Below are 72,089 nucleotides of genomic sequence, written 5' to 3' on the forward strand. Positions count from 1 at the left end.
AGGAACAATCACCCATGAAATACAAAGTGAAACCCAGGCTACCTAAATACGGTTCCCAATCAGAGACAACGAGAATCACCTGACTCTGATTGAGAACCGCCTCAGGCAGCCAACATATGCTACACCCCTACTCAGCCGCAATCCCAATACCTACAAAACCCCCAATACGAAACACAACATTAAACCCATGTCACACCCTGGCCTGACCAAATATATAAAGAAAACACAAAAACCTATGACCAAGGCGTGACACTAGGCTAACCAATTTGAAGAAGATAATGTTCTGATCATTGGCTGATTACTCCCAACCCATAGGAATCCCCACCCAGTTGGCTACATTAAAATGGCGGAAGCCCTCAATGAGTGCTTCCACCTATTATTTTCTCACATATGAGCTTCCTTTTTGACTTTAGACAGTCATGGAATAAAACTACCTAGCTGTATGCTACATAAACTAGAGGATAGACTTGAAAGAAAATCCATATAAATTGATGTTTTGGAACTTCATTTGAGCATAAGCAGTCGTTCGTGATAGTTCATGAACATGATCTTTTACAGTAAATGAAAAAAATGAATTACACTTTTTAAGAGCACCTCTAGTTAATTTTAATCGTTACCTCTCTATGAGCTAACATAAATTCAGCAAGTTCATATAAAATTAAATATTGACATGACATTATAATGAAGTAGAAATAAATACAGATCATTATATAAACATACACAAATGTATTTGAAAGTCTGTTGGTATCAAACAAGTTGTAAATGTATCATCATGCATAATACTGTATAACTGTGTTTTGCAATTTATTCTACAAATCAAATTATCGACAATTTCACAGTGACATGAGACTTATGTGCATGTGGAGTTGTATCAAGTAGTGTAAAAAGTTACTCACACTCTTTTTGGATTCATCATAATCAACCCAAACCTTATGGTTCCTTTTCATTACTCATATTAGAGACAGTTAGAAATGATCGTTTTCTTTAGTGAACAAGGTGTAGTGAGAAATACACTCACTGCCTGCTTGAGAGCTGTGTTAACAGACCCGTAAAATAATGTGTGATGTCTGCAATATATGCACAGACATTAATGACCAGGAGGTTACAATTAGCCTTAGAAATGACTGGGTGGGCTCCAGGCAGAGGTTGCACCTTTACCACAGATCCAAGATCAGCTTTCACTACCCCAATTTCACTCGTAGCCATTGAGGTAGAACAAAACACAGACCCCAGATCATGATGAATGTGTATGAGGATGCAGCCCTCCGGCAGAAGATAATAGGTGGGTGGGGAGTGATGTTAGAAGAGAATGAGGTAGAAACATACGACTGGCTCAGAAGATGAGCTCCAGGTACATAGAACACTATAAACTTTCCCTGTGGTCGCAGGCACTAACTCTGTGTTCACAAAGCTCGGACATGGGGCATTCTCTTTGAGCTCCAACAGACAGAGGTTTGGTGGTGAATAAATCGAACACACTTAAAAAGTTATCTTTACCTTTTTAAAAACTTCAACACATTTTCACCTAACATTACAATATTTTCGAGGGACATAATCAATAATCAACTCTTCGTAAAAAAACATGACAAAAAAAAGAATATAAACAACTTCTCAAAACACCAGTTTACATACATTTCTCTATGTCACAATAAACAGTTTATGACCTTAAGTTTGAAATAAAATATATTGTGATTCTTTGATGTTTTTATCTCATTTCTCCCTTGTTTTTCAAAAGCACCATTGTAAGTACAAGTTAATGGCTAGTTGAGTTGTGTTTGTTCCAAGTGAGGTATGGTTGAGAATAGCATATTTTCACATGTGTATTGAGCACTGGTGATCGCACCAAAATAAACTATTTACAAAAGTGAATATATAGACATATCTAACATGACATAAATACACTCATATCAAGCACATTTTGAGCAGTGGGCCTTGGACCTACTGGTTGGGCCGGGTTCTTATGTCTGTGCTAGTAAAAAGGAAGGAATCTGGGTCAAGACTTCAAGCTGTGGTAAAATGACTATTATCCAGAAGAATCACATAATTGATCAAATAATACAGTTATCACTTTATTCTACAGTCCTATTTCAGCTGGTGTTGACTTAGTCTTAACTGAGAAACACTATTGTTTCTTTTTAAGAATTTAGCATAATTGGTAACTACCTACCCGGCAATTACATTACTAAACAGTAATCATTAGGTCATTATCATGTAATTACCATTTACATTGACATTTCTGAATAAATAGCAGGTAAATAGTGGACTGTAAAATAAGGTGTAAACAGACGATGATTAGTAAATTCTCTATAAAAACTGCATGTGCCTTAAAGGGGCAATCTGAGATTTCTACATCCATTAAAAAAAAACCTTTTGTCATTCTATATAGCCATTGATTCTTGAAGAACATAATTTATATTAACTAAGGAACTTAGTTTAACTGTCTAATCCCATCAGAACCCAAAATATAACCTTTATTTACTTCTTTGTTCGTAAACAATGTAATTGTAAACAAAACACTGTATAACCTCAAAACATGGTTAAAACTAGAATTTTCATGTCATGGATGGTCAGTCCTTGCATCCATAGCTCTGTCTATGCAATTAAGAGTGGTTACATTTATCCAGCCCCACCCCTTAGATGTTTACCGAAACAGAGTTGGGGGGGTGGCGCTTTGTTATTGTTTGAACTGCATATTACACACTTTAAGACAAATGACATTTTTACAGTTATGATGGTCAATAAAGCTTTAGCATCAGAATGATGTATACATCTCTAGAGTACATAAAAACTCATTTTCTTTGCCACACGTAAAAAAAAAAGAGTATGAATAGCAACAACACTCGAGTATATGTCCATTCTTTGGGTGTTAACAAAAAAGAAGAATGCATCTTAAACTCCTGATATACAGAAACATTGATCAATATTTGCATATGAACAACGGATGACTAAGTGTGCGAATACAAAGAGCAATAACAGAAACGTTGGATGTCAATTCTATATACATAGGAAACAAAGAAGAAAATCTCTTAAGTAATAAATTATCTTTTAAATCAATATTTTACAAACTAGCTTTGATTCTGATACAAACTGATCGTGCATTTTTAACACTAAGACTGATAACAGAGAAAGCGTTCTTATGGTCACAACTGTCAATGAACCTTTTCATATGTTGTACTTTTTGGTGTGTTGTGTGTATTGTGTGTGTGTCCTGTCTCTTATGTGGAACAGAAATCAATTCCCAACTGTCTCTAAAAGGATGACAAGTCTCTGGGGCCAAGGGAAGGGTAACAGTGAAATGGAAAGTGGAGTTTCCAGCATGTAAGCGCTACAGAAACAACATGCTCTGTCAAGTTTGATTGTTTGTTTGTCAAACTCTGTGTTTAGTGAACTGAGGGGACTTTTTTTTTAAATGGCGGAAGAAAATGTGTATATTTACGAGCGTACCGAGCTCCATGGGTCTGTGCTCCAATGGGGGTTAGACGGGCACGCATGAGTATTGCACTGCTCACGGTCAGGCGGTTTTTCTAGAATCTCACAGCTCAGATCGTTAAAGCGTTCTCCGTTGGGCCTCTGACACGCCACCAGCCGTGTCTTTATTCCTCCACCACACGGCTTAGTACACTGCAGGACAGAGCAGGTGAAAGAATAGTGTGTAAACAGAGTCAGGACAGTTGATTCACTCCATTGTCACAATACAGTTATCTATGACCTCTGACCTTTAACCCCTCACCTCCAGGTACATGATGACATACAGCCTAGCAAAGCAATTTCAGAAGAATGGAATTGTAGAATAATAACCGCTATGCTAACACCAAGGTTCATAACAAAGAGATGATGCATTCAAAGTGTGACTAAACCCCCTCAGTGTATCAGTGCTGTAGGACGGCTTGGGTTCTCTCACCTCTCCCCAGTTCCCATAGACCCACTGTGGACAGGGTCCGGACTCACAGGAGCGCTGCTCGATGGGTTTGGAGCGATCTTCACAGTTGTTGGCAGCATAACCATTCTCATCTTGGCACACCACCACACGCCTCTGGAAGCCGCCCGCACACGTGCTCGAGCACTGATGTCACAGGGAGGAGAACACAGAGTGAGACAAATGGTTCACACACTCTCACAAGTACAGGTATGTATGCACTAACTCAGAGACAGGCAAGTAGACATTCAAACACTAATACACATACATTCATGAGCATGTATGGACACAATAACAAAAACATGTTCAAACACATCCATGCAAATGTATGGTGCTCATCTATGCACTCATAACTCACTGAGACAAGGGGATCCTGCAATAATACATTTACCCAGAGTCACAGTGCCACATATTGTAGGCCTTTGCACATACAGACATCAGCTACAATGAAACAAGTGCACATATAAACACTCACTCACCATTAATAAATACAAACACACCAACCTACAGTATGTGAAAAAAGGTCCCCATTGACAGACAGTATACAAAACCACACATACACATACATTCTGGCAAGGGTCCGATTGACGGCAGAGACGTGCAAAGATGTGCTTTGGGAAACTGGATGGATAATGTACTGCTATATTAAGACACATATCCTCAAGAAGAAAATAACTCTTGCTATTTCCCATGATCCATTAAATAACACCAGCTATGTGGGGACACAGATTGTTGTGCAACTATAATAACCCAGTTTTTAATAACAGCTGTACAATAGGCTATTAACCGCCAAAGCCATCAGCACAACTCATTGACCTTAGTCAGGGGTAGGCAACCAGATTCAGTCGCGGGACAATTTTTGTTGGAGCAGATGGTCAGGGGCCCGGAACATAATTATAATAATTTATACACGGCAAATTGACCACAACTCAGCCCAAAAAGGGATTATATTTGAAAATAACAATAATTTCATACCTTGATAACATTGAGACACGATCATGTCATTTTTAAACATTTCTTAGAATATTAAAACAGATTTCCTAAATTAAACACATTTTTAAGAAGATTCCTGGTGATTTTAGTCTTTTTTGACCAAACTCTGTAAAATCCATCAGGCCACCTGTTGCCGACCCCTGATATAGGTTGTATGCATTAATTCAATGTTAAGGACCCTAGGACTGCAAGATGATTGTAAATGGTTAATAAGAAATTCACCGCTCCCCAGGGTCCTGTCCTCCATTGGTGGGCCTGGGTTCGTCCTCCGCTGCGCCCATCGGCAGCTGTGGGCAGGTTGTTGCGGACGCCCCCGCTGGGCGAGGGGAAGGGTCGAGAATCACTGGAGCGGAGAGCAGGGCACTGGGACATGGCACACTCCTGCTCTGAGGCTGGACGGTCGTCAGGGTCACACTCCACCACATCCACTATCTGGTCACTGAGATTCAAACACATCACCTGGCGAGTGGTCTTCCCCTGCCCGCAGGATACAGAGCACTGTGCGCACACACACACACACACACACACACACACACACACACACACACACACACACACACACACACACACACACACACACACACACACACACACACACACACACACACACACACACACACACACACACACACACACACACACACACACACACACAGTAAGACAAACAACATACAAACACAAACAAACAATGCAGAATATTGGCAGCTTAGGTCAGTGTCTTGTCGCTTTAAGCATGGCTGACACAAACAGAAAGTGTAGTTACAGTACTTTAAGGGACCAAATTTGTCAGATCAGTGGAACTTTTAACAGGCACTGATCAGTGGAACTTTTAATATGCCTATGTACAAGCTAAAACTACAACACTGAGGCTGCTTTAAAAGTTGGGTCTCATAACGGTAGAACACAGTCATTAAACTTCATGAACTAACTGACCCATCCATCCGCCATGCCATTCTGTAGTTATCACCCCCTCCATCAGGTATAATTTCCGGTTCCATTCCATATCAGGAGTGTCTAAAGGGAACTTTCAGAGTCAGATCCGTCTCTTTCTCTGTGCTTCTGTTTGCTGTGGCCTTGGGCTGAGCTGCTTCCTGTCTGCCTGGAGGTCACTGAGTCGCTCTGGCATAAATAAGCAGTCAGGAAGACTCTCCCAGTCACAGGCTGTATATACAGCGGCAGTATTTGATACACTGCCGATTTTGCAGGTTTTCCTACTTACAGTACAAATCATGTAGAGGTCTGTAATTTTTATCATAGGTACACTTCAACTGTGAGAGACGGAATCTAAAACAAAAATCCAGAAAATCACATTGTATGATTTTTAAATAATGAATTTGCATTTTATTGCATGACATAAGTATTTGATACATCAGAAAAGCAGAACTTAATATTTGGTACAGAAACCTTTGTTTGCAATTAAAGAGATTATACATTTCCTGTAGTTCTTGACCAGGTTTGCACACACTGCAGCAGGGATTTTGGCCCAATCTTCCATACAGACCTTCTCCAGATCCTTCTGGTTTCGGGGCTGTTGCTGGGCAATACGGACTTTCAGCCCCCTCAAAGATTTTCTATTGTGTTCAGGTCTTGAGACTGGCTAGGCCACTCCAGGACCTTGAGATGCTTCTTACGGAGCCACTCCTTAGTTGCCCTGGCTGTGTGTTTCGGGTCATTCTCATGCTGGAAGACCCAGCCACGACCCATCTTCAATGCTCTTACTGAGGGAAGGAGGTTGTTGGCAAAGATCTCGCGATACAAGGCCCCATCCATCCTCCCCTCAATATGATGCAGTCGTCCTGTCTCCTTTGCAGAAAAGCATCCCCAAAGAAGGATGTTTCCACCTCAATGCTTCACGGTTGGGATGGTGTTCTTGGGGTTGTACTCATCCTTCTTCTTCCTCCAAACACGGCGAGTGGGGTTTAGACCAAAAAGCTATATTTTTGTCTCATCAGACCACATGACCTTCTCCCATTCCTCCTCTGGAACATCCAGATGGTCATTGGCAAACTTCAGACGGGCCTGGACATGCGCTGGCTTGAGCAGGGGGACCTTGCGTGCGCTGCAGAATTTTAATCCATGACGGCGTAGTGTGTTACTAAGGGTTTTCTTTGAGACTGTGGTCCCAGCTCTCTTCAGGTCATTGACCAGGTCCTGCCGTGTAGTTCTGGACTGATCCCTCACCTTCCTCATGATCATTGATGCCCCACAAGGTGAGATCTTGCATGTAGCCCCAGACCGAGGGAGATTGACCGTCATCTTGAACTTCTTCCATTTTCTAATAATTGGGCCAACAGTTGCTGCCTTCTCACCAAGCTGCTTGCCTATTGTCCTGTAGCCCATCCCAGCCTTGTGCAGGTCTACAATTTTATCCCTGATGTCCTTACACCCTCTCTGGTCTTGGCCATTGTGGAGAGTTTGGAGTCTGTTTGATTGAGTGTGTGGACAGGTGTCTTTTATACAGGTAACAAGTTCAAACAGGTGCAGTTAATACAGGTAATGAGTGGAGAACAGGGGGGCTTCTTAAAGAAAAACTAACAGGACTGTGAGAGACGGAATTCTTACTGGTTGGTAGGAGATCAAATACTTGTCATGTCATGCAAAAAAAAGTTTGAATTTCCATCTCTCACAGTTGAAGTATACCTATGATAAAAATTACAGACCTCTATATGCTTTGTATGTAGGAAAACCTGCAAAATCAGCGTATCAAATACTTGTTCTCCCCACTGTATCTATCTGTGTGTGTGTGTGTGTGTGTGTGTGTGTGTGTGTGTGTGTGTGTGTGTGTGTGTGTGTGTGTGTGTGTGTGTGTGTGTGTGTGTGTGTGTGTGTGTGTGTGTGTGTGTGTGTGTGTGTGTGTGTGTGTGTGTGTGTGTGTGCGTGCATGGTAGCCATAGCTGCAGCATGGTGGGAGTATGACTAGTGATCTCTGTCTGGTGAGAATAATCTGTAAACCACAAGGATCCTAGCCCCTCTCCACAGCCCGTCACTCAATCCTCCCTCTATCCCTCACACTTCCCTCCATCCCTCACGCCTCCCTCCAGCCCCATGCTTACCTCTATCCCTCACACCTCATTCCATCCTTCATGCCTTCCTCACGCCTCCTTCACGCCTCATTCCATCCTTCACGCCTCCCTCTCGCCTCATTCCATCCTTCATGCCTCCCTCACGCCTCCCTCCATCCCTAAAGCCTCCTTCCATCCCTAACACCTCCCTTCATCCCTCACACCTCCATCCCTAACGCCTCCCTCCACACCTCACACCTCCATCCCATACGCCTCCCTCTATCCCTAACACCTCCTTCCATCCCTCACGCTCCTTCCATCCCTCACGCCTCCTTCCATGCCTCACGCCTCCTTCCATGCCTCACGCCTACCTCCAGCCCCATGCCTACCTACCTCCATCCCTCACACCTCATTCCATCTTTCATGCCTCCCTCACGCCTCATTTCATCCTTCATGCCTCCTTCACGCCTCCCTCTCGCCTCCCTCCATCCCTCACACCTCCCTCCACCCCTCCCTCCACCCCTCACGCCTCCCACCCACCCCTTACGCCTCCCTCCACCCCTCACGCCTCCCTCCATCCCTCACACCTCCCATCCACCCCTCACGCCTCCCTCCACCCCTCACACCTCCCTCCACCCCTCATGCCTCCCTCCATCCCTCACGCCTCCCTCATCCCTCACGCCTCCCTCCATCCCTCACGCCTCCCATCCACCCCTCACGCCTCCCTCCACCCCTCACACCTCCCTCCATCCCTCACGCCTCCCAACCACCCCTCACGCCTCCTTCCACCCCTCCCTCCAGCCCTCATGCCTCCCTCCACCCCTCACGCCTCCCTCCACCCCTCACGCCTCCCTCCACCCCTCACGCCTCCCATCCACTCCTCACGCCTCCCTCCACCCCTCACGCCTTCTTCCATCCCCCTGCCAACCAAACACCCCTGAGCCTGTTTTATCACCTCCTCCCCTTGGACCAGAGAAACACCCAATCACACTAAGTCATTACGAATTGTGGTCTGAAAAGCACAAAACACAGCTAAATAAACTTCATATATTATAGGCCACTGAGCTGGCTAGAAATACAAGTTAATGAACAGTGCAGAGAGAGCGTATAATGGTAGACAGATTTCCCAGATCTCGCTCTAGAAGAACTGTTCACAAAGGTTAAAGACTATAGCAATGGAGGAAAACACCGTAGCCACAAGACCCTCTAGGATTGTCAAATATTAAGTGGATATTGTATTATATATATATATATATGTATATATTCAATATATTTTAAGTGTACGCAGTATATGCATTTAACATGGTGGTTGATTGAAAGACAGTAGTTACTTACTGATGTCCATTCTAGGACCTTCCACTGTCCGCAGTGCACTACAATGCACCCGTCGCTGGCCGGGGGCTTGACCAGGTGGGAGCAGGCTGAATCCTCTGCAACCCCACCCTGGATGTCACGGCAACTAACGTAGCGCATCCGGGTCCCTTTGCCGCAGGTGGCGCTACACTGTGGTGAAGAAGGAAGAAATCAGTACAGTACAGTACAACACACACACACAGTATTTAATTGCTACATCGAGTGGTAGTGCAACCAATAAAACCAACCTGTGTCCAAGAGCCGAACCTCCACTGGGTTTTGTGTGAAAGGTGTGAGGGGACTTTGGTCCCAGGGGGAACTGGGTGGCTGACAGGACACTGGGCCAGCTCACAATCCTGCAGGGACAAACAGACACATCCATCAAACCAATCACACTGACAGAAACACACCACACAGTACTACACTTTCATGTACTTACTGGACACAACCTAGACAGCTCTGACAGAAGGGTACTCACCAGACTAAAAGTAACAGTGTTACTCTGACAGATCCCAGAAACACACAACGTTAAGCCTCTCCACATGAGGCCAACCTTCTGAATAACCTGACGCCTGTCATAACGTGTCACAGTGGAGTGGTATCCCAGTCTCCAATGCCAACACTGGGCTCCTTTCTCACCTTCCGCCCTGCTCTATTCCCCAGTGACCTCTCATGACCTTTGAGCCCAGAATTCTGGGGTGAGCAGAGAGGGGCCTAACTCAGGTTTAGCAGGGCCATAGAGGGCTCCACATTCCACACTCTGAGTCCTCAGAGTGGAAACAAACAGGACCCTGGCAGCCAGCCAGTCAGGCAGGCAGGCAGGCAGAAAGTCAGGGGGAACACAACCTCCACAGCCTCACACTGTAAAATATACCATAAAACATGCAGTAAATGGTTGTGAAGGTGGTGGGAGAAGAAGAAGAGAAAGAAAGAAGGAGATGAATTATGAGAAGTTATTCTGGTTCTAAAGGCAGCCAAGGCTTGTCTATGACACTGTGGGTGTGTGTTGATGTACGTTGTGTACACGTCTGTGGGTAGGTGTGTAGGAAGCAAGTGTTAAGTCGTCTTTGTGGATTTTTTGGTCTCCATCTCGTTGGTCAACTCAGGTAAAGATAAGCTCCATTCTTTTCTCTGTCCCCCTTTTCCAGCCATGCAGTAGTTTAGGGTGGGCGGTCTTGGAGCCGACTTCACGGATGACTGACTGGAATCACAGGGAGGTGAAGTGACTGATTCAGGGTCACTGGGCCTGACGGCTGAGTCGGGAATTAAGGCCGGGGCCTCCCTGGGACCGGAGTCTCAGTCTGCGTTTATGGCCCGGCCCAGCCCACCACTCCACACCCCACCCTGACCTGCCCACCCCATGCCCCAGGAAAACAGACCATTCTGCCTTCCAACTATTAGCGTGGAGAGAGAAAGAAACAAGCCCTAATAAACTAAACTGATGCATGGGGAGAGGTCCATAAAAGTAGAGGTTCATGAAATGTGTGACTAGTCATGATTAGTCAGCAATTGTATGAATGTGAGTTTGTGTTCACTGTTTATGTGTTGGTTATTTTCGACACAGCAGGAATTGTTTTACTGAAGAGGATTTTCAGATAGGTTCACATAAGGAGGAGAGAACCAGCCTACACACATTCCATGTTGTTCATTATTTTCCACAGAACGCAGAGAGCCACGAGTTGAGTATCCCTTTTATGAGTTCAACATCCACTGAAGTAGCTAGCAAGTTTACTAGATAGAGACAGTAGTTGCCTTGGTAACCAAACAAACAGACTTGCTAGTTCAGCTAACCAAACTATTCATCCAAGCTTGTTATTATGAACATCGAATTGAACAATACTAAAAAAAAAATCTATTTGACTTTTACTTTTAAAAGCAGCTCAAACACAGTAAGAATTAACTATAGTCATTGAATTCTACCGTGCAAATATACCGTGTGTTATATGGAAATAATGCACGCTCTAGAATGCCCTTCAAGTCAATCGGAAATGAGTATTCAACAATGCCATGGTATAAACTAGAGTACAAGACCGTTAACATATCGACATTAAGGTGGGAAACTACACTATTACACTACAGTACAAGACTCTTGACAGACAAACGATACCCCTGGCAGACTGTAGGTGTGACTTACATAATAACCAAGGTGAGGACAGTTTCTAAGAATAATCCAGGAATGTGTTGCGCCATCACCAGCCCTGCCCCATGGCTGGGTTTCTGGGGTTAGAGCCAGTTCCCCCTCCCCCCTCCATCACCCACCCCCAGAACCCCCCTGCTCCCTGACAGGAGCTTTCGTGCGCCCCCTGCCGTGGAAAGGTCCCTTTCTCCTGGTCCTTCATGCTTGGTAAGGAGGCGGACGGCTGGAGGGAGACAATCCCAGCTCGGTGTCTCCGTCTGGGGGTAAAAGCAGCCTGGCACAGCCCCCCACGTACCCCCTTTAGACAACAAGGCTTTATTGAGTCCAGGTGATAATGGACTGGGTCACAGTGTGTCGCAGCCTGCACAGGAAAACCCCCCTTTCCTCACTATAAAATGTAACACCATTCTACAAATGCAGGGGAAGGGGAAAGTCACATGGTCAGCTCACAACTAAGCATTTAAGTACTGTGTCAGGAATGGATAAGGGTGTTTGTGTGTTCTACTGAGTCTGACAAATCAAGCCCTGGGTGGTCTAATACTGAGAAAATTGCACTACCAGTTATATTCTCAAAAATGTCACTTGAAAACTGAGAAGTATACAAGGGCTATATCCAAAGCATCCACAAAACTGCTTTCACTTATCCCATGTTAATTATCCAGATCTGTGCAGAGGAGATTGGGAACGTATAGAGATGTTGAGATGGATCTTAGTGGACTGTGTCCTTACCTGAGTGTCAGTAGGCCGTGTGGCCGCGTTACATTCAGTGTCGTCCATGAGAGACCCATATGACCCCACAACGCACTTCACTGCTCGCATCTGGTAGCCTGGTCCACACGAGGTAGTGCACTGTGTTCACCAAAGAGAGAACAAGAGAAAGGAGCCATATAAAGGAAGAGAGAGAAACATTTTTTTTAACGGGACAGAGAAAAAGTCAGAGAGGGACAAAAAAAAGCCAACATAGCAAATCTTCCCAAAAATGACTAACTGAAGGGGGAAAAGTGCACTCCCTTTGAGCCTGGTCAGACTAGTGTCAGCAGATAACAGCCTTCATGACCATAATGCATGAGTAATTCATCTACTTTCCATTTCTTTTTCCCACTGTATCCGAGTCAGTGGGTAGACACACCACACTCTTTTCTACCTCACTGACTCCAATGAAACCAGGTCAAACTTGTGTGGCAGCAACTTTAAACAATCTTTATTAAGTGCTGTAATTTTATTGTGAGGAACTGAAGTTTTATACCATTTTTTTCTGTTTTGGCCAATTCCATGGTATAGGAACACCTAATCTCCATCACACATTTAGGCTTACAGGCAGTTTGCACACACAAGCTGATTTATAAGAGCATATTTTAGATTTGCAAAATGTTGGAATACCTTTCTAGACTAGAGCTTGCTACAAAGCAGCTGTTTTTCATCCCCTGAGATCTACACTGATTATGCTTTAGCAAGCATAACAATTGTGTGCAGCTTTTGTGTGCTTATTTTGGTATGTGAATGGGGGATAGACTAAATGAGTGGATTTAGATTATTTTTCTTCTGTCAATGCTCTACACCTGGAGAAAGAATATTATAGCATATATTATTATCTACATAACTAAAACTCTGAAGCAAAATGGGCTTATTATGATAGATGCAGTAGTATAAATAGCTGTTCCATTTGGTCATATTCTAATATTTTAAACAGTTGGACACATTTGGAATTACACAATAAGTTCACAAGACATGCCACCAGAGATCTCTTCACAATCCCCAAGTCCAGAACAGACTATGGGAGGCGCACAGTGCTACATAGAGCCATGACTATATGGAACTCCATTCCACATCAAGTAACTGATGCAAGCAGTAAAATGACCTTTTAAAAACAGATAAAAATACACCTTATGGAACAGCAGGACTGTGAAGAGACACACACACACACACGAGCACACGCACTCTACACACACGTACATTGTAATATTGTTGTATGGGGGTATTATACCATTTGTATTGTAGATATGTAATGGTGCAAAAATGTTAAATGATGTACTGTTTTATATTTTGTTGTATGTGTGATGTAAGTGCCTTAATGTTTTGGACCCCAGGAAGTGTAGCTGCTGCCATGGGGGAACCATAATAAACACAAATACATAATCATTAGCTGTTGCAAGACACAACACTACAGTGTTTGAGGAACAGAGGGTAAGCCACAGATGTTGCCTGAAACACAGTGTGTCCCACCTGTCAAACATCATAATATTACCTGGCACAAAGCTATGTCACCACTCTCATACACATGTCACTGTACGGTTTGTCAACCGGTGTGCCTCACCTGGCCCCAAGGTCCAACCTGCCACGAGGCACAGTCCTGCTGCTGACATGTCTGGACCGACTCAGGCTTGGACGCAGAGTCACAGAAGCGGTCGTCCCGTCGGTCCTCCGCAAACTGGCACCATGTCTGCCGGTGCTTGTACCCTTTCCCACACGTCACTGGGCACTGCAACAACAGTCAACAGGCACAATGAGAAACGTGGGCACACATAGCATAAATCCTCTGGAAGGTACGCTCAGAAGATGAGGACAACAGTGTGTGTGCAGTTAACAGTAGCTTTGACATGTACAGTAGGTTAGCTATGTGTGTACAGTATGTGTTTGTTTGGGATATTTAAGCAATAAGGCCCAAGGTGTGTAGTATATGGCCAATATACCACGGCTAAAGGCTGTTATTAAGTACGATGCAACGCTGAGTGCCTGGGTACAGCCTTTAGCTGTGGTATATTGGCCTTATACTGCAAGAGGTACCTTACTGCTATTATAAACTGGTTACCAATGTAATTAGAACAGTAAACAAGTCATTTTACGTCATACCCATGGTATATTGTCTGATATACTGTACCACAGCTTTCAGCCAATCAGCATCCAGGACTCAAACTACCCGGTTTATTATATAAAACATTTGCGGAATGTGACACATAGCCTTTTGAGCTGCTTGGACAGAATGTGAAAACTAGGCTTTATTGCAATAAAACTAGTTATTGCACCACATACTGCACTGTACATGACAAGATAAAACAAGGACACTAACTATCAACATTTGGATTTGATATTTGACCCACTTCACAGGAGCTCTGTAATTTTTACATCTTTAACAACAAACTAGATGTAGCATAAAAAGACCATCTGGGTTCTAAATTTCTAAATTCCTCAATTAATTTTAAATGATAATCAACATTTCCAAAGCGTGGTCCAAACATTCTCCATGGAACTGACCTCAGACCAGTCTCCGGTCTTCCACACGGGACACAGGAACTCATTGCAGTTCTGGGCGGTGGTCAGCTTGTCTCTCTGGCTGCACTTACTCTCATCACTTTCTGCCTCAGAGGACTTCCCACACACGGCTGCACGACGCCGGGACCCTCCGCCACAGCTTTTGGAGCACTGAAACACACGCACACGTATTAAACCTTTGTCCTTCTGTTTTGCCTTCTCTTTTTCTTAGCCCACCCAAAAACAGGTGGTCTCACCTCTGACCAAGAGGAGTACTCCCAACCGGCCGGGTTACAGTCTCCATGGCAACTCTCCTTGTCCTCAGGTTTACGTTGACTGTTGCAGTAACGCTCGTCCACCTTCTGGGCCTTTCCATCGGTACGGCTGAGTTTGGCGCAGTAGATCTCCAGTGTACGATATCCCACTCCACATGGGACTGTACACTCACTCTTCCGCGCTACATGCCACCTGTACAGACAGGAAAGGTAAGAGGTGAGACGCTGACAGGAAACATACAGATCGCATATATAAAGACTGATAGTGATGAAGAATATGTGATATGGACAGAAGGAGAGTGGTTTAGGCAGTACCTGATTTCACAGTCTGCGTTGCAGGGTTCTGTCACCATGGCTGGTCTGGCAGCCCCATGGCACCTCTGGTCTGAGACCACCACACGGTCCGACTCTCTACTACACAGGATCTTCCTCTTACGCTCTCCTGATGGGGTGTGAGAGAAGGTTTAGTTCCTTGGTCATGGTCCTGTTGCTTTTGGTTTCTCCCTGGGATTGAATCGATTGGCTAGAAAGTCCATGCACGCTTGGATTCTTTGGAGTCTAAATCAGACACGTCAAAAGGCAAGAATGAAAACCAGCAGGAGTGTGTTCCTCGAAGAGACAGGTGTGACGTCCATGGTTTAAATCATTGTAAAATTGTTCTTATTTCAAAAGGCATTCCAAGAAACCTTGCTCTTAAAGCTGGATCCTCCACCTATACCTTCTGTTATCAATTTTTATAACCAAACATTAAGAGCAGTAAATCAGTAAAACTGCCAATAAATCTACATGGATAAATAGAAATGTGTTAGTGAAGAAAGACACTACATCTTCAGCCCTTATTCTCTTTAGCTATTTGTGACTTTGCCACTGAAGAGCGCCTGTGACGTCGACCTTTTACTCCATTGCATATTTACATGTAAAATTATTGTCATTTTTAGCACTGGCAACTCCTAGCCAATTCACTAGGAGTGAATTGGGGGGGGGGGGGGGGTAAAGGGTAAAGAGCCCCGACACTTGCTCTTTACCCTTACAAAAAAAAGTTATACAGAAATCCTGCCGGAATTTGACCCTTTGTGAAGTAATTGTGCAGGTGTCCTACAGGAATCATGTAGTACATTCCTGCAGGTATCCTGCAGGATCAATACCTGCCAGATTTTGATATTCCTGCAGGATAAGGCAGGAGATTCTGCCTTATTCTTCTGAAGGAGGAGATGAAATGTATGTGGAAGTGGTGCAGATGTATTTAGCCAGCTAGTTTTCCATTCCAAAAATATGTTTTTAACTATCCTTTACAATTTACAACAAGAAGATGAACAGTTATGTGACATTGGTCACCATAGCAACAGTTGACAGTTGGAAGTTGAGGAAATGGCTGCCAGGCAGTTTAGCTGCTAATATTAAAACAAATGTTGACAGGTAAGGGGTCAGAGAAACATACTAAAACTACAACAAATGTTTATATGAACATGTTAGGGGGTGGCGTAGTTAGTTTTTAATGTGTTGTGTTTGTATAACATTTTGTATAAATAAGTTAGCTAGCTTAGCTAACATGTTCTCTACCACTGGCTGCTAGCTAGCTAGCTTTGACAAACATACATTTGAAACTTTTGTTTCCATGGAAAGTGACAAATGAGGTTTGATATCCCTCTTGCTATGTCTCTTTAGTACTGTTGTCACAAGATAGGCTATAACTTTTAAGTGTTTTGAAAAGGATGGTGATAGATTAGATTTTTGAATGACTAAGCTACTGGCTCCTTGGCAAGCATTTGAAGACGGTAACTAAGTCACATGACCTGTCATAAATAAGGACGTGATTGCATTTAAATAGTAAAGAGGGGTTTAAAACATTTTATCTATGAAATATCACATTATTTTCACTGAAATAATAAGGTCACAATTGAATAAACAAACAGTTTGATTTAAATAGAAATTAATAATTTTAACATCACTTTCTCTCTGTTTTACTTGTAGCTTGCTTGGATAGTTTCCCCACCTCCACCATGTGAGTTCTCTTCTTTTCCCTTACAGCTTAGACTACAGGGAGCACAGAAAACACACACACTATAATTATTTGCCCTGTATATCTAACAGTTCAGCAGAAGGCCACCACACCACAGAGTTGGTCACAGTGCATGAGAAAACAATACATGTACTAATTAATATTTTTCTGATTCTTTGTCTCATTTGCAACTCCATTAGTTCCAGTTGTCTACTAGTTAAATTCTCTGAAGGATGAGAAAGGGATCCAGCAGGTTGTCCTACAGGAAAATGGATATATATCCTGCAGGATTCCTGCATAATTTTTTGTACAGGATTCCTGTAGGACGTTTTTGGAAGGGAGAGTTAAAACACATTGCTTGTGGTACGGTTTTGAAAACATAAGGAACGTATAATTCATATCAGCAAGAAATAATAATACAAAAAAAGGTTAAACTACTACACACGTTTATCAAATCAAATCAAAATCAAATCTGTTTATAAGCTTAGTGTTCCCACAAGGCCATATTTCCATGTTACATCGCTTGTTTACAGAAAACAGACGGAAGACAGAGGCGACTACCTGTGATAATTAGATTAGTTAACGTCTATGACTGGGCAAGTCTGCGCTCAACTCTGTGGAGGAGTTAAGGTACTTGGCTATTTTAGCGACAAACTGTAAATGTTTGCTAATGGTTGTTAGTGTTGCTAACATTTTCAAGCAAATTTCTATCGCTAGAGATGTCACACCATTGTTATAGAAAAGCTAATAGGGTTGCAAAGGGAGGGTATATTACTGAAACTTTATAAGTTTACCAGTAAAGTACTAGAATTTTGGTATCCTTCAAGGATTTTATGTAATCGATCACAATACATCCAGTGGCCCTTTTGGGTACTTCACATTATCAGAAGTGTCTGTAAAAATCTCTGGCCCTCTGTGTGGCCTTATCACATTTAAAAAAAACTATATATATATTTCACAATTATTTAACCCGGTAGGCCAGTTGAGAAAAAGTTCTCATTTACAACTGCGACCTGGACAAGATAAAGCAAAGCAGTGCGACTAAAACAACAACACAGAGTTACACATTGGATTAACAAACGTGCAGTCAATAACACAATAGAAAAATCTGTAAACAGTGTGTGCAAATGAAGTAAGGAGGTAATGCAATAGGCCAATAGTGGCGAATTAATTACAATTTAGCAATTTACACTGGAGTGATATACGTGTAGATGAGGATGTGCAAGTAGAAATACTGGTGTGCAAAAGAGCAGAAAAGCAAAAACAAATATGGGGATGAGGTAGGTAGTTGGTTGGATGGGCTATTTACAGATGGGCTGTGTACAGCTGCAGTGATCGGTAAGCTGCTCTGACAGCTGATATAAGTCTCCAACTTCAGTGATTTTTACAATTCATTCCAGTCATTGGCAGCAGAGAACTGGAAGGAAAGGCGGCCAAAGGAGTAATTGGCTTTGGGGATGACCAGTGAAATATACCTGCTGGAGCGTGTGCTACAGGTGGGTGTTGCTATGGTGACCAGCGATCTGAGATAAGGCGGAGCTATACCTAGCAAAGACTTATAGATGACCTGGAGCCAGTGGGTTTGGCAACGAATATGTAGCAAGGACCAGCCAACAAAAGCATACAGGTCGCAGTGGTGGGTAGTATATGGGGCTTTGGTGACAAAACGGATGGCACTGTGATAGACTGCATCCAATTGCATGCCCAATATTTCAGTTTTTGATTTATTAAAAAAGTTTGAAATATCCAATAAATGTCGTTCTACTTCATGATTGTGTCCCACTTGTTGTTGATTCTTCACAAAAACATACAGTTTTATGTCTTTATGTTTGAAGCCTGAAATGTGGCAAAAGGTCACAAAGTTCAAGGGGGCCGAATACTTTCGCAAGGCACTGTATATATATAAATATAATATATATTTTTAAGTTATACAAGCATAAATTACCAAAGATTCTTACTGAAGATTCCGGTAACCTTGGTAAATAACCGCTAGCTTTGCAACCGTACATGCGAGTAGAAATGTTTAACATTGTTTATTAATTAAGAAGTTAAGCTCCATTTGTATCCCTGAGCTGTACTCACCACTGCAGGTTGCTTACTGATTTGGAGAGAGTGCGTCGGCCGCTCACATGTGCCAAGTAATTACAATGGAAGACTCTCAACAGCATTTCCTTGATTCCTCTGGGACCTCTGAACTCCTCATCCAATGTGTTTTTTCAGGAGGCAGCGGGGAGAGAGCACCCGAGGAATCAAGGAAACACAATTATGATTCTCCAAATCTTTTATGTCAAGGGGTATTTTCCTAATAATAGCTTATCTACAGTATATTAGTTTAATGTTAATGTAATTGTTACGACTTCTGCCGAAGTCGATGCCTCTCCTTGTTCGGGCGGTGCTTGGTGGTCGACGTCACCGGTCTTCTAGCCATCATTGATCCATTTTTCATTTTCCATTGGTTTTGTCTTGTCTTCCTACACATCTGGTTCCAATCCCATTCATTACCTGTTATGTATTTAACCCTCTGTTTCCCCTCATGTCTTTGTCAGAGATGGTTTGTTATTATTTTCATGTTGTTTGTATTGGTGCGTGTCGGGTCCTCGTACCCACTTTGTTTTGTGTATTTTTTCATGGTTTTGGAGTTATGTTTTTTACGTCATTAAACCACTCCATTTTACCAAGATAAATACTCCTGCGCCTGACTTCCTTGCCACCTATACACACGCAGATGACAGTAATAAAGTATTTGTCCTGAAATGTTTAAATATATCATGGATTGGTTATTGATAAGACAACTATTGAGAAGTATTGATTGTAAAGGGAATTATTAGGCTAATAATAATTGATGAAATACCTGTTTAGGTGCATTTTGTATTACCTCAGTGTTACGGGTTGGGCTTCGTGTATCCATTTTCAGAGGAGCATAGGCTGGAGTGACATGTTATCCAATGCTCTAGTCTAGGCCTACTAAACTCAGCTGTGTGCAATCATTGATGCTTTGTCAAAGTTATAGGAGCTCTGCCTAGTTTAAAGGTGCTCTGTCTTAGAAGCTAATTGAAGCTTCAGTATATTGGTCATTTAGTTTATCTGTATAAGTCAGAGTCCGTCAACATCTTGTCATAGATCCAGCTCACCTTCTGCACCTGTTAATAAATACCACAATTTTGCACCTGAATTCCATCTGCCTCCTGATGCTTCACACACCCTGACAAGACTGTAGGGTCCACTATTATACACAATTTAAAAAGAAATGTCTACTTTTCAACTTTTTATAAAACCCTTGGTTGCAGGAGCTTTTTTCATGTTGGCGACTATAGACAAGAGGAATTCATGGTGGTCAGATACAACAACTCCTCTCTCCCCCGACCTTACACCTCCCCCCACACCTCATTTTCCACACTCCTCTACTATCTTTACCCCCCTAACCCCTACACCCCCTCTTCTCCGTTCTCTTCACATCCCTCCCCCAGCCCTCACCTTGGCAGGGCCTGCTGCACTCCTGCCAGGGCCCGTAGGCGTCCCAGATGAACTGCTGGGGTTTATCCTCGATGGGGATGTTATAGGAGTACCTGACGTCTGGGTTGAACAAGTTACCTACAGAAAGCACCTGCGGAGTGAGAGGGGGGCGGAGGAACAGAACAATATGTACAGTTCCACTGTTCCATTTGCATCATAACCATTTTACTGTGTCACCTTCTCAACAGTCAGGTAAGGAATTGTTACCTGGACAATGATCTCCTCTTCGATGCGGTCAGTGCAATTGATTCTCTCAATGATGTGGTCAGATCCGCTGTACTCGATGATGGTGTTGCCCAGTTTGATTTCCCTTTTAAACATGCTAACCACAAACTCTCCATTGAGCAGATACTCCCCTCTGATGTTTGAAACAGCTGCACATAAAGAGAGAATAGGTGACACTGACATGAATAAAAAGGATGGAATAGGAGTCTGAAAGTACAGTATGGGACAGGGTGAGAAACCACAAGTGTCTTTGATGAGCTCAGCTACTGTAAAGTCATTTTTCCTTTTGTTGAGGAAATCAAAAAGAGTGTTTACATGGACATACTACAGAGTCGGCTGAGTGTTTACATGGACATACTGTAGAGTTGGATACTCTGCATGGACATACTGTAGAGTTGAATACTCTGCATTGACATACTATAAAGTTGGCTGAGTGTTTACATGGAGATACTGTAGAGTTGGCTGAGTGTTTACATGCACATACTGTAGAGTTGGCTAAGTGGACATACTGTAGAGTTATACTCTGCATGGACATACTGTAGAGTTATACTCTGCATGGACATACTATAAAGTTAGCTGAGTGTTTACATGGAGATACTGTAGAGTTGGCTGAGTGTTTACATGCACATACTGTAGAGTTGGCTAAGTGGACATACTGTAGAGTTATACTCTGCATGGACATACTGTAGAGTTGTACTCTGCATGGACATACTATAAAGTTAGCTGAGTGTTTACATGGACATACTGTAGAGTTGGCTAAGCGTTTACACTGACATACTGTAGAGTTGGCTAAGCATTTACACTGACATACTGTAGAGTTGGCTAAGCGTTTACACTGACATACTGTAGAGTTGGCTAAGCGTTTACATGGACATACTGTAGAGTTAGCTAAGTGTTTATATGGACATACTGTAGATTTGGCTGAGTGTTTAGATGGACATACTGTAGAGTTGGCTGAGTGTTTACATGCACATACTGTAGAGCTGGCTAAGTGGACATACTGTAGAGTCATACTCTGCATGGACATACTATAAAGTTAGCTGAGTATTTACATGGACATACTGTAGAGTTAGCTAAGTGTTTATATGGACATACTGTAGAGTTGGCTGAGTGTTTAGATGGACATACTGTAGAGTTGGCTGAGTGTTTACATGGACATACTGTAGAGTTGGCTGAGTGTTTACATGGACATACTGTAGAGTTGGCTAAGTGTTTACATGGACATACTGTAGAGTTGGCTGAGTATGTACATGGACATACTGTAGAGTTGGCTGAGTGTTTACATGGACATACTGTAGAGTTGGCTGAGTGTTTACATGGACATAATGTAGAGTTGGCTGAGTATTTACATGGACATACTGTAGAGTTGGCTGAGTGTTTACATGGACATACATAATGTAGAGTTGGCTACACTGAGAGTCGGTCAACTGTAAACAAACTCACTTAACTCAGTGATAAAAAAAGAGCAGCAAAAGTGCTGATGTTTTCATTTACAGCAAGGCCTGCAACAGAGAACAGATAAACCTAATTGGGGTAAAATAATCCTGCATTCCTCCTGGAGGAATCTCATTCCTCCTGTTCTGTTCATCAGTTTGTCTGCTGCACACATTCACACTAATGCGATTATGGAGCTAATTTCCTGAGTTACTTTCCTCGCCATTTCACACATCACAGTTATGTGGCCGCAGAGAACGGCCCACTTCCCGCAAGCCCTCTTACCCCCTGTTCCCCCTCAGGCCCCAGCTCAACCGCAGAGACAGTCACACACAGGCACACAAACACACACAAAGAAACACAAGCATAGTGACCTTTACAAGCAGCACAGAGAGAAGGCCCCAGAGACAGTAACGCACACACACACACACACACACACACACACACACACACACACACACACACACACACACACACACACACACACACACACACACACACACACACACACACACACACACACACACACACACACACACACACACACACGCACACACACACGCACACAAAGAAACACAGGCATAGTGACCTTTACGAGCAGCACAGAGAGAATGAAATGGCCCACAGAGGGCTATATGAGTTCTGGATCATTAACGCGTTAGCACGTATGCCCTAAACTCTCACACATGCCAGGTTCAATGGGCCCTCCAAAGCTCTCAGCTGAAGACAAGCAGAACACTACTGTACAGTAGCACCACCAATCATAAATCGAATCAAATAAAATCAATTTTACTTGTCACATGCGCTAATTAAAACCTTACCATGAAATGCTTAGTTACAAGCCTTAAACAACAATGCATAATTAAGAAATATTAACTAAATAAACTGAAGTATAAAGGAACTAACACAATAAAATAACAACCATATACAGGGGTTACCGGTACCGAGTCAATGTGAGGGGGTACAGGTTAGTCGTGGTAATTCAGGTAATATGTACATGTAGGTAAGGGTAAAGTGACAATGCATAGATAATACATAGTGAGTAGCAGCAGTGTAAAAAAAACAGGAGGTCAATGCAAATAGTCCGGGCAGCCATTTGATTAACTGTTTAGCAGTCCTATGGCTTGGGGGTAGAAGCAGTTAAGGAGTCTCTTGGATCTAGACTTGGTGCTCCGGTACAGCTTGCCGTGTCGTAGCAGAGAAAACAGCCTATGACTAGGGTGGCAGGACTATTTGACCATTTTTGGCCTTCCTCTGACACCGCCTGGTATAGAGGTCCTGGATCGCAGGAAGTTTGTCCCCATTAATGTACTGGTCCATATGCACTACCCTCTATAGCGCCTTGAGGAAGGAGGCCAAGCAGTTGCCATACCAGGCGGTGATGCAACTGGTCAGGATGCTCTCGATTGTGCAGCTTTAGAACCTTTAAAGGATCTGAGGACCCATACCAAATCTTTTCAGTCTGCTGAGGGGGAATAGGCATTGTCGTGCATGCTTCAATACTCTCTTGGTGTGTTTGAACCATGATAGTTTGTTGGTGATGTGGACACCAAGAATCTTGAAGCTCTCAACCTGCTCCACTACAGCCCCATCGATGTAAATGGAGAGTGCTCAGCCCTCCTTTTCCTGTAGTCCACAATCATCTAATTTATCTTTCTCACGTTGAGGGAGAGGTTGTTGTCCTGGCACCACACTGCCAGGTCTCTGACCTTCTCCTCCCTATAGGCTGTCTCATCATTGTTGGTGATCAGGCCTACCACCGTTGTGTCGTCTGCAAACTTACATTTACATTACATTTAAGTCATTTAGCAGACGCTCTTATCCAGAGCGACTTACACTTAATGGTAGTGTTGGAGTAGTGCTTGGCTACGCAGTTGTGGGTGAACAGGAAGTAAAGGAGGGGACTGAGCCTCTGAGCAGCCCACGTGTTGAGGATCAGCATCTTGCCGATGCATGGAAAACCCGGCCAACTGTATATTATCCATGTCGTCGTTCAGCCACGACTCATTGAAACATAAGATATTAACGTTTAACAAAAAAAAAATGTACCCCCTTTTTTTACCCCAATTTCGTGGTATCCAATTGTTTTTTAGTAGCTACTATCTTGTCTCATCTCTACTATGGCACTATGGTGTTGAACGCTGAGCTGTAGTCAATGAACAGCATTCTGATGTAGGCGTCATCTGTGGATCTGTTCGGGCGGTAAGTGAATTGGAGTGGGTCAAGGGTTTCTTGGATGATGGTGTTGATGTGAGCCATGCCCAGTCTTTCAAAGCACTTCATGGCTACGGACGTGAGTGCTACAGGTCAGTAGTCATTTAGGCAGGTTACCTTGGTGTTCTTGGGCACAGGGACTATAGTGGTCTGCTTGAAACATGTAGGTATTATAGACTCAGCCAGGAACAGGTTGAAAATGTCAGTGAAGACACTTGCCAGTTGATCAGTGAATGCTCTGCGTACATATATCCTGGTAATCCGTCTGGCCTTGCGGCCTTGTGAATGTTGACCTGTTTAAAGTTATTACGCACATGGGCTACAGAGAGCGTGATCACACAGTCGTCCGCAAAAACTAGTCCTCTCATGCATGCTTCAGTGTTGCTTGTCTCGAAGCGTGCATAGAAGTAATTTAGCTCGTCTGGTAGGCTCATGTCACTGGGCAACTCGCGGCTGGGCTTCCCTTTGTAGTCCGTAATAGTTCACAAGCCCTGCCGGTGTAGTAGGATTCAAGCTTAGTCCTGTATTGATTACAGGGATTACTTATAAGTGTCCGAGTTAGAGTCCCGCTCCTTGAAAGCGGCAGCTCTACCCTTTAGCTCAGTGCGGATGTTGCCTGTAATCCATGGCTTCTGGTTGGGGTATGTACGTATGGTGGGGACGAAGTCATTGATACACATATTGATGAAGCTGGTGACTCATGTGGTATACTCTTCAATGCCATCGGATGAATCCCAGAACATATTCCTGTCTGTGCTAGGAAAGCTGTCCTCTAGATTAGCATCTGTATCATCTGACCACTTCCGTATTGAGCGAGTCACTGGTAATTCCTGCATTAGTTTTTGCTTGAACGCGTCTCTGTGTGAGCAGTAAAGATAGTGTAGATTTTTTTTCTTTGGATGCACATGATACATGCTGGTAGAACTTAGGTAAATGTCGCCCGCCGCTAGGAGCGCCGCCTATGGATGAGCATTTTCTTATTTTCTAATGGCCTTATACAACTCGTTGAGTGTGGTCTTAGTGCCACAGGAGTCTCTGGTGGCGCAGCTGACGCTGCAGTACAGCGCCCTTAACCACTGCACCAGTGGCCTGATATTACAGTTTTTAATGTCCCATTGGTATGATAGCCTCGAACGGACCTCATCCAGTTTATGCTCCAATGATTGCACGCCAATATAATGGAGGGTCGAGGCGGGTTACACACTCGCTGGCAAATTCTCACCAGGCACCTGGATCCTTCCCATCTGACTCATTAAAGAAAAAATCTTTGTCCAGTTCGAGGTGAGTAATCTCTGTTCTGATAACCAGAATCTCTATTTGATCATAAGTGGCAGTGGCAGAAACGTTATGTACAAAATAAGTTACAAACAACGTGAAAAAACATACAAAATAGCACAATTGTTTAGGATCCTGTAAAATGGCAGCCATCCCTTCTGGTGCCATTGAATCATCTCATATTTGCTCAAGAAGAGAATACTAAACCTTTTGACACCTCTGAAAGGTAGACATGTTTAAATTCAACAGCCAACAAGACCCTAAAAAAGTGTCTTGATAGTGAGTCTGAGTCTTACCGAGGTAGTTATCGTCTTCTGGTTTCCCTGAGTAGCTGTGTTGACGAACATCAATATTTGTAGCACCACTGGGTATTCTCACCACTTCATTGTATCCTGCAGCACAACAAGCAGAAGACAACTCAACGTCTCTGAGTGGACATGACTAAGTTAGTGGGTGAGAATATAAACTGGGTGGTTCGAGCCCTGGATGCTGATTGGCTGACAGCCATGGTATATCAGATCGTATACCACGGGTATGACAAAACATTTATTTTTACTGCTCCAACTACGTTGGTAACCAGTTTATAATAGCAATAAGGCACGTCAGGGGTTTGTGATATATGACCAATATACCACGGCCAAGGGCTGTATCCAAGTGATAAACCTGGATTAGCTAACACAGCGTGCCATTGAAACACGGGAGTGATGGTTGCTGATAATGGGACTCTGTACGCCTCTTTAGATATTCCATTAACAATCAGCCGTTTCCAGCTATAATAGTCATTTACAACATTAACAATGTCTACAATGTATTTCTGATCAATTGTATGTTATTTTAATGGACAATGTGCTTTTCTTTCAAAAACAAGGACATTTCTAAGTGACCCCAAACTTTTGAACAGTAGTGTATAATGGGCTAATGAAAAGCTTTCAGTGACCCGTTTCAGCCATTGTGATGATACATAGTTTGAATACCACGCCTGGCCCTAGGCTCACCGTAGCGCACCATGTTGAAGGTGCCTGCCACGGTCTTACACGAGGAGTTGTCACCACCACACACACCACACTTATCTCTCCTCGCCTTGGAATTCAACACATGGTCACATCCCGCTTGCTGCACAGGTATGAGAAGGAGAATGGAGAGGTGGTTAATGAGGAAAAGGAAGTGGAGGAGGAAGTGGAGGAGGAAGAAAAGGAGAAGGCAGATGATGAGAGGGAGGGAAAGGGGGGTATCGGACAGGATAGGATAAATATCCAACTTGTGCTACAACATAAAACTCATCACTCTCACTTTAATTTGCTTGGCAGATTCTCATTGATAAACATTGATGCAGCTAGGATTTTAGTATTTGTGAGATAATGTAACTAGAGTAGTGGCATTCTTATGAAATCCTGTACTGTACTCTGCAACACTCTGCTAGCCGCCAGGGATAAAAACCATATGACCTAAGAAAATAGTTGCCTAATACACAGAACCTAACCCGGTTAAGTGTGTTAAGTCCGTATCAGTGTAACACATCTGAAAGGAATTCCCTATCGTAAACAGCACCAAAGTGAAACTCTATTATGATATAGTTGGGTTTAGTTCAAGTTCCCTCTAATAGCGACCTCTGTGATCAATATTCTTCACATTTGAAAATAATGTCATTATCTTATTACTGTTATGAATGGTATATTAGGTTAGCTGTCAGACTGAAGCTGTTAAAGGCTGTGTGTCAGTCTCACCCTGCACAGGCCCTGTACACAGATGTCGTTGGTGTCGGGGCCACATGGCGTGCCATCGATGACCCGATCCCTGAGCTGATAGTAGGCGGTGCTGCCAGCCACCCTGCAAAACAGCTTACAGCGATCCTTCATCTGAACTACAGAACAGGAGAGGAAAGGGGAATGGTGAAAACAGTCCACTGACCACATTAAAGGGGCTAATGAATTCAACCATATGGATGCTCTAACAAGTTTACTTAGCGTCCTCAAGCTGGATCACATTGATTCACTGAGCACTCAGAGTGCTTTGAGCACATCTACAGGAAGCCTGAGTTTACTTACAGCACATTTCTAAAGGTCTAAACAGTCCAGTAAATATAGAGATTTTTCTCTGTGTTAGAAAGATTTAAAAACCAGAAGGTGTCAGGAGAGAGAAGATGTTCTTACTTCCGCTGTACTTGGGTACCCAGCGCACATTAGGAGGTAGACCGTTGATGTTGAAGTGCCGGCCGTCGAAGGCTGCACACTGCTCCTCTCTGAAGTCTCTCTTCTGCTTGGAGCAGGGCTCTGAGTTACATGAGCGGAACTTCATCCTGCGCCCCACACAGTACTTCCCCCCGTTCTTGGGCCTGGATGAAGGTGGTAAATAAATACATAGTCAAATCTTGTACTTTAGGATTGATAAGGAAATAATTAATTTAAGGAGCCTTGATGGTATGGTACATTGACCACGGCAGCCCCAAGGGAGACACAGTCCAGTAGATGTGCATGACTACAAAGGCTGTGCTTACATGGGTTGGTTGCACTCGCGGTCGGCGATTTTGATGCCCCCGCCACACGTCCGCGAGCAGGAGCCAAACGGAGACCAGCCTCCCCACGCCCCCTGCACTGGCGTGGGATCGTGCTCTTTGGTAATGCACTGGCCATGTTTACAGTGCTGTGGAGAGAGAGAGAAAGAGAGAGAGAGAGAGAGAGAGAGAGAGAGAGAGAGAGAGAGAGAGAGAGAGAGAGAGCAAATTACCGTACAACAGACCATGTATTCACCCTGCACACCCTAATTGACAACCAAACAAACCAAAACAAAGGCAAAGTCTTCTCATGCTTTGTTGATTTCAAAAAAGCCTTCGACTCAATCTGGCATGAGGGTCTGCTATACAAACTGATGGAAAGTGGTGTTGGGGGTAAAACATACGACATTATAAAATCCATGTACACAAACAACAAGTGTGCGGTTAAAATTGGCAAAAAACACACACATTTCTTCACACAGGGTCGTGGGGTTAGACAGGGATGCAGCTTAAGACATTGGCGGGGCACTAGAAAAGTATGCAGCACCCGGCCTCCCCTGCTAGAATAGTCAAATGTCTGCTGTTTGCTGATGATCTGGTGCTTCTGTTATAGCACCTAGATGCACAGATTCTGTCAGACCTGGGCCCTGACAGTAAATCTCAGTAAGACCAAAATAATGGTGTTCCAAAAAGGTCCAGTCACCAGGACCACAAATACAAATTCCATCTAGACACTGTTGCCCTAGAGCACACAAAAACTATACATACCTTGGCCTAAATATCAGCGCCACAGGTAACTTCCACAAAGCTGTGAACGATCTGAGAGACAAGGCAAGAAGGGCATTCTATGCCATCAAAAGAAACATATATTTCAACATACCAATTAGGATTTGGCTAAAAATACTTGAATCAGTCATAGAGCCCATTGCCCTTTATGGTTGTGAGGTCTGGGGTCCGCTCACCAACCAAGACTTCACAAAATGGGACAAACATCAAATTGAGACTCTGCACGCAGAATTCTGCAAAAATATCCTCAGTGTACAACGTAAAACACCAAATAATGCATGCAGAGCAGAATTAGGCCGATACCCACTAATTATCAAAATCCAGAAAAGAGCCGTTAAATTCTACAACCACCTAAAAGGAAGCGATTCACAAACCTTCCATAACAAAGCCATCACCTATAGAGAGATGAACCTAGAGAAGAGTCCCCTAAGCAAGCTGGTCCTGGGGCTCTGTTCACAAACACAAACACACCCTATAGAGCCCCAGGACAACAGCACAATTAGACCCAACCAAATCATGAGAAAACAAAAAGATAATTACTTAACACATTGGAAAGAATTAACAAAAAAACAGAACAAACTAGAATGCTATTTGGCCCTACACAGAGAGTACACAGCGGCAGAATACCTGACCACTGTGACTGACCCAAAATTAAGGAAAGTTTTGACTATGTACAGACTCAGTGAGCATAGCCTTGCTATTGGGAAAGGCCGCCGTAGGCAGACATGGCTCTCAAGAGAAGACAGGCTATGTGCTCACTGCCCACAAAATGAGGTGGAAACTGAGCTGCACTTCCTAACCTCCTGCCCAATGTATGACCATATTAGAGAGACATATTTCCCCAGATTACACAGATCCACAAAGAATTCGAAAACAAATCCAATTTTGAAAAACTCCCATATCTTTTGGGTGAAATTCCACAGTGTGCCATCACAGCAGCAAGATTTGTGACCTGTTGCCACGAGAAAAGGGCAACCAGTGAAGAACAAACACCATTGTAAATACAACCCATATTTATGCTTATTCATTTTATCTTGTGTCCTTTAACTATTTGTACATTGTATATATATATATAATATGACATTTGTAATGTCTTTACTGTTTTTAAACTTCTGTATGTGTAATGTTTACTGTTAATTTTTGTTGTTTTTCACTTTATACATTCACTTTGTATGTTGTCTACCTCACTTGCTTTGGCAATGTTAACACATGTTTCCCATGCCAATAAAGCCCTTGAATTGAATTGAAAATTGAATTGAGAGAGAGAGAGAGAGAGAGAGAGAGAGAGAGAGAGAGAGAGATGGTCCTTCTGTAGCTCAGTTGGTAGAGCATGGCGCTTGTAACGCCAGGGTAGTGGGTTCAATTCCCGGGACCACCCATACGTAGAATGTATGCACACATGACTGTAAGTCGCTTTGGATAAAAGCGTCTGCTAAATGGCATATATTATTATTATTATTATAGAGAGAGAGAGAGAGAGAGAGAGAGAGAGAGAGAGAGAGAGAGAGAGAGAGAGAGAGAGAGAGAGAGAGAGAGAGAGAGAGAGAGAGAAGAGGGGAGAAGAAGAGCATGAGATAATGAAACCTTAGCCCGCACACTGGCAACACATCTATCTGAAAGTACTTCACAACCTCCTTTGATGTTAATCTGGGAAAAATGACAAAACGAATGGAAAAAGACGGAACCCAGAAAGACATCCATTACAAATGTGTCTGTCTGAGGGTAAGTGAACTCAAAGGGGAAGATATGTTTCAGGTTATAGCGGAGGATCCATTTTCGTTGGCAACAACAACTGCATTGTAAAAGGCGGCAGCCTCAGTGTTGAAGGGTTGAGAAGGTTGGTTGGTTTGTGTGCAGGAATACAATGTGTAAACAGAGCAGGCACTGAACATGTGTGCTGTGGGACCTCGGCTCTTTTATGTCAGACAGACAGCCAGGAAGTGAAGAGTTTGGTAGAGGGCCTAATTAGAAGCAACACTAAACCAGTAATGCATAGGGAAATCTCCCCAAGCCTCTATTCACAGCTCTACCATAAGACTATTACTGCCTCATAATAATACCAGCTCTGGAGAAAACAAATCCATCCTAACCCAAGTTCCAAATATGTTTGAACAAATGAGGGATTTGGAGCAACTACCACGTGCACCCCAGTCATGGTCAATTATGAGTTTATATCCAGTTGTCATTGGTAGATTGATTTTGTGGCAGGCTTCTCTGAACTTGTTGTTTTATTTTGAAATTTGTGCTTTTGATTAAATAATAACAGATTTTAGAGTCATGAATCATTCAAATAGCAGCAGAAACAAAACAAGTTAAAATCAAAGTTTCCTTTGTGGTTATTTATGGGGTGTTTTTGACAGTTCATAACTTTGAACATTTCCAGTATGCCCCAGCATAGTGATTAAGCTGGCTTGGGGTGTATGTGAGTGTGTTTGTATGTTCATGCACAGGCAAATTAAACTATTTGATTATCTCTCTCTCTCTCTCTCTCTCTCTCTCTCTCTCTCTCTCTCTCTCTCTCTCTCTCTCTCTCTCTGTGTACACACTACATAAGTATCTGGTGCTAGTCTCTCATATTTTCCCACTTTTAATTTGATCTTTCTCTTTATCTCACCCTCTCCAATTATCACAATCTGTCCAGTTTCTTCCTTCTCCCTGTCAGATCCCTATATACTGTGGTAGATCTCTCTGCTACTTACCTTTCCTGGAGAGCACTCTGTTCCATCGGCCCAGGGCATGTGTTGGGTCCTGCAGCCCCTCTGGGCCCCCTCTGGGCTGGTGCACCACAGCCTGCGGCACTGGACCTGGAGAACACACACTGTTACCATTCCCCTGCCTCAGCCCCATCCACAAACACAGACACCGTGCTGTATACTCTTGTATCTCTTCCAAGGTGTGTTACCTTTAAACAAAACCTGAAACTAATCCCTGAGAAACATCAAGCCAAGTGGCTTGCAGGGCTTCACAGGAGGTGTAGCATGTAAACAAAATATTTAACATGCAGAAGGCCTAGCTGAGAGCCAACTGGGACAGCAATTGGATATTACATAACAGATTAAGGTGACTCTAGTATAGAATGTCTGGAGCCATAGACTACAGTAATGTAGGACTAGACAGTGAACTGAGTGTCTGGGTACTTTCTCGTCTTTGACAGACCAACGTACGAAACATGACATTTTAATTACGCATGGTGCATTCTCTTACCATATATGGGCACACCTGTGTCCCCGGCCCAAATATCAATTCACATTGTTTATTGACATTGTATATCCGTCCAGGCAGCTGCTGTGACAGACTGTATGGCCTAGAAATGGGCTCATCAAGTAAGCACTCTCCATACCCTGTGCTATTAAGAAATAAAAATAAAATGACTTAAACAAAAAACAAAAAAAACAAAGACACAAGCAGACAGAAAACACACTCAGTACAGGTGGACAGGCAGTATTCTATACAATAACAGAACCACTACTGTAATGTATGGACAGTACTACAAGGCTATTGCTATGAAAACAATACCTGGCGCTCTCTACAAACAAACAAATGATTTACAAATTCCAAACATACACTCACAACACAGAAGTAATATTGTTTCCCTTTAACCCAGAAATGTCCAGATACCAGTTCTGATTGAATAGTTGGTCATTTAACCCTTACTGCGATAAGAGCCTGGTGCTACTAACGCTATCGATAATAACACTTCTCCATAATGACATGAATGTCTATACTAGAAAACAATGGCCTTTACATACTCAAGGAACTCTGTGATGTATTTCCTGCTACACTTGGACCACATCCAGGGGTTAGTGTAGTGGTTGAGTGTGGGCGCCATCACATGCTGCTGTATTTTAACCCCCTCCTCTTTGCACTTGTTGCTGTCATCATGGGGCATGTTGAATCTGTCAGGGGGCCAAACCACAATTGAGAAAATGTATTCACCACAACACACAGGTCTAACCCTCTGACCCACCATCAATAAACCTAAATGTTTGGCTGATTGCTAAGCTAACTACTAAACCTCATCCTTTAGGCAGCAGATTCATAACACAGAGGGTTAACTGACTGAGCTGGTTGGGGTTAACATTAGCAGCTGGTCTGTGCCGGGGCCAGTGTACTCACACATGGCCCAGTTCATGGGCGATAGTAAACGCAGTGCTGAGTCCATTGTCCTCACTAATACTGCAACTTCTGTATGGATCACACACTGTACCCAGTTCTGCAAGCCCTGCAAACCAAGAGTATAATCATCATCATATTTGTTATTAGAGCAATGTCATCACCTTCATCATCATTACATTGTCATTAGCACCCTAAAAAGCAGCTTCATAATAAGTACATCAATATTATTATGAAACTGTCACCAATCAAACGTTATGTTGCAGTCTATATTGCATGTGTCTAGAGAACTCCTCTTACCTAATGTGTCACACTTGTCCCGCGCTCGACAGATGTCCTGCCTGTGAAGAACACACAGATGGAAGTTATGTCACTGGTTTCACACCCCAGAATCCCATTGCACACCAGAGAATAAATAAAATACAACATATTACAGCAACTTCTGGGGGTAGCCCCAACCGTGGCTCGAAGCTAGGACTGTCAACACAACACTTTAGCCGTTACCCCGAGAGATGGTGATGAGAATGGCTGTGTCATGGTAGCAGTGACAGCATACCTGGTGATGAGAATGGCTGTGTAGTGGTAGCAGTGACAGTGTATCTGGTGATGAGAATGGCTGTGTCGTGGTAGCAGTGACAGTGTACCTGGTGATGAGAATGGCTGTGTCGTGGTAGCAGTGACAGTGTATCTGGTGATGAGAATGGCTGTGTCGTGGTAGCAGTGACAGTGTACCTGGTGATGAGAATGGCTGTGTCGTGGTAGCAGTGACAGTGTATCTGGTGATGAGAATGGCTGTGTCGTGGTAGCAGTGACAGTGTACCTGGTGATGAGAATGGCTGTGTCGTGGTAGCAGTGACAGTGTACCTGGTGATGAGAATGGCTGTGTCGTGGTAGCAGTGACAGTGTACCTGGTGATGAGAATGGCTGTGTCGTGGTAGCAGTGACAGTGTACCTGGTGATGAGAATGGCTGTGTCGTGGTAGCAGTGACAGTGTACCTGGTGATGAGAATGGCTGTGTCGTGGTAGCAGTGACAGTGTACCTGGTGATGAGAATAGCTTTGTCGTGGTAGCTGTGACAGTGTACCTGGTGATGAGAATGGCTGTGTCGTGGTAGCTGTGACAGTGTACCTGGTGATGAGAATGGCTGTGTAGTGGTAGCAGTGACAGTATACCTGGTGATGAGAATGGCTGTGTCGTGGTAGCAGTGACAGTGTACCTGGTGATGAGAATGGCTGTGTCGTGGTAGCAGTGACAGTGTACCTGGTGATGAGAATGGCTGTGTCGTGGTGGGAGTGATGGTTCTCATCTTGGTGATTTTGCCTCTGTTGCCAGATACAGAAGTTCTTTAAAGTGGTCTGTGCATTGAAGGAAATGGTAGGGCCATCCTACAGTAGAGAGAACAAGGGAGAGGTTTACAGTACTGTATTGTGCTTCTGGGACTGATGAATGCATTGTATTTCTCTGAAAAGGATTAGAGTTTGTGTTGTAATCTTACCAGCTCATTGTTGATTATGACTAACTTCACAATCACAATGTTAATGAGATTTCCAATGCTAGGATCCTTGTAGATGGAAGACACCTGAAGGAAAAGATTATAGACAGAAAAATCTACATTTTTTTTTTTACATCCAATACATTTCATTACCCAACATTCATCAAACCCTTTAGGAGTGTACTCAATCAGTGGTTCAGACATTCAAAATCAACATGCAGTTTTAAGGGGAAGAAAACCTGGTCTCGTTGTCTTGTTTGAGAGGTGTATTATGGCTGCACTCAGATCCTGTAGCGAATGCAGACTGCCAAGATCAGAAGATAGGCCAGGCTAGCTACCCCCTAGGTTCTCAGCCATAGACTCCTGAGGAGGCCTTTATATGAAGTGGCCAGGAATATGCCATCTATGTGACATACCTGAGCTTATTTTTTCACTTTCATCAAAGCTGTCAGACAGCTTAACCTCATGCTGCCCCTCTTCTGACCGTTCGAACATGTTTGTTTACTCCTGCCATGGGCCTTACCCTCTGAGCCCTCCGCCAGCTGCCCATGGCCTGGGACACAACAGAATACAGCCACACTCCCCTACAATCAAAAAGGCTGGCTGGCCATTGGGAGGGTGGTTAACTGAGCAGAACTTACGATGGACATTAACGTGAGAATGTAGTGCTGAAGGTTGCTCCCGTGATGTTCCACCATCTTGCTGTCTGCTACCACCATGACTTCTACAAAGCGGGGATAGGAGAGGAAGCGCTTTGATCTCCTGTGAGGTCCTGAGTCACCGCTGCTTTCATTAGCCGGCCGTCTGCTGCTCTCTCTTTCTGATCTGGAGAGGGGATTGGCAGAGAGGCTCTCCAGGTCATTCAGCATGTCGCTGCTGTTGGCCATCGGAGGTCTCCTCACCTTGTCCCTGTTCCTCTTGTGTCTGTGTTTATGTCCTGGAAAAGAGATGGTCAGATGAAAATAATACTTTCAATATAAAACACAAGCTTATTCTACAAGCTTGTATGACAGGCTATTGCATTTATCAGACAATAAACTGTCATTCTCTTCCTAGAAAGTAGGGTTCAGTGGTATCCATTCCTGTCCCATACTGGGCTCTACTGTATTAACGGCAGTGCACACAAGGGGCGGTATTTCTTTCCAAGCGTAATTTGTTTTGACGCACCACAAAAATGTTAGCAGCAGGGATCTTGATACAAGCTTGATCTGACAAGCTAGCCCCTTAACTAGCAAGTTAGCAAACCAAATGCATAGCTGGAGCCCTGAGCAGGAGATAATTTATTTGGCAAATCTTAGATAGTTAACCTATAGTCATAAGCAGTGGAGTAGCACGCATTCCCAGTGTCATGCAGGTGAAAGAGGACCCAAAAGCGACTTGGCGAAAACAGAGTCTTTAATCCAGTAAAGTAAATACAATCAAAAAACACAACTTTCACTCGAAAAGACGAGGACAAACTGGAGACTCGATCTTGAACAGCAGGTGAACAGCAGGTTGCCTCGGGAAGGCACTTGAACCAAACAGACTCAGACACCTGCTCACCACGCAGCATCTGAGGAAAACACGACACGACAGGGCGATACACAAACACAGCACGGTGAATTCTAGACAAGGAACCGACAGGGCAGAAACGAATAACAAGGAGAGAAATAGGGACTCTAATCAGGGAAAAGGATCGGGAACAGGTGTGGGAAGACTAAATGATTGATTAGGGGAATAGGAACAGCTGGGAGCAGGAACGGAACGATAGAGAGAAGAGAGAGCGGGAGAGTGAGAGAGGGAGGGGGAGAGAGAGGGATAGAAAGAGGGAAAGAACCTAATAAGACCAGCAGAGGGAAACGAATAGAAGGAGAAGAACAGGGACAAGGCATGATAATCAATGACAAAACATGACACCCAGAGCTTTTTATGGCCACAATACATTTTTGATTTTTAAATCAATTGTTTTGACGGTATTGAAAACAATAACGTCAGTATTTCAAAGTATTTCAAAGTACTCTATACAGTATATAGAGTATACCGCTCATGCCTACTTGAAAGCACAGTTTTCTGCTACTGCCAGGGGATGCTTGTGAATGCATACAAAGTGAATATGCTACTGCTGTTTGTATATTATTGCTGAATGAATGAGACAAAACAAATGTGTTGAGGGCCATGGGCCTGGAGAGAGAAGGAGTGGGGAGGAGAGGAGAGGAGGACAGATGAGGGGGTGGGTTGCATTCACTTTAGGTAAGTCTGGCACTTGGCCAAGCACCAAAGATGGAGCAACGCCCCAACATCTCAAGGAGGAGCACCAAGGATGACTCAGGGTGACTTCTGAGTATGATTTTAATCTTGACATGACAACCAAATGTAATGGAGTAGCACAAATACCACTCCACTCTCCTTTTCGACCCAGTCTAGCACAAAAGTTTAGCTGTTTCTGCTACCCATGATTCTTATCAGACTGAAAGATATAACCTTTTTGAAAATCCAGAGCTACAAAGGGTCTTTGTAAAAGCTTGCACAATGTCTTATACAGTGCCTTGCAAAAGTATTCATCCCCCTTGAAGTTTTTCCTATTTTGTTGTATTACAACCTGTAATTTAAATAGATTTTTATTTGAATTTCATGTAATGGACATACACAAAATAGTCCAAATTGGTTAAGTGAAATGAGAAAAAATATATTTTTAAACCCCCCCGGAAAAGTGGTGGGTGCATATGTATTCACCCCCTTTGCAATGAAGCCCATAAATAAGATCTGGTGCAACCAATGACCTTCAGAAGTCACATAATTCGTTAAATAAAGTCCACCTGTGTGCAATCAGTGTCACATGATCTGAGTACATAATACACCTGTTCTGAAAGGCCCCAGAGTCTGCAACATCACTAAGCAAGGGACACCTCCAAGCAAGCGGCACCATGAAGAAAGACCAAGGAGCTCTCCAAACAGGTCAGGGACAAAGTTGTGGAGTAGTACAGGTCAGGGTTGGGTTATAAAAGAAATATCAGAAACTCTGAACATCCCAAGAGCACCATTAAATCCATTATAAACATTTTTTAAGAATATGGCACCACAACAAACTTGCCAAGAGAGTGCCGCCCACCAAAACTCACGGACCAGGCAAGGAGGGTATTGATCAGAGAGGCAACAAGGAGACCAAAGATAACCCTGAAGAAGCGGCAAGGCTCCACAGGGGAGATTGGAGTATCTGTCCATAGGACCATTTTAATCAGTACACTCCACAGAGCTGGGCTTTACAGGAGAGTGTCCAGAAAACAAATAAATACAGAAACACATTTGGTGTTCGCCAAAAGGCATGTGGGTGACTCTCCAAACATATGGAAGAAGGTACTCTGGTCAGATGATACTAAAATGAAGCTTTTTGGCCATCAAAGAAAGCATTATGTCTGGCGCAAACCCAACACCTCTCATCACCCCGAGAACACCATCAGCAGGGACAGGGGAAACTGGTCAGAATTTAAGGAATGTTGGATGGTGCTAAATACAGGGAAATTCTTGAGTGAAATCTGTTTCAGTCTTCCAGAGATTTGAGACTGGGACGGAGGTTCACCATCCAGCAGGACAATGACCCTAAGCATACTGCTAAAGCAACACTGGAGTGGTTTAAGGGGAAACATTTAAATGTCTTGGAATGGCCTATTCATAGCCCAGACCTCAATCCAGTTGAGAATCTGTGGTATGACTTAAAGATTGCTATACACCAGCGGAACCCATCTAACTTGAAGGAGCTGGAGCAGTTTTGCCTTGAAGAATGGGCAAAAATCCCAGTGGCTAGATGTGCCAAGCTTATAGAGACATACCCCAAGAGATTTGCTGCTGTAATTGCTGCAAAAGGTGGCTCTACAAAGTATTGACTTTGGGTGGGGGTGAATAGTTATGCACGCTCAAGTTTTCATTTTTTTCCTTATTATTTTATTTTCTTATTTCTTATTTATTTCACAATAAAAAAACATGTTACATCGTCAAAATGGTAGGCATGTTGAAATATATGAACTAAAATTAATTTTCAGGTCATAAAATCTCAGATGTAACACACACACACACACACACACACACACACACACACACACACACACACACACACACACACACACACACACACACACACACACACACACACACACACACACACACACACACACACACACACACACACACACACACACACACACACACACCTATGAGCAGTGAAATGTCTTGCATATTACTCAACATCCTTCAGATTTATTTTCATAGTAATTAAAACTTAAATGTTTGAAGTTGGCATCACTTTCCTACAATACAATTTACACAGTGTCTTCATGGTAGTGTGCCTATCGTGTTTTCTTATCAAATGATCACAGGAAGTACAAGAGTCAACAGGAACTTGTAGGAATAAACTGAGATTCGGCGATACTAGGAAGAACTTCCAAAATGGTTGTCCTGTGCATGAGGTGAAAAAGTACCCAGTTACAGGTAATTAGATGTAAAATGCATCAATATCCTGCCCTTTGAACTTGAAAACTTGATTAACCTCTGACTTTTTGGACATACTGCTTTGTGTTGTGCATAGCATCTGCATACAACTCTGTGTAATCAGTTGTTCATGTGAAATTGCTGTGCCACAATGTGTTTGACTGAAGGATGGTGAGATCATAAGAATGACTGGTTACAGTTACATTGTCTTTCAGATAATGTATGTCAGTCGCTAAAGAACCACTCATAACTTCTTATATCTGCCCATGAAGGAACTTCACTGGACTTTATGCAAACTGGAAACCATATATCCTGAGGCTGCATTTATTGTAGCTGGGGATTTTAACAAAGCTAATTTGAGACAAGGCTACCTAAATTCTATCAACATATCGATTGCTGTACACCAGCGAGTAACACGCTTGACCATTGCTACTCTAACTTCCACAATGCATACAAACAAGGCCCTCCCCCACCCTCATTTTGGCAAATCTGACCATGACTCCATCTTGTTGCTCCCCTCCTATAGGTAGAAAATAAAACAGGAAGCGCCTGTGTTTAGGGCTATCCAACGCTCTTCTGATCAATCGGATTCAACGCTTCAAGATTGCTTCGATCACGTGGACTGGGATATGTTCCAGGTAGCCTCAGATAATAACATTGACGTATACGCCGCCTCGGTGAGCGAGTTTATAAGGAAGTGTATAGGAGATGTTGCACCCACTGTGACTTAAAACCGTGGATTGCATTCGCGCAAAACTGGAAGCACGTACCACCGCATTTAATCATGGCAAGGCGACTGGAAATAAGGCAGAATACAAACAGTATAGTTATTTCCTCCGTAAGACAATCAAACAAGCAAATTGTATAGAGACAAAGTGGAGTCACAATTCAACGGCTCAAACACGAGACGTATGTGGCAGGGTCTACAGACAATCACGGATTACAAAAAGAAAACCAGCACGTCGCGGACATCGACGTCTTGCATCCAGAAAAATGTCAAACGTATTTACGTGCATTGAGAACAATGCAGTGCCAATGACTCGGTCCGCTGCCAAAGACTGTGGGCTCTCCTTCTCCGTGGTCGATGTGAGCAAAACATTTAAACATGTTCACCCTCGCAAGGTTGCCAGCTCAGACGGCATGTTTAGCCGCGTCCTCAGAGCATGTGCAGACCAGCTGGCTGGTGTGTTTACGGACATATTCAATCAATCCCTATCCCAGTCTGCTGTCCCCACATGCTTCAAGATGGCCACCGTTGTTCCTGTTCCCAAGAAAGCTAAGGTAACTGAACTAAATGACAATCGTCCCGTAGCACTCACTTCTGACATCATGAAGTGCTTTGAGAGACTAGTCAAGGATCATATCACCTCCACCCTACCTGATACCCTAGACCCACTTCAATTTGCTTACCGCCCCATTAGGTCCACAGACGATGCAATCGCCATCACATTGCACACTGCCCTATCCCATCAGGACAAGAGGAATACCTATGTAAGAATGCTGTTCATTGACTATAGCTCAGCATTCAACACCATAGTACCCTCCAAACTCATCATTAAGCTTGAGACCCTGGGTCTTGACCCCGCCCTGTGCAACTGGGTCCTGGACTTCCTGACGGGCCACCCCCAGGTGGTGAAGGTAGGAAGCAACATCTCCACTATGCTGATCCTCAACACTGGGGCCCCACAATGGTGCGTTCTCAGCCCCCTCCTGTACTCCCTGTTCACCCATGACTGCATGGCCATGCACGCCTCTAACTCAATCATCAAGTTTGCAGACGACACACCAGTGGTATGCTTGATGACCAACAATGACAAGACAAGCCTACAGGAAGGAGGTGAGAGCCCTTGGAGTGTAGTGTCAGGAAAATAACTTCTCACTCAATAGCAGCAAAACAAAAGAGATGATCATGGACTTCAGGAAACAGCAAAGGGAGCACCCCTCTATCCACATCGACGGGACAGCAGTGGAGAAGTTGTAAAGTTTTAAGTTCCTCGGTGTACATATCACCAACAAACTGAAATGGTCCACACACAGACAGTGTGGTGAAGAAGGTGCAACAGTGCCTCTTCAACCTCAGGAGGCTGAAAAAATGTGGCTTGTCACCTGAAAACCCTCACTATCTTATACAGGTGCACAATTGAGAGCATTCTGTCGGGCTGTATCACCGCCTGGTACGGCAACTGCACCGACCACAACCGCATTGGCTCTCCAGAGGGTGGTGCGGTCTGCACAACGCATCACCGGGGGCAAACTACCTGCCCTTCAGGACACCTACACCACCCGATGTCACAGAAAGGCAAAAAAGATCATCAAGGACAATAACCACCCGAGCCACTGCCTGTTCACCTCGTTTCCATCCAGAAGGTGAGGTCAGTACAAGTGCATCAAAGCTGGGACAGAGAGATAAACATCTTCCGTCTCAAGGCCATCAGATTGTTAAAGTCACCAGTAGCACAGACAGGCGGCTGCCAACCTACAGACTTGATATCATTGGCCACGTTAATAAATGGAACACTAGTCACATTAGTAATGCCACTTTAAGAATGTTTACATATCTCGCATTACTCATCTCATATGTATATAATGTATACTGTATCCTTCACTATCTATTCTTTACTATCTATTGCCGCTCTGTCACTGCTCATCCATATATTTTATACTTACATATTCGTATCCCATTTCTTTACTAGATTGTGTGTATTAGGTTTTGTTGTGTCATTTTTTAGATATTAGGTTTTGTTGTGGAATTGTTAGATTTTACCTGCTGCACCGTTGGATCTAGAAGCATAAGCATTTTCGCTACACTCACAATAACATCTGCATGTGACCAATAAGATTTGATTTGATTTGATTTACAACATTCATTCACAACTTCAAACAGTTTTTACTGTGTTTCCTCTGTTCTATGAGCAAAATGATGCCACTGCTTTACACCAAAGTCTAAACAAGCACAGTAGTATGGTCATTGGTCATGACTGTAATTGTAAAATGACTATAATAAGTTCCTATTGCGAATCATAGTTTTGGGATATAATACTGTAATTGAGAGACAATGATTATCCTTCCTTGCTTATGTCTGTGTGAACTTGTTAGTCTGGATAACGAGGGGTGTGTATCAGGCAGACTGAGACACACACACATACACATTTGTTTACACATTTAGCAGCTCTAAATAGGGAGTCCCATCCTCTCTCTTCTCCTCTCCACTCAGAGCCATCAGACACCAGGTGAAGGTTGAGTCTGTCAGCTGATCAAATGGCTTACGTAATGAAATTGACTCAGCTCTCTCGCGCTCTCAAAAAAAGCATCAGAACAAAAATCTCCATCGCATCTCTCCTCTAATCATTTCATTGTACCTGATGTGTCACAAGCAGTGTCCTCCCTGGCTGCCTCTTTCTTGGAGGCCTTCTTCCTGTACACAATATGAGGTTTGGTGTGTTCTTCTTCATAGTGTTCTCCATTGTAGCTGTGAAGGGGCTCCACAAAAAACTCCCCTTCTGGTGACCTGAAAGTGCCAAGCTGAGGGGGATAAAAAAAGGAGGAATCAGAATAGTTTGAAATGACTGCAGTAACATTGGAGCGTGGATTCGTACTGCATGGACACAGTCCAAAGCAAAGATTAGTTGAAATGCTCCTTGCCAGGGCCCCATTGGCTAGGCTTTTTTTTAACAAAGCTATTCATTTGATGAGAATGTGTTGAAATTCATGTATTTGCATGCATATTAGTAAAATGGTCCCTGAAAAAGATAGGCATCATAGGCCTCATTCTTCTCCTTTTCCCTATCAGAAAACAATGCAACTATTTTGGTTTGTTTCTTGGCACAGTTGGTAGACTTGGTGGAAGCCTTGTTGCATTTCACAAAGCACAGGCTGCACTACTAGCGAACTTGGAGGTCAAAGATACACCAGACAAGCAAAGTACAAAGCTAAGCAATGTGGAAACAGCACTCATTTCTAATTTAGATTGAGTTGGACAATGCTGCACTGGGTAATGCTACCAACCAATAGGGTGGCCCAGAGTGAACCTTATTCTCCATGAAAATGCATTTCATTGTTTATGTATGAGATTGAAACATCCTCAAATTAGGGAAAAGGGAATCTCATAAATATACTGTAGTTATGCTAAATGTAATGACCATCGGGAATATTCACCATTGTGCTCACATGCAAACAAGATACTGTATAACGACAACACTAAGTATTGATGTAGTTGTGGGAGCCACTCTCATTATGACGGATGATGATGACTCATGTAATATTAAAATGCAAAGTGGAATTGAAATGAGAAAGTTGTTTATTCATGGTAAGTGGATAAGATTCATAATTGATCAGTGTGCATATATCTACTTCTGACTGTTTCCCTGTGACTAGGTCCAGAGCAACTTACAAGACTTGGATGTATGTATTAATAGATTATAAATGCTTAATCATTTTCACCTTTTAACAGTGCATTTTATTGGCTTGAATCACACCCAGACCAACTTTAACTTAGCTTTCTTTCAATGTGAAATGATATCCACAAGCATACCAACTAGGCCTACGGTGCAGGCAAGCCCCATTTCTTTGATTTGTGATGACCTCAATGATGTTCACATCAGGCAGTTAGTTAATAACTGTTATCAATCTGTAAGTATCCCAAGGGGACTTCTCCTCAGTGGTGTAAAGTACTTAAGTAAAAATACTTTAAAGTACTACTTAAGTTGTTTTGGGCGGTATTTGTACTTTACTTTACTATTTATATTTTTGACTACTTTTACTTTTACTTCACTACATTCCTAAAGAAAATTCTGTACCTTTTACTCCATGTATTTTCCCCTGACACCCAAAAGTACTCATTACATTTTGAATGCTTAGCAGGACAGAAAAATTGTCCAATACACGCACTTATCAAGAAAACATCCCTGGTCATCCCTACTGCCTCTGATCTGCAGACTCACTAAACATGCATGCTTTGTTGGTAATTAAATACACAAATAAAATGGTGCCTTCTGGTTTGCTTAATATAAGGAATTTTGAATAATGTATACTTTTACTTTTGTACTTAAGTATATTTGGGGAATTACATTTACTTTTGATACGTAGGTATACTTAAAACCAATATATATAATTTTTAATCAGCCTTTATGTAACTAGGCAAATCAGTTAAGAACAAATGCGTATTTATAATGATGGCCTTTTAGACTTTTACTCAATTTGTATATTACTGGGTGAATTTAATTTTTACTTGAGTATTTTTCTATGAAGGTATCTTTACTTTTACTCAAGTATGACAAATGGGTACTTTTTCCACCACTGCTTCGACTCCACAACGTCATGCATGCATGGAGTTTATGTTCGGAGTCGGACTGAATCGTGATGACGTCAGCACCCCTGGCGCTCCCTCTTCACTATTGTGCGTAGGACGTCACCAGCGACCGGAGGAGCATGCATGAAGGGTGAATGATGGATGCAGTGGATGAACACAAGAGAGAGGACTTCTATGCTCGACGTTATTTATCTATGCAGCTCGTTTTAGATTGTCAGGGATACAAGAGCTAACATAATGCCTTATTCTTACTAACAGTCATCGATTGCATGTTGAACACAAATCCACAAAGCTGGACAGGCACGCTTTGTGCAGAAGTAGAAATGCACTCCGTTGCCAGGGAAATGTTCTCATGTTGCCATAGTATTATTATGTGAACAGCTGCATACTAAACAATTGGCATTACAGTATCATATCTAGTCATACAACATGTGCGCCTATCATAGTGCAGACTAGAGAAACATTCTAGCACACTGTATCAAGGGAGGGCAAATCAAAGTGCTTGGACTCACCAATCCAGAGCAGAGACTGATGACTGCGGTGTGCTCCGTTTCAGCATTCACATGTCCTTTAAAGAAGCAATGCTGATACTCCGTATCCTCCTCCGCCTCCACCCCCGGTGTGAAATCCGTGATGTTACTATCGGTAAGTGCTCCTAGTACTGTCACAGTGTATAGCGGAGCAATAAATCCGGACTCGAGTGTCAGGTTGAGGTGATAGCTCTGTCCGAAAGCAGATATTTTGTAATGGATTGTTCGAGAGTCCCATTGATCAGAGGAGTTGCCATGGATATCGTGCACACTCCGCCGTTTCCTTTTGAAGTGCACACTCGTGGGAAAATTGTCACCGGCTTCATTCACTCGCGCCGGATTCACAATCTCGTATGCGCCAAGCTGCTCGGACACTTTAGCTGGTGAAGAAAGCCATGGTATAACGGCTGTAGCATAAGCAATGATAATAAATAATAACAATAATAATAATAATGTTATATGAGTTAATTACGTTTGCCCTGTGAAATGAAGCCATTCAAGAAACATAAGACCATTATACATGTATTGTAAGTCATGTGCTTTGCTGATCCTGAAAAAGTCATTCATTCTCCATCTGCCGGTTACAAAATAACACATCACAGGGTAAAAATGTTTTTGGGGCAGGTCGAAATACTTTACCTTTTCTTGAATTCAATAGCGATTTCTCCGTTGATAACACTACATTCAAACCGTCAGGGAGAAATAGCAGAAACCCTAGTCCCCAAAACAGCACATGCATGATTGTCCACGTTAAGTAGAGAGCAGCACCCCCGAATACAAGTATTCCTCTTGCACACAGCTGCTCCGGTCTCTCGGGCTTTCCAACGTATTCAAGTGCTTGTGCATCTGCCACATCCAAATCGACTATGATTGACTATTGGTTGCTGGGGGGTTTCTCACCGGTAACGTGCGTTGGGTCGTGAGCGGTTCGCGGATCCCCTGGCGAACATGCATACTGCAGAGAGAGGGGCCGGTTGTAGGCTACAGACAGACAACTATGGTGGGCTACACTGCAGGCACCAGACTGCCGATGTTGGGGCGGGTTTAGTGAAAAGGTAGGCTACATTACTGGAGCACGCCCCTCAACCAAGCCACTCCCGTTTCTTAGAGAGTGACTTGACAGACATATTTTACTTATTATTGTGGTATCACTGCAATTACTTGAGAAACACCTTCAATTATGATTGCTGGCGGTGGTGTTGCAGTTCTCCATGAAGAAACCATGAAGGTAGTAGCTGGATAAGCAATGAGAAATGTCAACATTCGAGTTAAAAATACATTATAATGGCATAATTGACTGTTAATGATAGTCACTTTATTAGGCTACATCCTCCTCCTGACATTAGCCTACATTGGGTCCTTTGTATAGACACCGCAGTTAAGCTCAAAGGGCTTCAAGCTACTCCACATGAAGCCTACTCGGGCTATTCTACCTCACTCACTGTGTCTTCACAAATGAGGATTGGGGATCTTTACATTTAGAATTGAAAGTGAGTTCTTTAAATGTCTTCCCCAACTCTCTCACACACACACACACACACACACACACACACACACACACACACACACACACACACACACACACACACACACACACACACACACACACACACACACACACACACACACACACACACACACACACACACACACACACACACACACACACACACACACACACACACACACACACACACACACACACACACACACACACACACATAGATATCATCATATTATGCAAAGACACAGTTTGTTCTTCAACATTATCATACGTGAAAGATAAGTAGCCTAGAAGGCTCTGTCAATAAAATAGGATATGAAGAAATATGTTCTCACCAGGCAGTCATATTCTTGAGATTAAAACTAGTCTAAATATCTTTGTTACAACACAAACCAGGGCTAGAAGTAGGCATTTCACCGGTCTCCTCCTCAGAGACCTTACGTAGTGATAAATGTTAGCAGGTGGGACGTTACAGCTAATTTCTTTGGTACAATCAACACAAATGACCATTAGAACCATTAACATGGTTTGCAGGTGCCCACCTATGTCACACCCTGACCTTAGAGAGCCATTTTATTTCTCTATTTGGTGAGGTCAGGGTGTGATGTGGGGTGGGCATTCTATGTTTTGTATTACTTTGGGTTTGGCCGAGTGTGGTTCCCAATCAGATGCAGCTGTCTATCGTTGTCTCTGATTGGGAATCATACTTAGGTAGCCTGTTTTCCCACCTATGTTGTGGGGTCTTGTTTTTTGTTAGCTCTGTGAAGCCGGCAGAACGTGACATTCATTATTCCTTTTGTTGTTTTTGTTTGGTGTTCTGAGTATTAAAGATCATGAACACTTACCACGCTGCACCTTGGTCTACTTCTTCAGACGAACGTTACAACCTAAAACAATAGCCCCATAGGAAATGGATGTGGTAGGCTCAGAAAAACACACATTATAGCAAGGGATTTTTAGATTGAAAACAGGCAAACAAAATTATGATAGCCAACAAGCTTGTACAAGTTCAAGCCTATATTGATTCATTTTATAAATCATTACTTGTTGTCTTCTAAATGATGACAAAATCTGTTTAATAATCTGACTCAATAGATCTCAAATTCCATCATCAGATACTATAGATACATTAGATACATGCTTTGTTAAGCCAATCTGGGACCAAATAATAATAATATAATATATGCCATTTAGCAGACGCTTTTATCCAAAGCGACTTACAGTCATGTGTGCATACATTCTATGTATGGGTGGTCCCGGGAATCGAACCCACTACCCTGGCGTTACAAGCGCCATGCTCTACCAACTGAGCTACATGTACATGTACATAAACTCAGAAAAAAAAGAAATGTCTCTTTTTCAGGACACTTTCTTTCAAAGATAATTCGGAAAAATCCAAATAGCTTCACAGATTCATTGTAAAGGATTTAAACACTGTTTGCCATGCTTGTTCAATGAATCATAAACAATTAATGAACATGCACCTGAGGAACGGTCGTTAAGGCACTAACAGCTAACAGGTAATTAAGGTCACAGTTATGAAGACTTAAGGACCCTAAGGAGACCATTCTATTGACTCTGAAAAACTCCAAAAGAAAGATGCCCGGTGTCCCTGCTCATCTGCGTGAACATGCCTTAGGCATGCTGCAAGGAGGCATGAGGACCGCAGATGTGGCCAGGGCAATAAATTACAATGTCCGTACTGTGAGACGCTTAAGACAGCGCTACAGGAAGACAGGACGGACAGCTGATCGTCCTCGCAGTGGCAGACCACGTGTAAAAACACCTGCACAGGATCGATACATCCGAACATCACACCTGCGGGACGCACAATCCCTCCATCAGTGCTCAGACTGTCTGCAAAATAGGCTGAGAAAGGCTGGACTGAGGGCTTGTAGGCCTGTTGTAAGGCAGGTCCTTACCAGACATCACTGGCAACAACATCACCTATGGGAACAAACCCACCGTCACTGGACCAGACAGGACTGGCAAAAAGTGCTCTTCACTGACGAGTCACGGTTTTGTCTCACCAGGGTTGATGGTCGGATTTGCGTTTATCGTCGAAGGAATGAGCATTACACCAAAGTCTGACCAAGTCTGTACCATGGAGCGGGATCGATTTGGAGGTGGAGGGTCCGACATGGTCTGGGGCTATGTGTCACAGCATCATCGGACTGAGCTTGTTGCTATTGCAGGCAATCTCACCTCTGTGCGTTACAGGGAAGACATCCTCGTCCGTCATGTGGTACCCTTCCTGCATGCTCATCCTGATATGACCCTCCAGCATGACAATACCACCAGCCATACTGCTCGTCCTGTGCATGATTTCCTGCTAGACAGGAATGTTCTGCCATGGCCAGTGAAGAGCGGATTTCAATCCCATTGAGCACATCTGGGACTTGTTGGATCGGCGGGTGAGGGCTAGGGTCATTCCACCCAGAAATGTCTGGGAATTTGCAGGTGCCTTGGTGGAAGAGTGGGGTAACATCTCACAGCAAGAACTGGCAAATCTGGTGCTGTCCATGAGGAGGAGATGCAGCTGCAGTACTTATTGCAGCTGGTGGATCTTGTTCTAAAAAATAAAAATACAATTAAAATATTTATTTTTCTTAATCTATTTATTTTCCTTGGTGCATATATATATATACACATACATATATATACACACACACACACACACACACACACACACACACACACACACACACACACACACACACACACACACACACACACACACACACACACACACACACACACACACACACACACACACACACACACACACACACACACACACACACACACACACATATGCACATCTACTCAAAAACTGAATTAAAATAAAAACACACAAAAATAACATATAACACTTGCAGCAGCACTATCAAGGTTCTTATCAGCTATTTCAAGCATTCGCTGAGACGACGGGCCAATAATTCGTTTTTAGGTTTTACAGTACCTTACACAACATGTATCTGCGCATTTTCCTAGTCACCCCGTTCACTCTGTCCAGTTTGAAATATAGTTGAATAGTGGAGACCAGAGTCTATCAAACTTGGGCTGTCTCTTGTGGAGGTCATAAGTGAGCTTTTCAAGAGGAAGAAAGTCAACAATCTGGTCAATCCACATTTTAAATGTAGGAGGGATATTAGAGGCCCACAATAGAAGAATGCATTTCTTAGCAAAGTATGTAATAGTCATAAGCAAATTTTCTCTGTCAGGATCAAGAACAAAGTCCTGCTGGGCATTAAGAAGATAGATACATGGGGTCAATGTAAATCTGGCAATCTCTCTACAGCTCCAAAATACATGCATATAAATTCCACTTTCAGAGGTACATATTTTACAGTTAGGAGACATATCTGTTTTCATTCTATGGAGTCTCAAAGGAGTATAATAAAATTTGTACAAAAATTTGTAATTAGATTCTTTCATTTTTACATTGGTAGAAGAGCAGTATACCCTGTCGCAAACCTCCGCCCATAACTCATCACTGATAGTCAGACCAAGGTCCTTTTCCCAGATTATTTTCAAAGGAGTAAAGGAGGAGCTTCCTTTCTCAGAAAGGAGTCTATAGATGTAAGATATTTAGCCTTTAATGGATTGTGCTGTGACAAGAAGGGTTTCAACTTCATTCAACTGAGTTCTAAACCTCCTCTTGGAGGTAAATGAGGAAATTACATGTCTAATTTGAAGATATTTAAAAAAAAATGGGATCTTGGCACATCGAATTCACTGCAGAGCTCTTGAAAGGATTTCAGTGTAGTGGTTTTCTGATGAAATAGGTCTGAAAAGGTCCTGATTCCTAGAGTATGCCAAAGATTAAAGTTGGCATCCCTCAGGGCTTTTGGCAAGTCTGGGTTGCCTACTATAGGCGAGTGAGAACATATTTGGGAGGAAATGCCCAGGTATTTCTTCCCTCCACGCTAGTAGGGTGCTGTAAATCACAAAGGTTTTGGCTATGTTGCCCACTTCACTAAAGTTATTAATGAATATAATTGAGCTTAAGGGCAATGAACCACAGGATTGGGCTTCTATCTGAATCCACGTTGACTCTTTTCTGTTTGTGATCCATGTTAGCATGTTGCGGATTTGGGCAGACCGGTAGTACAATTGAAGGGAGGGAAGGGCAAGACCACCCTTAGATTCAGGTTTCGATAAAAATGTAATCTATACGGGAGTAGGTGTTATGGACATTAGAGTAGTATGTATAGTCCATAGATGAGCTATTAGTCTCTCTCCAGATATCTATCAGTCCCATCTCTTTAGTAAGAGAGTTCAACATCTTTGCAGATCTAGGATTTGTGGTGGGGACTTGAGATGATTTGTCTAGGGTTGGTTTAAGGGTACAATTAAAATCTCCAGCCACCACGCCAAAGGAGACACAATGCTAATTGAACAGGGTTATAATTTTTGACATGAAGGCAGGAGTATCTGTGTTAGGGGCGTATATTTTTAATATAGTAATTGGTTGACCATATAGTGACCCAGTTATCAAAATAAATCTCCCCTCCGGATCAGATATGTTGTTGTCAATTATGAATGGAACATTTTTTATGGATAAGTATGGCTGTGCCTCTACTGTTTGATTTGAAAGATGAGAAATACACCTGTCCCACCCACGCTCTGCGGAGTTTGGCATGTTCAGCATCACAGAGGTGTGTCAACGACAGATTTTTTAAAATACTTACAATCTCTCTAAACATGCAGTAGTAAGACAGGAACCATGACACCTCTAGATCTTCTTGCTGTGTTGGACTTATGAACAGACAGTAAAACACACTATTATTAAAATGCACTGTGGGCCCAGTACAGTGGTGGATCCTACATCCAGTAACATTAACCCCTTTAAATGTAATCCATCAGTTACACTTATCCCTTTCCCAGAACTCTCCATAAACCTTTCTACAACAGGGGTCTTGGTGAAGATAGAAATATCTATATTGCCACAAGGCATCACATTCAGCTTTAAATACAATGGTGGTGGTGCAGTTGACTTGGTGGTTGGTAGTTGACTTGGTGATTGGCAATTGACTTGGTCATTGGTTAGTTGACTTGGTGGTTTGCAGTTGACTTTGTGGTTGGTAGTTGACTTTGTGGTTGACAGTTGACTTGGTTGTTGACAGTTGACTTGGTGGTTGTTAGTTGACTTGGTGGTTGGCAGTTGACTTGGTTGTTGACAGTTGACCTGGTGGTAGGCAGTTTTTGTATTTATTAGGGATCCACATTAGCTGATGCTGATGCTGATTCTACTGATTCAGTTACCTGATGTGGAATAGAGTTCCATGTAGTCATGGTTCTATGTAGTACTGTGCACCTCCCATAGTCTGATCTGGACTTGGGGACTGTGAAGAGACCTCTGGTGGCATGTCTTGTGGGGTATGCACTAGTGTCTGAGCGGTGTGCTGGTATTTTAAACAGACAGCTCGGTACATTCAGCTTGTCAACACCTCTTACAAAAACAAGTGATGATGAAGTCAATCTCTCTTCCACTTTGAGCCATGAGAGATTGACATGCATGTCATTAATATTAGCTCTTAGTGTATTTTTAATGGCCAGCCGTGCTGCCCTGTTCTGAGCCAACTGCAATTTTCCCAAGTCCCTCTTTGTGGCTCCTGACCACACTACTGAACAGTAGTCTAGGTGTGACAAAACTAGGGCCTGTAGGACCTGCCTTGTTGATAGTGTTGTTAAGAAGGCTGAGCAGCGCGTTATTATGGACAGACTTCTCCCCATCTTAGCTACTGTTGTATCAATATTTTTTGAGCATGACAGTTCACAATCCAGGGTTACTTCAAGCAGTTGAGTCACCTCACCTTGCTAAATTTCCTAATTATTTATAATGAGACATAGTTGAGGTTTAGCGTTTAGTGAATGATTTGTCCCAAATACAATGCTTATAGTTTTTGAAATATTTAGGACTGCCTTATTCCTTGCTACCCATTCCAAAACTAACTGCAGCTTTTGTTAAGTGGTGCAGTCATTTCAGTAGCTGTAGTAGCTGACGTGTATAATGTTGAGTCATCCGCATACATAGACACACTGGCCTTACTCAAAGCCAGTGGGATGTCATTAGTAAAGTTTGAAAAAAGCAAGGGGCCTAAACAGCTACCCTGGGGAATTCCTGATTGTACCTGGATTATGTTTGAGAGGCTTCCATTAAGGAACAGCCTCTGTGTTCTGTTAGACAAGTAACTTTTTATCCACATTATAGAAGGGGGTGTAAATCCATAACACATATATTTTTCCAGCAGCAGATTATGATCGATAATGTGAAAAGCTGCAATGAAGTCTAACAGGTTGACTTGGTGGTTGGTAGTTGACTTGGTGGTTAGTAGTTGACTTGGTGGTTGGCAGTTGACCTGGTGGTTGGTAGTTGACCTGGTGGTTGGTAGTTGACTTGGTGGTTGGGAGTTGACTTGGTGGTTGGTAGTTGACTTTGTGGTTGGTAGTTGACTTGATGGTTGGTAGTTGACTTGGGGGTTGGCAGTTGACTTGGTGGTTGGTAGTTGACTTGGTGGTTGGTAGTTGACTTGGTGGTTGGCAGTTGACCTGGTGGTTGGTAGTTGACTTGGTGGTTGGTAGTTGACTTGGTGGTTGGTAGTTGACTTGGGGGTTGGCAGTTGACTTGGTGGTTGGTAGTTGACTTGGTGGTTGGCAGTTGACCTGGTGGTTGGCAGTTGACTTGGTGGTTGGCAGTTGACCTGGTGGTTGGCAGTTGACTTGGTGGTTGGTAGTTGACCTGGTGGTTGGCAGTTGACTTGGTGGTTGGTAGTTGACTTGGTGGTTGGTAGTTGACTTGGGGGTTGGCAGTTGACTTGGTGGTTGGTAGTTGACTTGGTGGTTGGCAGTTGACCTGGTGGTTGGCAGTTGACTTGGTGGTTGGTAGTTGACCTGGTGGTTGGCAGTTGACTTGGTGGTTGGTAGTTGACTTGGTGGTTGGTAGTTGACTTGGTGGTTGGCAGTTGACTTGGTGGTTGGTAGTTGACTTGGTGGTTGGTAGTTGACTTGGTGGTTGGTAGTTAACTTGGTGGTTGGTAGTTGACTAGGTGGTTGGTAGTTGACTTGGGGGTTGGCAGTTGACTTGGTGGTTGGTAGTTTACCTGGTAGTTGGTAGTTGACTTGGTGTTTGGTAGTTGCCTTGGTGGTTGGCAGTTTACTTATTGTAAAGTGGGATTTTGTTTTTGCGTTGTGCTGTTCTGAAGAGGCTGTTCAGTTATTCTCAATGCACAGTCAGTGGACAGTCACTGAGGTCAATGGAGCCTGGCCTGGCGTGCAGGGACAGTAACAGGCATCTGACAGCATACAGAGGGCAGCCTCCTCATGACAGTGTAAACTTCACTTCCCCTCCAGTTCTGATGACAGGAGATAAGTACTGGAAAGCTTGAATGGTGGCTAAATCCTGGCCTGGGGTTTCAAATAAACATAATTGCTATGCTTTTAACATCCCCTTCCTCGCCTTATGACTAACTTCCTTGGCGTACTGAACTTGTCTTCATTATTTGGCGAGGTCCATGTGAGCTATATATATATATATATATATATATATATATGCCATTTTCTTTACTATTATTTAACTAGGCAAGTCAGTTTAGAACAAATTCTTATTAACAATGACTGCCTAGTAACACTGGGTTAACTGCCTTGTTCAGGGGAAGAAGGACAGATTTTTACCTTGTCAGCTCAGGGATTTGATCTAGCAACCTTTCGGTTACTGGCCCGATGCTTTAACTACTAGGCTACCTGCCGTTGTGATTTGTCATCCATAGTATTCAGTGCTTAGCAGTTATTCTGTTCATTGGTTTTATACAAATAGGGCTGATAGGAGAATATGCATTGGCACATGGCTATATGCTGCTGCCTACATTACATCTTTGTATGAGACACAAGGCTCTAACCTTGTCACGACTTCTGCCGAAGTCGTTGCCTCTCATTGTTCCGGCGTTGCTCGGCGTTCGACGTCACCGGTCTTCTAGCCATCATTGATCTATTTTTCATTTTCCATTGGTTTTGTCTTGTCTTCCCACACACCTGTTTTCAATCCCATTCATTACCTGTTGTGTATTTAACCCTCTGTTTCCCCTCATGTCTTTGTCAGAGATTGTTTATTGTCAGTGTAGTGTTTTTTGTGTAGGTGTGCGACAGGTCTTCGTACCCATATTTGTTTATATTCATTTTTTCTATTTAGTGTTATGGAGCATGTTACTTGGACATTTATTAAAAGACTCCATTTTACACTCTGACTCTCCTGCGCCTGACTTCCCTGCCACCTATACACATATATCTGACAAACCTCAGTAGCATCGTTGTCCTTTCTAGCTGGGATCCTGTCAGGGGACAGTTGTTGAGAAATACACTGGTCTCTCTTTACTACTGTGATACACCTGGGGGTATTGACTTTTTCATATAATATTATTCTCTGTGAGAAAAAGGTAAATTGCCTTTCCTCGGAACCGCCAAGTTGAATGGAAAGGAGTCAAACGTGGTTTCCAAACTTTCCAAATGTTTGATGTGTTTGATAACATTAAATGTATTCCGGTCCAGTCATTACAATGAGCCCGTCCTCCTATAGCTTCTCGCACCAGCCTCCTCTGGTCTGGACACTGACCAAGTAGTAGTGCACCGCTCAGGGGGTCTTTCCTAAATTTGAATGCTTCCCAGATATCGAAGTTGGCTATGGATTGGCGAAAATAGCAACATGCTAAAGCTCATATTTATCAAAAAATGACCATGTAATTTCAACAACAAAAAATGTGTGATGACGTTACATCAACATGGTAAACTGATTTAATTTGCAAAACGTATTTCGTGAAAAAAAAAAAAAAAATTCACAAAACTTTTAACTTAAATCTAATGACATGATGACATTTGTTGTTGAATTCACTTTAGTTTACAACTCTACCCAATGTAAATTAAAGCTAGAGTTTGAAACTGCATCTGTACCCAGTGGGATTGGATGTGCAACACACTATAAAAGCCTCCAGCTGTGTAGTCTCCAACTTCCAAAAACCTCTCAACACTTCTCCAAATCCTCTGTTTACAAATGAAGACTTAGTGAGTCATTATTCTCCTGCTGAAGGTCTCAGAGGCCATGTATTATTTCATAACATCATAACATGGACACAGTGGACTGTGGAGCTGTGGTGTGGTGGTGGTGACAGGAGGTGGGGAGGGGTGTAACACCGCAGTTTGGAGACAGCACATCCAAGCACCCTGTTTGACTCGAAATGGATGTGACAGACCACTTTGGGGAAAGTAGTAGTATCAGTTCTGTATGTCATCAGTTAAGAGCACTGGGCCTGTTCCCCCTCTCACTTGTTGTCCCATGCTTAACAAAAGTACAACACGATGACCTAATCACTCTCAGCTGTGAGAGGAATTGAAAAGATAACCTAACACCCTTTCCAGCCCAAGCCAGTGTATTGATATGAGGCAGCTGGAGAAGGAGTGTGAGTGTAAGAGAAAGAGAGAGGGAGTAGGGGAGGCGTGGGGTTATCAGCACCTTTCCTCTAGCCTTTATTTTAGATTCCTTACTCCAAAAAACGCTGGATGTCAAGAGGAGTAAAAGGAATACAGCAGAAACAGTGTTATTTTTCTCTGATCCTTTGATTGGGCGCCAAACACGGGACTGCAGATGGAAATGAGCTGCTAGCTAAGTCTTCTCTCAAGTGTACTGAGACTAATGTTTTTGTCCCTGCTCAAAAAATTGTCCCTGCTCAAATAAACTTAATAAATCAATAAAATACAGTGTGATATAAAAATACAGTGTGATAATTTGTCCTAAATGAATTGTTGTTGTGAGCACTGTGTGTTCTGTTTCTCATGCCAGGTCAGCTCCCGAGTGGCGCAGTGGTCTAAGGCACTACATCTCAGTGCAATGTATGCACACATGACTGTAAGTCGCTTTGGATAAAAGCGTCTGCTAAATGGCATATTATTATTATTATTGCTAGAGGTGTCACTACAGACCCTGGTTTGATCCCGGGATGTATCACAACCAGACGTGATCGGGAGTACCATAGGGCGGTGCACAATTGGCTCAGCGCTGTCTGGGTTAGAGGAGGGTTTGGACTGACTTGACTAGTTAAAAAAGGTTCAATAAAAATAGGTCAAAGTAGGGTAGTTTAGATACAGAAGTGATGCTTCTAAACTTTAAAAATGCATTGTAGTGTCTAAGACATTTTAATTCCATGGTCTCTTGAATGACCTTAACTAGATGAAGTCAGTGCAGTGTCTAACACATCATTTTAATTCCAGGGTGTCTTGAATGACCTTAACAAGATGAAGACAGCACAAACCTGAACTGAGCATCACAGTAAACAGGGTGTGTACAGTACAGGAGCAGTTGGAGGGGCACAGGGTTCTCTTTAAACCCACAAATCCTGCTTATTTTTTCCCCTGCTGCTCTAGCTGCCTGGGCCCTGCTCCTTTGTCATATTAGATATAGTTTAGTGTTCTGGGTCAGGGGCTCTATTCTGTAGCTGTCAAGGCCTGGAGAATAAGCTGGCCTGGGTCCCGCTGGCAGCCCCACTGTGTCAGGGCCCGAAAGGGACCGCCAGGGGCCGACAGGGACCACCAGGGACCGACAGGCTTACTGCAGATGACAGTTGCACAGCAGTGTGCACGGGGCCCCCGCTGGATGGGAGGGAACAGAACACAATAGAAATGATGACCTTTCCAAGTCCAAGCAATGCTCATGTCACACTTAAGAGTGTTCACTTAAAAGTAAGAAGAAAGTAGAAAAAAAGTTTCCGGTATGTAGTATAGCTGCACATAAACCATTTTCACTGTTGATGGCTTGAACACTTTTGACCTTGTGCAAGACTTGTAATTGTAACAGTCGTAAACAGTCTTATAAAACAACGTTGAGTTCAATGGTGTCAACTGGATGGGAGCCATTGAAGGGAAGAGTAGCCGCATAGACAGTCTGTTGAAGTGACTGCCGTTGACCAGCACAAAAACATCCAACTGTTCAGGGAAGTCAGGAACCAATACACACTGTCAGTCAGGAATTTGCATCCTGTAGCTCTAACTCCAAAAAGTTCTGGGACACTGTACAGTCCATGGAGAACAGGAGTACCTCCTCCCAGCTGCCCACTGCACTGAGGCTAGGCGACAAGGTTACCACTGATAAATCCATGATAATCGAACATTTCAATAAGCATTTCTCTACGGCTGGCCATGCTTTCCTCCTGGCTACCCCAACCCCGGCCAACAGCTCCGCACCCCTCGCAGCTACTTGCCCGAGCCTCCCCAGCTTCTCCTTCACCCAAATCCAGAACACAGATGTTCTGAAGAGCTGCAAAACCTGAACTCGTACAAATCAGCTAGACAATCTGGACCCTCTCTTTCTAAAATTATCCGCCACCATTGTTGCAACCCCTATTACCAGTCTGTTCAACCTCTCTTTCATTTAGTCCGAGATCCCTAAAGATGGGAAAGCAGCCGCGGTCATCCCCCTCTTCAAAGGGGGTGACACTCTAGACCCAAACTGTTACAGACCTATATCCATCCTGCCCTGCCTTTCTAAAGTATTTGAAAGCCAAGTTAATAAACAGATCACTGACCATTTCGATTCCCACTGTACCCTCTCCACTGTGCAATCCGGTTTCCGAGCTGGTCACAGGTACATCTCAGCCACGCTCAAGGTACTAAACGATATCATAACCACCATCAATAAAAGACAGTACTGTGCAGCCGTCTTCATCGACCTGGCCAAGCCTTTTGACTCTATATCAATCATCGTATTCTTATTGGCAGTCTCAATAGCCTTGGTTTCTCAAATGGCTGCCTCGCCTGGTTCACCAACTTCTTCGCAGATAGAGTTCAGTGTGTAAAATCGGAGGGCCTGTTGTCCGGACCTCTGGCAGTCTCTAGAGGGTACCACAGGGTTCAATTCTTGGGCTGACTCTTTTCTCCATATATATCAACGATGTTGCTCTTGCTGCGGGTGATTCCGTGATCCACCTCTATTCAGACAACACCATTCTGCATACATCTAGCCCTTCTTTGGACACTGTGCTAACTGACCTCAAAACAAGCTTCAATGCCATACAACACTCCTTCCGTGGCCTCCAACGGCTCTTAAACGCTAGTAAAACCAAATGCATGCTTTTCAACCGATCGCTGCCTGCACCCGCATGCCTGACTAGCATCACCACACTGGATGGTTCCGACCTTGAATATGTGGACACCTATAAGTACCTAGGTGTCTGGCTAGACTGCAAACTCTCCTTCCAGACCCATATCAAACATCTCCAATCGAAAATCAAATCAAGAGTCGGCTTTCTATTCCGCAACAAAGCCTCCTTCACTCACACTGCCAAGCTTACCCTAGTAAAACTGACTATCCTACCGATCCTCGACTTCGGCGATGTCATCTACAAAATCGCTTCCAACACTCTACTCAGCAAACTGGATGCAGTTTATCACAGTGCCATCCGTTTTGTCACTAAAGCACCTTATACTACCCACCACTGCGACTTGTATGCTCTAGTCGGCTGGCCCTCGCTACATATTCGTCGCCAGACCCACTGGCTCCAGGTCATCTACAAGGCCATGCTAGGTAAAGCTCCGCCTTATCTCAGTTCACTGGTCACGACGGCAACACCCATCCGTAGCACGCGCTCCAGCAGGTGTATCTCACTGATCATCCCTAAAGCCAACACCTCATTCGGCCGCCTTTCGTTCAAGTACTCTGCTGCCTTTGACTGGAACGAATTGCAAAAATCGCTGAAGTTGGAGACTTTTATCTCCCTCACCAACTTCAAACATCAGCTATCTGAGCAGCTAACCGATCGCTGCAGCTGTACATAATCTATTGGTAAATAGCCCACCCATTTTCACCTACCTCATCCCCACAGTTTTTATTTATTTACTTTTCTGCTCTTTTGCACACCAACATCTCTACCTGTACATGATCATCTGATCATTTATCACTCCAGTGTTAATCTGCAATATTGTAATTATTCGCCTACCTCCTCATGCCTTTTGCACACATTGTATATAGACTCCCCTTTTTTTCTACTGTGTTATTGACTTGTTAATTGTTTACTCCATGTGTAACTGTGTTGTCTGTTCACACTGCTATGCTTTATCTTGGCCAGGTCGCAGTTGCAAATGAGAACTTGTTCTCAACTAGCCTACCTGGTTAAATAAAGGTGAAATAAAAAAAATAATAAAAATAGTATCGCTACTCGGTGATGGACGGTTCTGACCTAGAATGTGTGGACAACTACAAATATCTAGGTGTCTGGTTAGACTGTAAACTCTCCTTCCAGACTCATATCAAACATCTCCGGTTCCGGTTGGAGCGAGTGGTCGCATCTGCACGTCGCTCCAACGGGTAGTATAACTTTTTCATTATATGTCATTATATCACAACGGTTTGATTTGTCTTATCTTAGCAATTTCTTCTCAGCTAGCTACATAGCCGTCTTTGTATCAAAGATAATTGCGTAATTATCGTATTTCGCCGTCCTAACGTAGTCTTCACTAGCCAGCTAGCTAACGTCCACTGATTAGCTGCACTGGAGAAACTATTACACTCAACTGAACGACTTGATTAGTTTAGTGTTAGCTAGCTACATAGCTGTCTTTGCTGTCTTCGTATCATCGTATCCAAGATAATTGTGTTGTTTAGGTTTAGAGTGTGTAGTCTTAGAGTGATTATCTTAATTTACCGAGGTTAGCTAGCCAGCTATTTGTCGTCCTTAACGTAGGTGACTCTGCTAGCTAGCCAACAGCTAGCCAACGCTAGCCAACGTCTTCTGTATAGAACTCAACTACCCGGTCGCACTCACAGGTAGTATCACATTTTCACTTCATTTCATTACAGTACAACGGTTTGATTTGTTTGATCGTAGCTAGCTACTTAGCTAGCTACATAGCCGTCTTTGTATCAAAGATAATTGTGTAGTCTAGAGCGATTTTCTAGGTTCGCTAGCCATCTATTGTCGTTCTTTTAACGCAACGTAACGTAAACAACACTGCTAGCTAGCCTGCTAGCCCCGAATAGCAACACTGCAGAAACTATTACACTCAACGGAACGACTTGATTAGTGTAGTGTCAACAACGCACCCACTGCCAGCTGGCCTACTTCAGCAGTACTGTATCATTTTAATCATTTTAGTCAATAAGATTCTTGCTACGTAGCTTAACTTTCTGAACATTCGAGACGTGTAGTCCACTTGTCATTCCAATCTCCTTTGCATTAGCGTAGCCTCTTCTGTAGCCTGTCAACTATGTGTCTGTTTATCCCTGTTCTCTCCTCTCTGCACAGACCATACAAACGCTCCTCACCGCGTGGCCGCGGCCACCCTACTCTGGTGGTCCCAGCGCGCACGACCCACGTGGAGTTCCAGGTCTCCGGTAGCCTCTGGAACTGCCAATCTGCGGTCAACAAGGCAGAGTTCATCTCAGCCTATGCCTCCCTCCAGTCCCTCGACTTCTTGGCACTGACGGAAACATGGATCACCACAGACAACACTGCTACTCCTACTGCTCTCTCTTCGTCCGCCCACGTGTTCTCGCACACCCCGAGAGCGTCTGGTCAGCGGGGTGGTGGCACCGGGATCCTCATCTCTCCCAAGTGGTCATTCTCTCTTTCTCCCCTTACCCATCTGTCTATCGCCTCCTTTGAATTCCATGCTGTCACAGTTACTAGCCCTTTCAAGCTTAACATCCTTATCATTTATCGCCCTCCAGGTTCCCTCGGAGAGTTCATCAATGAGCTTGATGCCTTGATAAGCTCCTTTCCTGAGGACGGCTCACCTCTCACAGTTCTGGGCGACTTTAACCTCCCCACGTCTACCTTTGACTCTTTCCTCTCTGCCTCCTTCTTTCCACTCCTCTCCTCTTTTGACCTCACCCTCTCACCTTTCCCCCTACTCACAAGGCAGGCAATACGCTCGACCTCATCTTTACTAGATGCTGTTCTTCCACTAACCTCATTGCAACTCCCCTCCAAGTCTCCGACCACTGCCTTGTATCCTTTTCCCTCTCGCTCTCATCCAACTCCTCCCACACTGCCCCTACTCGGATGGTATCGCGCCGTCCCAACCTTCGCTCTCTCTCCCCCGCTACTCTCTCCTCTTCCATCCTATCATCTCTTCCCTCCGCTCAAACCTTCTCCCACCTATCTCCTGATTCTGCCTCCTCAACCCTCCTCTCCTCCCTCTCTGCATCCCTTGACTCTCTATGTCCCCTATCCTCCAGGCCGGCTCGGTCCTCCCCTCCCGCTCCGTGGCTCGATGACTCATTGCGAGCTCACAGAACAGGGCTCCGGGCAGCCGAGCGGAAATGGAGGAAAACTCGCCTCCCTGCGGACCTGGCATCCTTTCACTCCCTCCTCTCTACATTTTCCTCCTCTGTCTCTGCTGCTAAAGCCACTTTCTACCACGCTAAATTCCAAGCATCTGCCTCTAACCCTAGGAAGCTCTTTGCCACCTTCTCCTCCCTCCTGAATCCTCCGCCCCCGACAGGACCCCCCCCTCCTCCCTCTCTGCAGATGACTTCGTCAACCATTTTGAAAAGAAGGTCGACGACATCCGATCCTCGTTTGCTAAGTCAAACGACACCGCTGGTTCTGCTCACACTGCCCTACCCTGTGCTCTGACCTCTTTCTCCCCTCTCTCTCCAGATGAAATCTCGCGTCTTGTGACGGCCGGCCGCCCAACAACCTGCCCGCTTGACCCTATCCCCTCCTCTCTTCTCCAGACCATTTCCGGAGACCTTCTCCCTTACCTCACCTCGCTCATCAACTCATCCCTGACCGTTGGCTACGTCCCTTCCGTCTTCAAGAGAGCGAGAGTTGCACCCCTTCTGAAAAAACCTACACTCGATCCCTCCGATGTCAACAATTACAGACCAGTATCCCTTCTTTCTTTTCTCTCCAAAACTCTTGAACGTGCCGTCCTTGGCCAGCTCTCCCGCTATCTCTCTCTGAATGACCTTCTTGATCCAAATCAGTCAGGTTTCAAGACTAGTCATTCAACTGAGACTGCTCTCCTCTGTATCACGGAGGCGCTCCGCACTGCTAAAGCTAACTCTCTCTCCTCTGCTCTCATCCTTCTAGATCTATCGGCTGCCTTCGATACTGTGAACCATCAGATCCTCCTCTCCACCCTCTCCGAGTTGGGCATCTCCGGCGCGGCCCACGCTTGGATTGCGTCCTACCTGACAGGTCGCTCCTACCAGGTGGCGTGGCGAGAATCTGTCTCCTCACCACGCGCTCTCACCACTGGTGTCCCCCAGGGCTCTGTTCTTGGCCCTCTCCTATTCTCGCTATACACCAAGTCACTTGGCTCTGTCATAACCTCACATGGTCTCTCTTATCATTGCTATGCAGACGACACACAATTAATCTTCTCCTTTCCCCCTTCTGATGACCAGGTGGCGAATCGCATCTCTGCATGTCTGGCAGACATATCAGTGTGGATGACGGATCACCACCTCAAGCTGAACCTCGGCAAGACGGAGCTGCTCTTCCTCCCGGGGAAGGACTGCCCGTTCCATGATCTCGCCATCACGGTTGACAACTCCATTGTGTCCTCCTCCCAGAGCGCCAAGAACCTTGGCGTGATCCTGGACAACACCCTGTCGTTCTCAACTAACATCAAGGCGGTGGCCCGTTCCTGTAGGTTCATGCTCTACAACATCCGCAGAGTACGACCCTGCCTCACACAGGAAGCGGCACAGGTCCTAATCCAGGCACTTGTCATCTCCCGTCTGGATTACTGCAACTCGCTGTTGGCTGGGCTCCCTGCCTGTGCCATTAAACCCCTTCAACTCATCCAGAACGCCGCAGCCCGTCTGGTGTTCAACCTTCCCAAGTTCTCTCACGTCACCCCGCTCCTCCGTTCTCTCCACTGGCTTCCAGTTGAAGCTCGCATCCGCTACAAGACCATGGTGCTTGCCTACGGAGCTGTGAGGGGAACGGCACCTCAGTACCTCCAGACTCTGATCAGGCCCTACACCCAAACAAGGGCACTGCGTTCATCCACCTCTGGCCTGCTCGCCTCCCTACCACTGAGGAAGTACAGCTCCCGCTCAGCCCAGTCAAAACTGTTCGCTGCCCTGGCCCCCCAATGGTGGAACAAACTCCCTCACGACGCCAGGACAGCGGAGTCAATCACCACCTTCCGGAGACACCTGAAACCCCACCTCTTTAAGGAATACCTAGGATAGGTTAAGTAATCCCTCTCACCCCACCCCCCCTAAGTTTTAGATGCACTATTGTTAAGTGACTGTCCCACTGGATGTCATAAGGTGAATGCACCAATTTGTAAGTCGCTCTGGATAAGAGCGTCTGCTAAATGACTTAAATGTAAATGTAAATCTCCAATCCAAAATCAAATCTAGAATCAGCTTTCTATTTCACAACATAGCCTCCTTCAGTCACGCCCCCAAACTTACCCTAGTAAACTGACTATCCTACCGATCCTCGACTTCGGCGATCTACAAAATAGCTTCCAATACTCTACTCAGCAAATTGGATGCAGTCTATCACAGTGCCATCCGTTTTGTCACCAAAGCCCCATATACCACCCACCACTGTGACCTGTATGCTCTCATTGGCTGGCCCTCGCTACATATTCGTCGCCAGACCCACTGGCTCCAGGTCATCTACAAGTCTATGCTAGGTAAAGCTCCGCCTTATCTCAGCTCACTGGTCACGATAACAACACCCACCCGTAGCACGCGCTCCAGCAAGTATATCTCACTGGTCATCCCCAAAGCCAACACCTCCTTTGGCTGCCTTTCCTTCCAGGTCTCTGCTGCCAGTGACTGGAATGAATTGCAAAAATCGCTGAAGCTGGAGACTTACATTTCCCTCACTAACTTTAAACATCAGCTATCTGAGCAGCTTACCGATCGCTGCAGCTGTATATAGTCCATCTGTAAATAGCCAACCCAATCTATCGACCTCATCCCCATATTGTTTTTATTTACTTTGCTGCTCTTTTGCACGCCAGTATCACTACTTACACACCATCATCTGCTCATCATCATCTGCTCATCTATCACTCCAGTGTTAATCTGCTCAATTGTAATTACTTTGCTACTATGGCCTATTTATTGCCATATCTCCTCATGCCATCTGCACACACTTTATATAGACTTTCTTTTTTTCTCTCTATTGTGTTAACTGTACGCTTGTTTATTCCATGTAACTATGTGTTGTTTCTGACACACTGCTTTGCTTTATCTTGGCGAGGTCACAGTTGTAAATGAGAACTTGTTCTCAACTATCTTACCTGGTTAAATAAAGGTTAAATAAAAATAAATAAAAAGTGAGCAGGAATACCATGTCTTAGCCTAATCTTTCAGAGCGCCCACTGGATCTGCTGAATTACTGCTCACAAAGGGATGTCTATTTCCCAAATCAAACTTTTTGAATTCAATGTGGCCTGATAATGTGATTATGGTATTAAACCCGCAGGGTGAGTGGCACCAAGTGACGGCTGTGACTGACAGCGTGAAAGCTCCCAAACGTGTTACTATTACATCCAACCGCATGGGCTGCCAGGAACCTGGCCCGCTGTTAATGCTGTAACTTTAATGCAATTTCTTTACAGTTAAACAGTCTAGAATTAAGTCAAACTGAAGTTTGGCACAATCACTTCATTGTCATTGTTTCATTGGCTGGAAGAATTGATAAGAGAACAAGGATGCTATTGGTCAAAACCATGCAGTATTTGAATGTTAAACAGTTTTTCATTCCATGGAGGTGATGAACCACAGATATTTAACTCTTAAACTATAAACAGCTCAGCTTGGCATCTGCAAAAAGCATAGAATTTTGGCCTGTCCCAGGCACGTGCACAGATAGAGATCTAGGGGCTCCTGAGAACCTGCCCTTTTGCCCTCCTATGAGAAAGGTGCCCTTTTAGATTTTACTTTTGGTTTAAAAAAATCGTATTTTAAATGTTAAGAATTGCCCTTCTAGCTACTTTCTCATTTTTGAATCTCGGAAAATCCCCACTGAAAATTCCCCTGCAGGTTTTTTAACCATTCAAACAGTGGTGCTAATAGTGGTGCTAATAACACAACGTTTGGTTTGATTTGATTTAAAGGCCACATCACTTAACTGCTGTCACGTCTACTCCCACTCCTCCCCTCCAGCGTTCGAAGTCGCCGCCTTACTAACCACTGGTCCTGGCATTCGTCATTACACGCACCTGCACGTCATCATTAGGCACACCTGCACTCCATCACATTTTTTAAATATTTTTTATTTATTTCACCTTTAATTAACCAGGTAGGCTAGTTGAGAACAAGTTCTCATTTGCAACTGCGACCTGGCCAAGATAAAGCATAGCAGTGTGAACAGACAACACAGAGTTACACATGGAGTAAACAATTAACAAGTTAATAACACAGTAGAAAAAAAGGGGAGTCTATATACAATGTGTGCAAAAGGCATGAGGTGGTAGGCGAATAATTACAATTCTCCAGTCAAAGTCCAGACCTGAATCCAATCGAGAATCTGTGGAAAGAACTGAAAACTGCTGTTCACAAATGCTCTCCATCCAACCTCACTGAGCTCGAGCTGTTTTGCAAGGAGGAATGGGAAACAATTTCAGTCTCTCGATGTGCAAAACTGATAGAGACATACCCCAAGCGACTTACAGCTGTTATCGCAGCAAAAGGTGGCGCTACAAAGTATTAACTTAAGGGAGCATGCCCAATTTTTCAGTTTTTGATTTGTTAAAAAAGTTTGAAATATAAACTAAATGTCGTTCCACTTCATGATTGTGTCCCACTTGTTGTTGATTCTTCACAAAAAAATACAGTTTTATATCTTTATGTTTGAAGCCTGAAATGTGGCAAAAGGTCGCAAAGTTCAAGGGGCCGAATACTTTCGCAGGGCACTGTATGTATGTTACTTGTGGTTCAGGTCCATGAGCCGTTTATTATTAAACTCGCCACTTGCTTCCCAGCGTCCACGTTACAGAATATTGCCTCACCAAATGGAATCAGCAGGAAATCCGAACATCTCCCACGACCAGCTGCATGGCGCAACTGGGGCCGGCTATGGAAGAGGTTCTTCGCAGTCTTCAACGTTTCGAACATGCCCGAGAGGCGTTGCCTTCCACTAGTGGAGGATACTCTTCCACCAGTCGACCCAGTGAGCCAGCACATCATTCCATTCAGCAGTTCGCCCAGGTCAGTGATGCCCGTTTGTCCCTCCCGGATAAATATGAAGGAACCCCATCTAAATGTCGTGGCTTCCTACTTCAGTGCTCCCTCTATTTAGATGAGAGCCCCCACCACTGAGAGGTCCAAGGTTGCCACGGTTATTTCTCTGCTGACTGGGCGGGCGTTGGAGTGGACTACGGCCGTCTGGGAGAGAGGAGAGGAGCTGGCTTCGTATGAGGGCTTCATGGCTCTGTTAAAAGACTAATCTAACATTCCTGCATCCCCAATAACATTGTCACCGTGGCGGGCTAATGGAGGAGGGTTTACAGAGGGCCATCTCTCACTGCTGAGGTGAGTTATTTCCTGACAATGCACTGTCTGTTGTGTGTTAATGCTTTCATATAGTCTCTGTGCATGGTGCAGTGCAGTCACCTCTATAACCACTTCAGGCTGAACTCAAACAAAGCCAACACATCTGAAATATAGTACAGGATCCTCTGTACTGTAGCTGGCTGCCCTCATAGACCTGCATTCAATTTATACTCAGTGAGAAACGAACTTGAGCATCACACTGTAAAACATCAGAACTCCATCCTAAAACATTGTAATATCTTAAACAATAAAGCTTTATTATAGAGAGAAAGGCCAGTGATGCAATATGTACTGTATGAATTGGAGGCAGCAGTCCAGTTTCAGCCACTGCCTTGGTGAGGTATTGACTTGTGGATTTAAGTTGAAAACACAGCTGTGAGGAGGAACAATGTCTGCATTGGTGCTGTGCTCTTGTTCCCCCGCGCTCCCAGAGGCATTGACATGCTGACCACAGCTCCTCTTCTGTATACATTTCTGTTTAGGAATGGATGGCTTAGGATATTTCCTGTACCTCCGATGTCAGATGGCTAGGCATCCCTTTCCCTTTTTTCTACATTTTGTTACGTTACAGCCTTATTCTAAAATTGATTAAATTGTTTTTTCCCCCTCGTCAATCTACACACAATACCCCATAATGAGGGCACCAGGCGAGATCCAGATGCAGACACAGGAGGCAGATGGTTAGTCTTTGAAGTTTATTAATAATCCAAAAAGGGTAGGCAAAAAATGGTTGTGTACAGGCAAAAGGGAAGGCAGAATGGTCAGGCAGGCAGAAAACAGGCAAGGGCCAAAACCGGGAGGACTAGCAAAAAGAGAATAGAAAAAGGAGTACGGGAAAACATGCTGGTTGACTTGATAAACATACAAGACAAACTGGCACAGAGCCAGGAAACAAAGGGATAAATACACCGGGAATAATAAGCGACACCTGGAGGGGGTGGAGACAATCACAAGGACAGGTGAAACAGATCATTGGAAACCCCTGCCCCGTGGTCGAACACCCAGGAGGCGTTTTACTGTGTATGCCGGATGGCCATCAATGATACGGGGAGAGAGGATGTGGGTCTGGAAACAGAAGACAAAGAACAGTGAGACACGGGCTTAATCCTAGACACATGGAAAGTAGGGTGAATATGGAGGATACAGGGTAAGAAGAGACAGACAGCAGTGGAACTAAGGACTCTAAGATGGGAAATGGACCAATGTAATGAGGGGACAGTGTGCTTGTACTCTACCCGACGGAGCAGGTCCCGTGTGGACAGCCATACCCTCTTTCCCAATGCAGTTGCGGGGATCTGGAGTCCGGCGGCAGGCCGCTTGTTGCCGATACCTGGAGTTGGTCTTCAGAAGTGCTACTCGAGCTCTTCTCCAGGTACGTCGACAGCGGCAGACGAACATCTGGGCCGAGGGTACTACCGGTTCTTGTTCTGGCAAGAGAGGAGGCTGATACCGCATGGATCACTCAAAAGGGGAGAGTCCCGTGGCAGAACAGGGAAGGGTGTTCCGGGCATACTCCACCCAGACCAGTTGACGGCTCCAGGTAGTGGGGTTGGTTGAGACCAGGCATCTTAGGGTGGTTTCCAGGTCCTGGTTAGCTCGCTCCGACTGGCCGTTCGGTTGGGTATGGAATCCGGAGGATAGGCTGGCCGACACCCCAATAAGGGTGCAGAATGCCTTCCAAAACTGATATGAAAATTAAGGACCCCGGTCAGAAACCATTTCCACCGGGAGTCCATGGAGCCGGAAGACGATGCACCATGAGCTGGGCTGTTTCCTTGGCAGAAGGAGGTTTGGGGAGAGGGATGAAATGAGTGGCCTTAGAGAACCGATCCACCACTGTCAGAATGACGGTGTTGACATCAGACGGGGAAGCCCAGTGACAAAGTCCAGAGATATGAGACCAGGGACGATGAGGGAAGGCCAGAAGAAGACTATGTGAACGGTACCTTGGGGGAGGTGAGTGCCGAGAGGTGGGCCGCCAAGGTGCTGTAACCCCAAATGAAACGCCGGAAGAAGTTAGAAAAGCCTAGGAAACGTTGCAACCGCACCCTGGACGTAGGTTGAGGCCAAACCACCACTGCTTTCACCTTTCCAGGATCCATCTGGACATTACCCTAAGTGATGACATATCCCAGAAAGGCGATTGTAGAGCGGTGGAACTCACACTTCAGGGCTTTCACAAACAATTGGTTCTCCAGGAGGCGCTGAAGGACCTGCCTGACATGGAGAACATGTTCTTGGGCCGACCGGGAAAAAATGAGGATGTCGTCAAGGTAGACGAACACAAAATAGCATGTCCCGAAGCACATAATTTACCAAAGCCTGGAAGACAGCGAAACCTGGAGGATAGGAGACAATCACAAGGACAGGTGAAACAGATCAAGGTGTCACACATAATGACAAAGAAAAAACAGGTTTATAAATTTGTGCAAATTTATAAAATAAACTGAAATATCACATTTACATAAGTATTCAGATCCTTTACTCAGCACTTTGTTGAAGCACCTTTGGCAGTGATTACAGCCTCAAGTCTTCTTGGGTAGGAGAACTACAAGCTTGGCACACTTGATATGGAGAGTTTCTTCCATTATTCTCTGCAGATCTTTTCAAGCTCTATCAGGTTGGATGGTGTGTCTCTGCACAGCTATTTTCAGGTCTCTAAAGATGTTCGATCAGGTTCAAGTCCGGGATCTGGCTGGTCCACTCAAAGACATTCAGAGACTTGTCCCGAAGCAACTCCTGTGTTGTCTTGGCTGTGTGCTTAGAGTAATTGTCCTGTTGGAAGGTGACTCTTTACCTCAGTCGGATGTTCTGAGCACTCCGGAGCAGGTTTTCATCAAGGATCTCTCTGTACATTGCTTCGTTCATCATTCCCTCGATCCTGACTTGTCTCCCAATTCCTGCCGCTGAAAAATATCCCCACAGCATGATGCTGCCACCACCGCGCTTCACGATAGGGATGGTGCCAGATTTCCTCCAGACGTGAGGCTTGGCATTCAGGCCACAGAGTTCAATCTTGGTTTCATCAGACAACATAATCTTGTTTCTCATGGTCTGAGTGTCATTTAGGTGCCTTTTGGCAAACTGAAAGTAGGCTGTCATGTGCCTTTTACTGAGGAGTGGCTTCCATCTGGCCACTCTACCGTAAAGGCCTGATTGGTGGAGTGCTGCAGAGATGGTTGTTCTCCCATCTCTACAGAGGAAGATCTCTGTCAGAGTGACCATCGGGTTCTTGGTCACCTCGCTGACCGGTGGCCAGATTTAGGAAGAGTCTTGATGATTCCAAACTTCTTCCATTTAAGAATGATGGACAGGTGTGTGTCTTTCCAAATCATGTCCAATCAATTGCATTTACTGCAGGTGGACTCCAATCAAGTTGTAGAAACATCAAGGATGATCAATGGAAAGGGGTTTCACCTGAGCTCAATTTCGAGTCCCATAGCAAATAGTCTGAATACTTATGTGAATAAGGTATTTCTGTTTTTTAATTCAAAGAAATTAGCAAAAATGTCTAAGATCCAGTTTTTCTTTGTCATTATGGGGTACTGTGTGTAGATTGATGTGGGAAGCAGATTTTTAAATCCATTTTAGAATAAAGATGCAACGTAACAAAATGTGGTAAAACGCAAAGGTTCTGAATACTTTCTAAATGCACTTTATACCCAGAAACACTCATTCTACTATGGTGGACAGGATGGTGGGGCATGAGTGCCTCCTTCATTAAAGTCTCTTTGTTTTCTTGGGATAAAAGGAAACAAACGGAACAGAGCTGTACAGCAATGGACGCTACAGTGCCTTGAAAAAGTATTTGCCCCCTTTCTGATTTTTTAAATATTTTTACATATTTTTTTTACACTGATCGTTATCATATTTAGCAGATGTTATTGCGGTTGTAGCAAAATGCTTGTGTTCCTAGCTCCAGCAGTGCAATAGTATCTAACAACACACAAATCTAAAAGAAATATATAAATATTAGGACGAGCAATGTCGGAGTGGCATTGACTAAAATACAGTACATACATATGAAATGAGTAAAGCAGTATGTAAACATTATTAAAGTGACTAGTGTTCCATTATTAAAGTGACCAGTGAGTCTATGTATATAGGGCAGCATCTAAGGTGCAGGGTTGAGTAACCGGATGGTAGCCAGCTAGTGATGGCTATTTAACAGTCTGATGCCCTTGAGATAGAAGCTGGTTTTCAGTGTCTTGGTCCCAGCTTTGATGCACCTGTACTGACCTTGCCTTCTGGATGATAGCGGGGTGAACAGGCCTTGGCTTGGGTGGCTGATTTTGGGGCCTTTCTGTGACATCAGATGCTGTAGGTGTCCTGGAGGGCAAGCAATGTGCCCCCAGTGATGCGTTGGGCAGACCGCACCACCCTCTGGAGAGCCCTACAGTTGCGGGTGGTACAGTTTCCGTACCAGTCTCTGACATCGTTGTGGAGGAATTTTATATTATGGTGGCTAACGCTAGCTCAGTGGCTAACATTAAGCTAGGCTAGGGGTTAATGTTAGTTATCCTACAATAGGATGTCATTCTAAATCATTTTATCCCAGCCGTTTTCCAAAACTTTGAAGTTATGGAAGACGCCATAAATGAAAAAGTCCTTCTCTGTTTCATAAGTAATTTTTTGATATATAGCGCAGTGAAATCATATTTTCCCCCGTTCTGGTTTTCTGTGTTTCTGTATATTTTTGACACTGAATGTTATCAGATCTTCAATCAAACCCTAATATAGATAAAGGGACCCAAGCGAACAAATAACAAACATTTGACACTTGTAAAAATAAAACATGTAAACAGTTATATAACACCCAATGCCCCTGTGTGAAAAAGTAATTGCCCCCTTATTAATTGAATTGAAAAAAAGTAAAAAATAAATTTAAAAAAGTTACACTTTTAACTAATCTGTCCATAAAACAATCTTCCAGGAGTCCTGACGATCATTCAGATGCAGGTCTCCCAGGTGGCGCAGTGGTCTAAGGCATTGCAGCGCAGTGCTAGCTGTGCCACCGGAGATTCTGGGTTTGAGCCCAGGCTCTGTCGCAGCCGGCCACAACAGGGAGGTCCATGGGGCGACGCATAATTGGCCCAGCGTCGTCCGTGTTAGGGAGGGCTTGGCCGGCAGGGATATCCTTGTCACATCGCACACTAGCGACTCCTGTGGCGGGCCGGGTGCAGTGCATTCTGACCAGGTCGCCAGGTGTACGGTGTTTCCTCGGATACATTGGTGCGGCTGGCTTCCGGGTTGGATGTGCGTTGTGTCAAGAAGCAGTGTGGCTAGGTTTGGGTTGTGTTT

At 43.9% G+C, this 72,089-nt stretch overlaps 1 protein-coding gene across 1 annotated transcript; it reads right to left on the bottom strand.

The window, feature by feature from the left end:
- Positions 1–591: 591 nt before the first annotated feature.
- On the bottom strand, positions 592–45,766 carry LOC124003816 (A disintegrin and metalloproteinase with thrombospondin motifs 9-like). Its single transcript, XM_046312408.1, has 28 exons — positions 45,406–45,766; positions 44,749–45,146; positions 42,288–42,450; positions 35,109–35,404; positions 34,471–34,554; positions 34,236–34,360; positions 33,276–33,316; positions 32,979–33,084; positions 32,612–32,758; positions 32,067–32,208; positions 31,562–31,666; positions 28,080–28,225; positions 27,736–27,917; positions 27,310–27,446; positions 26,581–26,698; positions 25,882–25,977; positions 20,645–20,811; positions 20,399–20,528; positions 15,241–15,367; positions 14,908–15,118; positions 14,654–14,821; positions 13,716–13,880; positions 12,131–12,250; positions 9,513–9,620; positions 9,247–9,414; positions 5,132–5,407; positions 3,902–4,063; positions 592–3,621 (listed from the first exon to the last, which is right to left on the bottom strand). Exons 1-28 carry the CDS (start codon positions 45,503–45,505, stop codon positions 3,433–3,435), a joined length of 4,377 nt encoding a protein of 1,458 aa, XP_046168364.1. The 5' UTR covers positions 45,506–45,766; the 3' UTR covers positions 592–3,432.
- Between the last annotated feature and the right edge of the window lie 26,323 nt (positions 45,767–72,089).

This window comes from Oncorhynchus gorbuscha, linkage group LG18 (assembly GCF_021184085.1).
Source record: "Oncorhynchus gorbuscha isolate QuinsamMale2020 ecotype Even-year linkage group LG18, OgorEven_v1.0, whole genome shotgun sequence".
NCBI classification, from domain to species: Eukaryota; Metazoa; Chordata; class Actinopteri; order Salmoniformes; family Salmonidae; genus Oncorhynchus; species Oncorhynchus gorbuscha.

What these genes read in the sequence shown, in the direction of transcription:
- LOC124003816 (XM_046312408.1), bottom strand. Translation starts at nt 45,505, where the DNA reads ATGCATGTGCTGTTTTGGGGACTAGGGTTTCTGCTATTTCTCCCTGAC. An exon ending in CAGAGTGCTCTCCAGGAAAG is followed by an intron (nt 28,226 to 31,561) that starts GTAAGTAGCAGA and finishes CTCTCTCCACAG; the next exon opens with CACTGTAAACATGGCCAGTG. An exon ending in AACGCAGACTGTGAAATCAG is followed by an intron (nt 15,119 to 15,240) that starts GTACTGCCTAAA and finishes CTGTCTGTACAG; the next exon opens with GTGGCATGTAGCGCGGAAGA.